We start from the raw sequence: 72089 nt of genomic DNA on the forward strand, positions 1-72089 counted from the left end.
GCAGGCTCAACAGTATTTTCTCTATGGGATAGTCCTACAAAATAATTGCAAGATATATTGGTCTTCTCAAAATAAAAAACATTATTAAACAATGTTTTCAAAGCATTTGAAGCATTTATCTAGGATTAATACTATTCACTTAATTTAAATACTTCTGGGCTTAACACTATATTTTAATCCGATTGTGAGAAAATAGATTGATATAACCTTATATAATACCACACTGCAAGAAAAAAAGAGGCTTTTCTTAATTTAAAATTTGTAATATCCAAAAAGTAATTAAGGAAACAAGAGCGTCTACTGCTTAAAACACAAGGTTGAGTGAAAACTTAACAGTACAACAGTAATAACGACAGCAACATCTTGCACGTCCTTTTCCGGACCTCGGTCTCACCCACCCTGCTCCCTCTGGCTGAGGCCACCTTCTCACCCCGCAGGCTCCTGGGCGCCACTGAGCTGCGGGGGCTTCTTCCAGAACACGCTGGGCGGCGCCACGCCCGTCCGACTGAGCTTCCGTCGTCCGGGAGGCGGGGGCGGGGACCGGGTGAAGGACACGTGGGACGTCGTCAAAGCCCCTCCGAGGCCCCGACCCCTGACGCGCACCTTCCGGGCAGCCCCGCCCCCACGTGCCTCCCTGCCGCGCAGCTGCAGTGGGCGCCTTCCTTCCTTCACGTTCGCACACTCCTTTCACCTGCCGAGGAAAGGAAAGAGCCCCACGACGTTTAGAGGTAAATTAACTAGTATAATGATAATAAGGATTTCAACATTTCTGGAGTTCGTCTACACCGAGATAAGGTTGTTGTTGGCTTTTTTTTTTGTTTTTTGTTTTGTATGCTCTACGTGTAAGTGAATCTGTGCCAAAATTGGGGAAGGTAGAAACTATCATTCTTTTTTGATCAATAAGGAAGGAGAAACTTAATCTGAACAACTTAACCACGGAAACTCAGCTAGTAGGTGGTTGAGATGAATTGTAAGCCATCCATTTGCCCGGAGCCTAGCTCCAAATCAGTTTGCTATACCAGATAGTAAGTGTATTATGTTATGTCCATTCATTAAGATGTTACAGCAGTACAGAATTCTTATAGAATATATTCTTGACTATACATATAATGCACAGTAAATACATTTGTATATAGTAATGCATTCATTATATTAGAGAAGTTCACTATATATGCATATATATAAATCTTTATACTTTTACTCATATTTGTATATCAGTCTTATTTTATAATTTCTTCATGAATTTGTAATATATTTATTAAACATATCGAAATTTCCAGCCACTCTCCTAATTCTTCTTCTCAAGACTCATAATGAGCAAAAGGATATTCTATAAACTCAGAAAAAACTTTTCATAACCTTGGCTTGATTAAACTTGTGAAACATTTTTTAGCAAATATACAGAAACATTATTAAACTACTTTTGGTTGTTGTTATAACTCAGTCTTAGCACATAAGTTTTAGGAGAAAAACATTCACCAAAGTTTTGCTATAGATTCTATCAAGCCATTTGTTTATTTTTTGCTACTTCTTGTTTGTTTTAATTTACAAGTAACCATCTAAGCAAACTAGAGCAGGCTTATAAGATATGCATTATAAATTAAAGTCATCTATTTGAATCTCCAAATATTTAGATCAAGGCAATATTCATTCTTGACATATGCAGAAAGAACAAAATTGACTTCCTGTTCTCATCATGAGCCCTGGTTTGCAAATGAGGAGTGTATGCTTTAAATTGCATACAATCTTGACCTCAGCATTACACGCTGTTAACTTCAGGAGCTATAGATACAACCCCTTTGTAATGCTCTTGAAAAACCTCTCTAAAGTACTCAGAATTTCTGGGAACCATCCAGGAAACCAAGTAAAAATGGGGTAGGGAAATATAGTGGGGCTGGAAAGCCTTTGCCATAAGGAAGGGAGGCATTAGCTACATCGAATAACCTTACATATCTTTACCACAATCAGCTCAGAAAGTCTTCCCTTAAATACATGATAAAAGAAATGTCCCATTTTCATTATAGTTCATTTGTATTGATTCATCACTGCATTCCCTTTAAGAGTTGTGATACACTATATTGAATTTATGGAATTATAGAAATCAGAGTTATAAAGGGCCGATCAACCCATCTTGCTCAATTCATCAGTTAAGGATTATTTGGTGTGACTTATTCTTTAGTGTTTAGTCAAATTGTAAATCAGTTAAGCAAAAGTGCTTTTGGGAAATGACCTCAGTGATAAGAAAACGTGGGGCATGCATTTTTCATCATTATCTCTAAAACATGAGTGCTTAACCATATTCTAGACATTGGGATTTCAAACATGTGAGTCAGTTTTTTCCCAGTATTTGAACTTTCCCATAAGGAATATGGCAGTGCTCTGGTATATTTAGTACTCAATACTTCAGACAGAGTAAGAAATATTACCCAAGTGCCCTCGGTGATACATTTTAAAATCATACTAATTTGCTACCAGGAAAAAGAAAATGGTTGGATTTTTTTAAATGTAGAATGTAATATCAAGAAACGACTCTGTGGGAACTTAAATTCTCTCATTCCTGTCATGACTTTTCACAAGTCTGCCTTACTGGAGAACTTTTCATGGCTGTTTTCTCTACCCTTAGTTAACTTCGAATCCCTACAACTGCATCATCTCCTTTATTCATTCTCACAATTCTTACTTTCTATCTTTGGAAATAAAAAAAAAAAAAATGGCCACAGAATCTTCAAAATATTTTAGAGCAATCACCATAGGTTAATTTTCTACAAATGACATATTCAAGAACATTTCCTTCAGTAAGATGAAAGTTGAATAAATCCCCTGATCCCTCATCAAACTCTGTAAGTCAGTCTATGTTGATGAATATTCTGTTACAAACTATTGTGTCTGTTTCCTAGATTTAGCATGGAGTCTGAAATGGGGAAAATGAGAATTGCTCTCGAATCCAGCTGCAATCAATCATCTTGGAAAATACTCTCGTCCCTGTGAGTGACACAACATAATAATTAAAGTCCTCTTCTGTCAGAAATTGAATAGATTCAGAAACATTTTTGATAGAAATAGACTTTTTAACTTTTAATTTTCAATTGTTCCTAATGAATTCCCATAAGCATACGTTAGCTCACTTAATTCTTTATTCTTTCTTGCAGAAACGAAACCCTTTAAGCAATGGGAAATTATTATTTTTTTCCATTTTTATTTCCCTCTGCTCACACATTTTACTATATTTATGTGGCACAGTAGAGGTTTTGACAGGATCATGTGTTTGAAAACCCTGCTCTCAATGTCTCTCTATTACTCAATGCATTTATCTATCAGATATAAAGTCATCTTGATGTAGTTTAAAAAGTAATTTGAATGCAGTTGTTTCAAAGTAAATTCATTTTTACAAAGATATTTTATCTAGCTCCATCATTTTCGGGGTCACTTCCTCTTAAAATTCAATATCGTCTCTGTTACTAATTTCTCTCTTATAGTCAGATACCTCATCCTGTTTTACCTCCTCTTTTCAGTGATTCTGTCTCAAAATCATCCAGTTCAGTAACATTTTTCCTTTGTAATTAATCTGATTTTTTCTTATAAAATATTTTTTTCCTTGAGAAATTCCCTACCTTGAAGGAACTGAGGAACCAAATTTCTTACTTTGGTTCAAAATAGGTTCCCATTCACATCCCAAATGCCCCAAAACCATTAAATAATTAAGTCAGCAGTAACGTCATCCTAGTATCTGATCGTTTACTCCCATCAAGTCTCCAAGATTAGCAATTTTGAGAAAATTGAGGTTTTGCTGAATTTTAGATGAAAATAGATGTTGGTAAAAGATAGAAACTCAGCGTAAGCAGAAGTGATGGAAGGTTTTAATGGAGAGTTCTGGACGCATTCTTTAATTCACGGAATGATCAAGAAGGCACTTAGGACGGTGAGGCAGGGGAGAATGTTTTCCATGAGAGAGTAACTGAAAAGCAGCTGCCAACCAAGAAAGATGTTTAATTTACATGTGTGCCTAAGGATGCTCATTACTACTGCTTAAATATTTCATTAATGTTGACTGGGCAGTTAGAGTCTGTGAGGGTCTGTGCTAGGTATTGATAGAAAACTATTTCCTTCTTTAATATTAAGTAAATGGAGTAGATAACATTTCTGCCGAGATATCCCATGGTTTTATGTAATGAATAGTTAGTTCAGATTGCTGACAATCTATTTAAAGACAGAAGCAATAACCACCAAGAACAAAATTATAATCCGACGCTTTACCGAGAAGATATCTCACAAAGTAGGTTGTGTTTAAGTCAGAAGTGATTTATATAGACACCATATACCATTGAATGGAAGAGAGAGCACTAGAATATCCATTTGCTGAATTTCATGCCCTTGAGTTTCTCATCTGTAAGGACCTCATAATACATGATATTGTGGTAGAGGATAAATGAGATTGTTATATACACTAAATGATATCTTGTATCATTAAAACTTGTGTATATAATAAAAAGTAGTTGTGAAATGTTCAGAGCTATACAAAGGTTTTTTTGTTGTTTGTTTTTTGTTTTTGTTTTTTTAATTTCAAAAGACTATTGTGATTTCAAACAGTGATTCCTACCAGGGACGATTTTATCCCCCAGAGAACATGTAGCGAAGTCTGGAAACAACGTTGGTCATTGTGAGGGGTGGAGGAGCTGCTGGTATTTAGTGAGTAGAGGCCAAGGATGATGTGAGACATCCTGCAATGCATAGAGCAACCCCTTGCCCCAACACAGAATTACCAGCCCCAAATGGCAGTTCTTCCAAGGTTAAGAAACCGTGTTGGAGAGCATTTAGGAAGTCACTTGGAAGTGAAACATGAAGTGCACTACGTCTTAAAGAATGCCCATGAATTGAAGAGAGCAGAATTCTCTTTTTCTTTAGTATAATTTATTGACAAATTGGCTAACATGCAGTGTGTACAGTGTGTTCTTGGTTTTTGGGGTAGATTCCCGCGGTTCACTGCTTACGTACAACGCCCAGTGCTCATCCCAACAAGTGCCCTCCTCAATGTCCATCACCCATTTTCCCCTCTCACACATCCCTCCATTGACCCTGAGTTTGTTCTCTGTATTTAACAGTCTTATGGTTTGGCTCCCTCCCTCTACAACTTTTGTTTTTTCCTTCCCCTCCCCTTCCCCTTCTGTTAAGTTTGTCAGGATCCACATAAGAGTGAAACCATATGGTATCTCTCTCTGTATGGCTTATTTCACTTAGCATCACACTCTCCAGTTCCATCCACGTTGCTACAAAGGGCCATATTTCATTCTTTCTCATTGCCATGTAGTACTCCATTGTGTATATAAACCACAATTTCTTTATCCATTCATCAGTTGATGGACATTTAGGCTCTTTCCATAATTTGGCTATTGTTGAGAGTGCTGCTATAAACATTGGGGTACAAGTGCCCCTCTGCATCAGCACTCCTGTATCCCTTGGGTAAATTCCTAGCAGTGCTATTGCTGGATCATAGGGTAGATCTATTTTTAATTTTTTGAGGAACCTCCACACTGTTTTCCAGAGTGGCTGCACCAGTTTGCATTCCCACCAACAGTGCGAGAGGGTTCCCATTTCTCCACATCCTCACCAGCATCTATAGTCTCCTGATTTGTTCATTTTGGCCACTCTGACTGGCATGAGGCGGTATATCAGTGTGGTTTTGACTTGTATTTCCATGATGAGGAGTGACGTTGCGCATCTTTTCATGTGTCTGTTGGCCGTCTTAGATGGGGAGAAGGAATGCGTGGTCGTATAATTTCTAACAGGAATCTTCGTGCTCATCTGTGGATTGTGAAGGTGACCATAGAGCAATGAAATGAAGCAGGTTTGTTGGTGCAAATACATGAGGCTGTACTCTAGATGGTGATTATGTAGTTGACATGGAGGAGTTTAAGACTAGTATAATATTGGAAAATGTATATGGTTAAGGGTGAGCGAGTGCTGAGGCAGGAGAAAAAAACAAGAAACAAGAAAAAAATTCCAAATATTTTATAATAGAACTTACTTGTGTTAATGAAGACCTGCCAATGAAAACTGAATGGAAAATGTAGTTGAAAATATGAGGAAATTCCGAAGGGCTGTGGGAAGGTAGACTGAGGGCCATAGAAAGAAAGTCATCACTGGTTTACCTCAGAAATGAATATTTGCTACTTTAGACAATATAGAAAACCTTAATCTGTATTGATTGTTTGACCAATTGCATATATTAGGATTATTTTACTGAGGAACTGAAATTCTACTTCTCAGAGCTTTACATTGTAATAAGGTAAACAATATATAATATGTATAATATAATATACAAGAAACCATGATGGGTGGCAGTGCCTGGGTGGCTGAGTTGGTTAAGCATCTGACTCTTGATTTCAGCTCAGGTCAGGATCTCAGGTTCACAAGTTTGAGCCCCGTGTCAGGCTGTTTTGACAGCCTGCTTTGGATTCTCTCTCTCCTCTCTCTGGCCCTCTCCAACTCTCTCTGTCTCTCTAAATAGATAAATGAATTGTAAAAGAAATAAATAAAGAACCAAAACCATGAGAGCTCAGAGGAGTTAGTACGCCCTACTCTAATTTATGATTAAGGAAATTTGCTTAAAGAAAATAAAATGAATACTGAATCTTTAATTAGGGAGAATTCATCACTTCTGAGATCTCCTTTAGTTAAACATCTTTAACTCCTTCAGCTAACTTCTGCTTCCCCAGGGTAAAGAAACGTTTTTTTTAATGTTTATTTATTTTTGAGAGAGAGCTCTCAAGAGAAGGAAGGAGAGGGAGAAGGAGGAGGAGGGCCAAAGAGACATGAGGATGGAGGGTCCAGAGTGGGCTCCCAGCTGACAGTGGAGAGCCCCACCTGGTGCTAGAACTCAGGAACCAACCTGTGGGATCATGACCCAAGCCAAAGTCAGATGCTTAACCTTAACCAACTGAGCCACCCAGGTGCCCCCACCTCCTCCCGGGTAAAGAAACTTTTGGGTGTTCTCTCACCGATTGGTAGGTGCCTTAATCACCTCTCTGTCCCCTGGCAGCTCGAACAGGTACACTATCCTTGCCTTACCTCCCAGGACCCCAACAAGAACTGGAGAGTGCATATTCTCGGCTGTCATAGTCTCACAATATTCCGAAAACAATATCCCTTCCCCCGCCATAAAAATTCTGCAGCCCTGCCCCACCCCACCATGCTGAACATCTTGCTTTCTCTCCAGACCCTTCTCTTCTCAATACACAACTTAAAGAATTTTATCTTGGCAGTGAAAACTATAATGTGGGAGGCAAGGAGAAAATAGTTCTGTCACATCCTGTGTACTTTCAAACCTTCCAGTCTTCCCCTCTTATAAGCATTTGAAATCAAAGCCTGAAATAAGAAGGAGCATCTCCCCTCGCTCTGCAGGTATCTCCTCACCTCCTGAGACAAAAGAGGACTATGGGAGAGGAGCTGGACGGAGGCACTTCAGGGACACTGCCTCTGGGTATATCACAAATCATCTCATCCAGACACCTGTATCACCAATTTGATGAGAACTGGCATTATTGACTCATTTTAGGCATCGTATCATACTGGCCAGGGGAAAAGACATTTAAACTTGTTTAATGCTTTGCTATTCCTTATTGGTTCTGTCAAAGAGAGTCATTTCTAAGAGTTCAAATAGTCTTTCTCAGTTTCTTTATATTACCATTTCTGCCAATCACCTTGTCATTCTTCCAATCAGCCAAGCTAGGAATGTATCAGTCTTGCACAATTTTGTTTTCTTACTCCATTTTGGAATTTTCATGTCCTTCTGGTACTTTCCTTACAATATATCTTTGGTTTGTTCTAATCCCTCCAGTTTCTTATATGTCTACTCAGGACAGCATTTTATACAGCTGAAAGAATAATGTATGTCCTAAATGCATTTTAATCTTTGGTCTCTCTGCCAGTATAACGTGCAAAATACTACCCAACCAACCAAAGGAATGTAACTTTAATGTTACTGTATCTAAAGGTCAAATTGAACTCAAACTCATTCTTTTTTATTTTATTACTATTATTATTTTTAATGTTTATTTCTTTTTGAAGGAAAGAGAGACAGAACATGAGCAGGGGAGGGGCAGAGAGAGAGAGGGAGACATAGAATCTGAAGCAGGCTCCAGGCTCTGAGCTGTCAGTGCAGAGCCCGACAGGGGGCTCGAACCCATGAACTGTGAGATCATGACCTGAGCTGAAGTTGGTCTCTTAACCAACTGAGCCACCCAGGCACCCAAAACTAGTTCTTTTTTAAAAAACTTTATTTATTTTGAAAGAAAGGGTGGGGGGAGAGGGAATGAGAATGAGCAGGGGAGGGGCAGAGAGTGAGGGAGAGAGAGAGAATCTCAAGAGAATCAGTGTGGGGCTCTGTCTCAAGAACCGTGAGATCATGAACTGAGCCAAAACCAAGAAGTTTGACGCTTAACTGGTTGAGCCACCTAGGGGCCCCATCATACTAATTCTTTATATTCAGTATTTACTTTGTAAGTTAAATGCAAAACTTCATAAGCTTATAAACATTTACTACATGATTTTTCATAGAAATAAATGTAATGCGAGTGTTTCCTTGTTTAAGCTTTCCCATTTTCCCATTCTTATTTTCCTTATTTCTTTTGGAATGATCCAAGAATCCTTAAAATATAAAATATCAGTGGGGCGCCTGGGTGGCTCAGTCGGTTAAGCGTCCGACTTCAGCTCAGGTCACGATCTCACGGTCCATGAGTTCGAGCTCCACGTCGGGCTCTGGGCTGATGGCTCAGAGCCTGGAGCCTGCTTCCCATTCTGTGTCCCCCTCTCTCTCTGCCCCTCCCCTGTTCATGCTCTGTCTCTCTCTGTCTCAAAAATAAATAAACGTTAAAAAAAATAAAAAAAAAAATATAAAATATCAGTAAACATCTAGGTTTCAAAGTCATCAATTTCTTTATTTTAAAAATAGGGTATTTATTACCATGAAGCTACATAAAACTTTTATTAAAGATTTATATAAAACAGAATTTTATATAAATGTAAAATGATAAACTTGCTAAAACCACTCAAATTGCAGGCATATCCTGAGCAACCTAAATTATTAATCATGTATTTCTGTGAGCAGCCACTAAGAAAGGTTTTCTTCTTGCACCCACTCACCACAAGGCCAGTGGGAAAAACCGCCTGGGCAAATGCTATCCCATTCTATCCCATTGGGTTAGTTCCCTAGTCCTGCCAAAACAAACATAAACTTGGTGACGTGAAACTACAGAACTTTATTCTGTCATAATTGTGGAGGCCAGAAGCTTGAAATCAACGTGTGGGCATAGTCGTACTCTCGCAGCTTCTAAGGAAGACGCTGGCTGTTCCTCCTTCTGGTAGCATGCCTCCAATCTGGGACTCCTTGTGCACAGGGCTTTCTTCCTTGTGCCTATCAAGTCTCCCTCTCCTTTCTTTTTTAAGGACAGGGGCCCTTGGATTTAAGACTCCCCCTATATGCAGGATGGTCTTATCACAAGACCCTTAACTTAGTGATACCTAGACAGAGTCTATTTCCAAATAAGTTTACATACACAAGTAGGGGGCTACAACTTGACATATATTTTTGAGGTACATATTTTAGTTCATTAGACCCCTGGAAGGTTAAATTTGAACTAATATGGTCACCTGGGTGGCTCAGTCTGTTAAGCTCCTCACTCTAGATTTCGGCTCAGGTCATGATATCCCAGTTCGTGGGATCGAACCCTGCATCCGGCTCTATGTTGACTGCTCGAAATTCTCTCCTTCTGTACCCCCCCACCACTTGTGCTCTCTCTCTCTCTCTCAAAATAATTTTTTTTTTTAAATTTGAACCAATAGCTTTCCTTTTTTTCCCACTGTAGAAAAAAAAAATGTCTCACACATTTAAAAAAATCTCAATGGTCCACTTAACTATGAATTCAATCTTCTCATTTGAAGAGTTGCACACTCTTAAAGTTTAAAGAGAAACTTTTAAAATGCCTTAGGTGTACATTGTAAAAACTCTTAAATGTACTGAGGGAATCTATTAAAAAACATATTCAGAAGGTTAAGGCATAAACTTGATGATTAATGGGTCTATTCTTCTGCCCCCAATGCCAGTGCTGCCTGACAATGCAGACCATCCTGCTCCACCCTCCAGCTAAAGAATCAAGTAAAATAGGTAAACACTAAATCTTGCACCAGTTGCTAAACGAAGCATTACAAATATTTAGGGTGGAAAAGTCATCTGTTAAGCTCTTACACAATTTCATTCCTTCCTTCTGGAGTAAAGAGGGAATCCAAGGATGGGCTGTCTCCCAACTCTAAATAAAAGGCACCCCTCCACCCCTCTTCCTGCGCAGCTCCTTCCCCCCTTCCTCCCTCATTCCTCCCTCCATTCCCCCTTCCTCCCTCCATTTCCCCTTCCTCTGTCCATCCCTCCTTCCTCCCTCCACCCATCCCTCCTCCATCCCTCCTTCCTCCCTCCACCCATCCCTCCTCCATCCCTCCTTCCTCCCTCCATCCATCCCTCCTTCCTCCCTCCCTCTGTCCCTCCTTCCTCCCTCCTTCCATCCCTCCTTCCTCCTTCCCTCCTTCCATCCTTCCTCCATCCATCCGTCCTTCCTCTATCCATCCATTCTCCCTCTATCCATTCTCCCTTCATCCATTCCTCCTTCCTCCCTCCCTCCCCTCCCTTCCTCCATCCCTCCTTCCTCCCTCCAGCCCTCTTTCCTCCCTTCATCCCTCCTTCCTCCTTCCATCCATCCCTCCTTCCTCCTTCAATCTCTCCTTCCTCCCTCCATCCCTCCTTCCTCCATCTGCCTATTCCTCCTTCCTCCCTCCCTCCCTCCTTCCTCCCTCCCTCCCTCCATCCTTCCTCCATCCATTCATTCTCCCTCCATCCATTCTACCCCCATCCATTCTCCCTCCATCCCTCCCTCCATCCCTCCTTCCTCCCTCCATCCCTTCTTTATCCTTCCATCCCTCCTTCCTCCCTCCCTCCATCCTTCCTCCCTTCTTCCATCCATCCATTCTCCCTCCATCCATTCTCCCTCCATCCACTCTCCCTCCATCCATTCTCCCTCCATCCATTCCCCCTTCTCGCTCTATCTATTCCCCCTTCCTCCCTCCTTCCATCCCTCCTTCCTCCCTCCATCCCTCCTTCTTCCCTCCCTCCATCCTTCCTCCATCCATTCATTCTCCCTCCATCCATTCTGCCCCATCCATTCTCCCTCCATCCCTCCCTCCATCCCTCCTTCCTCCCTCCACCCCTCTTTCCTCCCTTTATCCCTCCTTCCTCCCTTCATCCCTCCTTCCTCCCTCCATCCATCCCTCCTTCCTCCTTCAATCTCTCCTTCCTCCCTCCATCCCTCCTTCCTCCATCTGCCCATTCCTCCTTCCTCCCTCCCTCCCTCCCTCCTTCCTCCCTCCATCCATCCATTCATTCTCTCTCCATCCATTCTCCCCCCATCCATTCCCCCTTCCTCCCTCCATTCATTCCTCCTTCCTCCCTCTATCCCTCCTTCTTCCCTCCATCCCTTCTTTATCCTTCCATCCCTCCTTCCTCCCTCCCTCCATCCTCCCTCCCTTCCTCCATCCATCCATTCTCCCTCCATCCATCCTCCCTCCATGCATTCCCCCTTCCTCCCTCTATCTACTCCCCCTTCCTCCCTCCTTCTATCCCTCCTTCCTCCCTCCATCCCTCCTTCCTCCCTCCATGCCTCCTTCCTCCTTCCATCCATTCTTCCTCCCTCCATCCCTCCTTCCTCCCTCCATGCCTCCTTCCTCCTTCCATCCATTCTTCCTCCGTCCATCCCTCCTTCCTTCCTCCCTCCCTCCCTCCATCCATTCCCCCTTCCTCCCTCCATCCCTCCTTCCTTCCTCCATTCCTCTGTCTAGGAACACACAGAACTAACGGTTTCCATCCCAAACCTGCTGCACTGAGGCCCCCACGGGCCTTCCTTGTGCCTCGAAAACAAAGGGGACTCCTAGCCATTGTCCTCTGCAACGCCAAACATCACCAGCACTAGAACTAATAGCTTCCCTTTACCACTGTCACCCCCGTCACCCTAAAGTGAGATTATCCAAAGCAGTATCTTTTACCTCTTATTATCTATCTAACTATGTTATGGTTATTATATATCAATCATAGCTTAACTCTGAAAGCTTATTAGTTACTAGTATTATTAATATACACATTCTGATTTATGGTAGTTCCCCTGACCTATATCCTACATAGGAAATAAGGTGTGTAAGTGAATATAATTTGTGTGCAAATTAAACACTTTATTTTTGTAAGAGTAACTGCACTAAATGAGTAGAAAACGACTTCTTGATTAAAAACATATATTTAAATGAACGTTTATTCAAATAAATTTGATAGCTTATGTAGACACTTGTAATCTCTTTTGGTGACCTTCCACCCTAGAAAGTCCTCCTGCGTTTGGGAGAATTTCCCGTATCGTTAGTCTCTGCCACAGATGCCAGATACTCACTTTCCCTGTCTCTGTTGCTGGTAGGATACGGGCAAGTGACTTTAGTCTTCATGAATAAAATGTACGCAGCCCACTCTCTGGGTTGTACACCAGGCATGTGGACAGGCTGGCACCTAGCTAAGGGAGTGGGGACGTTTCGTTTTCAGAGGCGACAGTGGTAGCTGTCTCCGCGGCGGAGCCCTTGCCCAGACCAGCAGCAGTGCAGACGCAGACCGTGGTGAATTTGGTGAATTGTGCTGTGTGACAGTGATATGGGGCTTGGAGCTGTGTGGTGTCTTCTGGGGGTATGACTCCTGGTGGTACAGTCTTCAGGGCCTGCTGTGGGCCTTCCCAGAGGTTATGTGGCCTATCTGTAATTACTTCCGAGACTACTTTTCCGTGTTGCTGGCAACAAAGAACGATGGCAGATACATCCACCTGGCCCACTCCATTCACTGGCAGCAACCGATAATCCAATGTGTCAATATGAATTTAAAAATTGACTAGGAGGCATAGGGAATGGAGAAGGATCCGATTTTAATGGTTGCTTGCAACACAAAGAAATGAATAAGATCCCAGATTTCTTAATCAAATACTTTATTTGTGTAAAATATAATTTTTAATATGTAATCAGTTCTTCTTTTTCCTGACTTAAAACTTGTCCAGATAGAAGAAGAATGTCTTTACTTTTGTAGCATGTCAGTCTGCATGGGAAATTATAAACAAAATAATAACCAAGACAAAATGTATCTTGATGACTGATGTCATCACCATTGTTACTACTTTTATTTTTATTATAAACTGTAAGATTTCTTAGCATTCTCTCATATACCCCATAAATACACTGTTCTTTTCCCCCAGTAATGTACAACGCCAAGATAAGAAATTTTTACTTTTATTAAATTTCACTATATGTATTTATTTTGCTACCCGTATTGAAAAAAAAATAGCCATGTTAAGGGTCTAATTTCATGCAACTTAAATAAACTTTGTAGAAATTAACCAAAGGATCTAATTACGACTCTACACAACTTATTTTCATCAAATGAAAGAATACATTCTGAGTTCCAAACAACAAACTTGTATGTGTAGTTTTGTAACATCACTGCTTAAAAACAGAATTTACTAATTAAGCTTCTTCTATAAGTGAAATAATATGAAGTACAAGTGATTACACGATGTCATTGTTGAAGGTAAGAAATGTCTTTTGCATATTTGAAAGGGTGAATGTTTAAGAATAGACTTTTAGATTAGAAAAATAGTTTTAATTTTATTTCTTAAATTTTGAGAAACATCATGCAAATCACTTTCATAAGAGCCAGGGAAGTGAGATAGAAAAATAGGAATTGACAATTCTCACGATATTAAATGCCAGAAAATAAACTTTTGTTTAATTAAGAACTTAAAGAAAATCTTTTAAGTGATGAAATCAGCAGTGAAAAATAGTGCCTTTGAATTTTTCCTTAAACCTCCACTGTCTGAACATATAAACAAATCCACTCTGCAACAATCTCAATCAATGACTCATTAAGAACCTTTTAACAAAAAAAATCGATGTATTTTAAAGTCCCTCTACATAGAAAATACATAGGCTACTTTAGCAAGCACTTAGAATTGTTTCTCCCCCACAAACACTAATATTTACATATTTGCTGGACGCTCTGTCATTTGCTATTGCAGTGTTTTTCTCTCTGCCAATTCTTACTGTCTGATGAAGGGAAAGATTCCTCAGCTTCTATGTTTGAGTTTAGTTTTCTTACATTTTTATTTTCTCATTTTGTGAACATTGATGTTTGAGGAGGGTTAGACTTAAAAAAGAGTGATTTGTATTCACAGCTGAGGTCTAACTATGCCTTCCTGAACCAGACATTTTTAAACACAAATCTTATATTTTATAGATATAAAAAGAAGAAACATAATACAGCTATAATAGGCATAAATGAAGGTTTTTCAGTGAAAAAAAATCTCTGGAATTTAAAGTATAAGTTCTACATTAAAAGTTTATATACGTATATGTATATATGTGTGTGTATATATATATATATATATATATACACACACATATATATACTTTTCAGTAATTTCTGAAATAAATTATTTTTATAACTCTGCTTACAAAACTATTTATTGACTGGTTAATATATGAGAATATTCCGTGCACTACAAAATCACTGAAGACATAAAGCTCACTGAATGGTTTATGTGTCCTTAAATAGTTAAGGAAATGCAGACATGTAAAAACAAATTACAAATAATATGGGCAATTATATTAAAGAAATTTGTACATGGTTGAGTCATAGCTTAGAAGAAAATGATCAATAATAACCGTGTCCCAAATAACGTGGTTTTTGAAACTGAATCTTGAAAATTAATTGATAACTCAGTAATTAAACAAAATTTAAGGAAATAAATTATAAGAAGAAAGAGTAAAGTCTGTAAAGACACAGAAGCATGAAACAGTACGTTAACTACAGATCCTTTATGAGTTCTAATATCTGAGACAAATACACTATATTGTTTCTTTGTTTTTTTATTTATTGATATAAAATTCACATATAAAAATTCATTTTTTTAATTTTTACAAAGTTTTTTATTTGTTTTGACTTAGAGGGAAAGGCAGACAGAGATGGAAAGAGACAATCCCAAACTGATAGCATGGAGCCCAACGCAACACTCAGTCTCACAAACCATGAGATCATGACCTGAGCCCAAATCAAGAGTCGATTGCTTAACTGACTGAGCCACCTGGGTGCCCCCATAAAATTCATCTTAATCATTTTTGTGCATGATGCAGTGTTTTTTTTTAGTATATTCACATTATTTTGCAACCATCATGACTATCTAATTCTAGAACATTTAATCAACCCCTAATTTAATCAACCCCATAGTGTTTTAAATATCCATCCATGTTGTAGCATATATCAAAATCTCACTTTTTTTTTTTTTTTTTTTGGCTGAATAGTGTTCCATTGTATGAATATACCACTTTTGTTTATTTCTTCATCAAGTGATGAACATTTGGGTTATTTTCACTTTTTGGTTATTATGAATAATGCTGCTATATACATTTGTGCACAAGTTTGGTATGCATATTGTGTTTTCATTTCTTTGGGGTATATACATAGGAGTGCAATTATGGGGCCACATAAAACCTCTATGTTTACCATTTTGAAGAATAGCCAAATTGTTTTGCCCAGATTGTATTACTTTACATTTTCACCTGCAAAGTGTGAAGGTTCTTATTTTCCTACATCCTGCTGCATGTGTTATATATATACACACATATATGTATATATAGAAATGCAATTATTTTTAAGTCTTCTGCTGACCTGAGGAACAAAGGATAGGGATAAGGTAAATTAAGGCACCACAATTTTACTCTCACAGAGAGTCATTTGGGTTCATTTTCTGGGGGGTAGGTGGAGCTGTCCATATGTTTGTTTTTTAAGTGAATGTTTTACCAGATGGCTACAAGCTTTTGGTTGCATTCTAGGATTACAAAAAAAAAAAAAAAAAAAAAAAAGGTAGTTTTTTGCTACACTTGTCACTGTTTTTACAGAGCGCAAACTCTTAGTGTTTCTCACTCTGATGCTTTCTCTGACATCACTCTACTACTTTGTTCCTTAAACCTTAATTATTACTCCATGGAGTTGGTGGCAACCTGAGTTACCCTCTAGAACTACCACCAAACACATTTCCTCTTCTGTAGGAAGAATCTGGGTAGAGCAGCTAGTGAAGAGCAAGTTTTCTATCCCCCCCCACTCCACCCCCCTCCCCCAAACACTGGCTTCCTCTCTATAGCACAGGGTAATAGCCCAGGATCTTAAGACCATCTTCTCCTGTCAAGACAATTGACTATATGGGGTCAAACCAGTGATCAATATATGTACCAGAGACTTTTGAAACAATAGAGCAATTAATGGAGGCCAAGAGCTTGAACAGGGAATGTAATCTCTAAGGCACATTTAGATGGAACAATAATTAGTGAAAATCTTTCTAGTTCAGGGAGTTTAAACACAATCTCTGACCTATCAGTGGCTCACAACTAATTGACCTTTGTCCAGGAGTAGCTCCTAAGAAGTCAACTTCAAAGATAAATGAAGGAGAAAGTATTCGAGCAGGGCTATGAGAATCTGCACACTGGAGTGAATATTAAAGTATGCTTTTTGTAGATGTCATTTTTGTTCAAATGAAGGAGATTTATTTCTTACAGTGGTTGCCTGAATGAATGCTGAGTTATGTCAAATGATTTTTCTGCATTATTGACAAGATCATGTGTTACTCTTTTTCTTTCTTTCTTCCTTTCTTCCTTTCTTTCATCTGTTATTATGGTAAATTACATCCTTTGATATTCCATGTTGAACCAACCTTGCTTTCCTAGGAAAAGCCCATTAGATTGTGATGCATTACTCTTTGTATGTATTGCTAGATTCAATTTGCTAGCATTTTGCTGATGGATTTTTATCTACATTCATGAGGGATATTGGTCTACAATTTTAGTTTTTTGAATGTCTGGTTTGTTAATGTAGCGTTGGCCTCATAAACTGAGTTGGACGTGTTTTCTCCTCTTCTAGATACTAGAAAGTGTTTTGTAGAATTGATATTATTTCTTCTTAAATGCTTGGTAGAATTCACCAAGGAATACATCTAAAGTTTTCTTTTTTGGAAGGTATTTGAGTAAGAGTTCTATTTCTTCAGTAGATAAAGAACTTTTCACATAAATCTTTTTTCTTGTGTAAGTTTTGGTGGTTTGTGTCTTTCAACATATTGGTCCTTTTCAACTAAAATTGTGAATGTATGGACTTAAAATTGTAGATTTCTTTATTATTCAATTAGTATCTGCTGAATTTCTACTGTTGTCTTCTCTTTCATTCATGATGTTGTTAACTTGTTTTTTCAATCATTTTCCTTGGAACTCTGAGTAGAGGTTGATTAAACTTACTGATATTCTCAAAGAGTCAACATTAAGTTTCAACTTTTTTCTGTTGTTTCCTATTTTTCATTTCATTTCATTTCATTTCATTTCATTTCATTTCATTCATTGGTGTTTTTATTTTCTTTCTGTTTCCTTTGCTTTTAATTTGTTCTTTTTCTAGTTTCTTAAGGTGTAAACTTGGAGTATTAATTTAAAAAAGACTTTTTTTTTCATTTTTAAAATTTTAGCATTAGGCTAAAAACTTCTCTCCTGCACTGCTTTAACGTTATCTCACAAATTTGATATATTATGTTTTAAATTGAACTTAGTAAAAAACATTTTAATTTTCTTTTATTTTTAACACATGGGTTATTTAGAATGTTTTATTCATTCCAATTATTTTCAAGTTCCCAAATATCTTTCCACTATTGATTACTAATTTCCTTTATGATCCAATAACACAGTTATATATGTTATATATATATAGTATGTGTATATATTATATACATACTCCACAAGGTTTGTTTTATGGACTAGAATACAGTCACACTTGTTGGATGTTCCATGTGCTTGAAAAATATGCATATTCTACTCTTATTGACTGTTCTGTAAATATCAGTTAGGACAATTTGTTGACAGTGTTGTTCAGGTCTTCCAATATCCAGACAAATTTTCTGCCTACTCCTTCTATCAGTGATTGAGAGAGGAGTCTGAATTCTGTCATAATTATGGAGTTGTCTGTTTATCCTTTCAGTACTGTTAGTCTTTGTCTCATGTATTTTGAAACTTAGATGTCAGATGCATACAAATTTAGGATGTTAATGTTTTATTGGAGAATTGATCTGCTTCTCATTATGCAATGCCCTTCTTTATCAGTGATAATATCCCTTATTTTGAAATGTAGTTTATCTGATATTAAGTAACTAAAATTTCTTCAGGTTAGTGTTTGCCTCCTGTATGCTTTTCCACCTTTTCACTTTTAACTCATGTTTGGCTTCATATTTAAACAGAGTTTCTTATAAACAACATATACTTGGGTCTTGCTTTTTTATCCCATTGGACAGTTACAGGTTTGAATTTGCATTTACACCATTCACGTTTAATGTTATTATTGAAATGTTTGGATTGAAATCTTCAATCTTGTTAGCTATTTTCTAACCATTCCATCAGACTTATTGTTTTGCTTTATTTTATACCATTCTGTCTTCTCTTTCATGAATTCCTATAATGTGTAGATTAGATCATTTATTAGATTATTTGTCCCACGTACTTGGTTGCTCTGTTTTATTCATCTGTTTTACTTTTTTTTTCTTTTAGGTGTCAGAATAATTTCTACCAACCTGAGTTGGTAGAAATTCTCAAGTTCACTGATTCTTTCCTCCTTTATACGTGTCTCCCAAAGAGTCTGTCTTTATTTTTCTTTGAATTTTTTATCTCTGTCACTGTTATCAATTCTAGCATTCTATTTCATTCTTATAGTATGCATCTCTGTTGAAATTACTCAAATGATTTTGCATGATTTTTCCATTAGGGTCTTTGCATATTAACCAGAGGATTTTAAATTTCCTACCCTATAATGCCAACATATGTGTCATATCTCAGCTTGATTCTGTTGATTGTTTTCTCTTTTGGAGGTGTGTTGTATTTGATTGTCTTTTCTCATGCTTCGTAATGTTTTCTGAAAGCTTGTTCTGTACTGTAAGACAGTACAGACTAAAATACACAATTTTTATTCTTGGAAATTGGCATGCCTTTCTTTCTGCAAGGCGCGCAATATGGCAGTTTGTGTTAATGTAGTCAACAGCTGAGCTTGGCTCCAAATTTGTTGTCACTAGGATTACCCCCAGTGAACTACAGTCTTCAAATTACTTTAGTGATACCATATATTTAGTGTGAAGGTTGGTTTACTAGATGTTTTTCTCAGTATTTCCTGCGAACTCACATTTAGGTCTTCCTTTCGCACTGAACCTCAGTGAGAGACAGCCCCTTACAGATATCACAGTGGTATCCCACTGTGCCCTTTACTGAAAATCGATTAGCTTGGTAGTGAAGGTTTGGAAGGTGTAATCTATTCTTCTGATTAAGCCACTGGTTAAGCCTGTTTGAGTCAGGTTGCTTGGCCACGGGTCCTTAAGACACAGCTTTCTCAAGTGTTCCTGCCCTTCCTGCAGATGGTAGTTTTTTGGTCCCAGCAGGAACCTCTGCCCTACCACTAATGATGGACAGGTTTATTTTATTCACTTCTCTCAGCCACAATCAGTTTTCAAGGTGCCCTAAAAGTGACAGGGCTTCTTGTCCCTTCCCCCATCCATTGAGACTTGTTTCATAGGAGAGTGTTAGAGACTAAGTCGTGTCTTGTCTCTCCCCTTCTCCCTAGTTTGAAGCCCTAACCCCCAAAGTTACTATACTTGGAGTTAGGACCCTTAGAAATAGTTAAGTTTATAAGAGATTGTAAAGGTGGGGCCTTAATCCTACCAGGACTGGTGTCTTTATAAGAGGAAAAAATACCAGTGAGCTCTCTGTGCATGCTCAGAGGAGCGGTCATGTGGAGACACAGTGAGAAGTTAGCCATCTGCAAGTCGAGGAGGAAGGCTTCAGAATGAAACCTGCTGTATCCACACCATAGTCTTGGACTTCTAGCCTCAAGAGCTGTGAGAAAGTGAATTTATATTGTTTATGCCATCCAGTCTATGGTATTTTGTTGTTGCAGCATGAGTGAACTAATACATGAAGACAGAAGAGGTAGGTTGGATAGTTTTGTGATGCTCCCACAGTGACTGTTCCTATCTTGCCCAAGATGTGGGCTTCAAGCAAATCCTTGCAAGTACTCTTACCAGGCCTCTGTATGTGTGCAAGGTAGGATTTGTGAAGAACAACTCTTCAAATGGTTACAAACCACCCTCCTAGTATCTGTGGTCCTCAGAATCTTTCTGTTCTCTGCCTTTCTTCTCATGCACTCAGCCTCCAGCAATGGGCCACATATTCTAGCTTGGTTCTTCGGACTAGTACCTCACTGTGTCTGCTCAAGAAAACTCAAGTGCTTCTGTCCCATCTGTCCATAGCATACCTCTCTCTCCTTAGGCGAATGTGGTGATTTGGTTGTCTCATAATCTCAGTTCCCCATGGATTCATGACCGGTTATGAATTTGCAGGTTGTCTTTTATGGTTGGATGCATTTTCCCACTCTGTAAATATCTAAGCAGAAAAGCAAGTCTGACATATTTTCTATATAGTTGTCTATTTATTTGAGTAAATATCTTTAGGTGTATATTAAATATCACCGGTTTCTTTTTGGCTATTTCTACCCTACCATTTAAAAAAAAAGAATGGGATTTTAAAATTCAATTATTGTATTTTTATTTCTTTTGGAATAATTTTAATTGTAGAAATCTAATTCTGATTTTTTCACAAATATTCTTCCTTATGGTTTCTACTTGCCTTTGTATTTCTCAAACATTTTATGCATATTTAATTTATTATCTGAAATGATAATCTCAGTATCTAATACTCATGGATCTCATTTTCTTCTTGTTTCTCACTCAGGTTTGTAGGCTTGTATAAATTTCTATAATTATGGATTGAGTAGTGTTTTCTGTAAAACTAAACTACCGTTGAATGCTTAGAATAAAATATTTTTGATCATTTTAATACTTTCCCATTTGGTTTTCTCCATTTTCATTTGAAATTTCACTATTAAGACTGATAGGTAATACTAGTCTGGAGTAGTTTTATAACTATGATTTCCTTAGTTTTCACATCCATCTCATTTGGAACAGCCTCACTGTCGTAAGATTTATCTTTTTTATGAAAGGTGTTTTATGTAGGTAGATAAAAATCTCTGAGTTTGCTTTTAGGTATATATAGGTGTTTAATCACTCTTAGAATATATTTTCTAGTTATTGATCTATTCAATTTTTCTGTATATCTTTTAGTACCACTTGATAACATATTTCAAAGAAAATACTTTTAATCTAAAATTTAATATGTTGTTATATAATTGTATGTAATATATGATTACCTTTTTATTTTTTAATTAAACTTTATTTTTTATTTCTCTTAATGTTTACTTATTTTTGACAGAGAGAGAGGAAGAGAGAATGAGTAGGCGAGGGACAGAGAGACAGGGAGACAGAGCATCTGAAGCGGGCTCTGCATTGAGAGCAGAGAGCCTGATGGAGGCTCAAACTCATGAACTGTGATATCATGACCTGAGCCAAAATCAAAAATTTAACCAGTTGAGCCACCCAGGAGCTCAGGAATACTGCTTTTTAAAAATTGCATCTAGAATTGAAGTTCTTTCCTCTTTCATTATTCTGTTTGTGCTGTTTATTATTATTATTCTTTATATAAAATATTTTAAAAAGTTAAAGTTGGCTTAGTATTTTTTTAATCTGTACTTAAAAATAGCTCTTGTATTAATTTTCTAAATGTATCTTGTATCTGTTTTCTGTTTTGTTTTTTCTTTAATTTTAAAGGGGCTATCTTTACTAATTTATTTGGGGGGATTTATTTTGTTCTTATCTAAGCTAGTTCAATGAATGATGGTATTAGACGGTCATCATTCACTTACTGAAATACACTAATAAAATATTAGTGCTCATTTGACCTAAGATAATGAATGCCTGTGTATGACACATTTATTTAGAGAGAGGTGTTTTTCATCTAGCCGAAACCTTTGTTAAAGACATATATTATCCATAATAAAAATGGAAGTGTACCTCCTGCCTGTGTAAGTATGGTGTGACCTTGACCTCAGTCCCTTGTAATCCTAAAGGCATTTCAGCTGAGCCTGTGAAATCCATCCCACAGCAGCATTATGGTGTTTTTGAAAGGCTTCGTCTACAACTCAGGAGACCCTTTAGAAAAAATTTGATATGTAAACATAAGGTGGGAGGCAACAAGGTTCTTAATTTAGGTGAAGCAGGAAAGTACTGAGAGGGTGAGACAGGAGAGTCACTTTAAATGATAGTCCATATCATGTCCAGCTGGTTTCTTTTTCTAAGAAAAATGGTGTGGGTCACATTTAGTTGGACATTTCAAACTCAGTGACAGAGCTCATTATGAGCATTATTAAATAGAAACGCCCATCGCTTCCCAATTCATTACTGGATTTGAATTTCCCTCTTCACTAGAAATAAACTTTATGGGACATGTTAAGACCAGCTAAAGAATATGGAAACATTTAGGCAAAATGTGAACATGTCGAGTTCATGTGGAAAAATTAAAAACAAATTTTTCCAGAAAACGTATTACATACTTACACTACGATTGTTGTGTTTTTTTCCACTGGTTCACATGCTCTCACGGTGTGCTCTGAAAATTACACTGTAATAACGTTACGCAAAACTATTTACGGGAACTGTACAAAAATTCACAGAAAACTAATAAAATGGTAAAAAAATGTTACTTGGAAAGCCAAGGTATGTATCTTCCTTCAGGACTCAGTGTTCTATTCCTTTGAGAAGAAACATGTTTTCAAGCTTCCATTTTTGAGTTTTGATCTATAAAGAAATGTGTCTTCAGTGTCCTAGGAATAGAGCATAAACTTGAAATTGTCTATTCTTCAATTATACTTTACCATTAAAATAGTGGTTTACAGTTTATAAAATGGTTTCTCATATATTACTGCACTAAGATTTTGACAATTTCAGGAAGAAGGTAAATGAGGTGTTCCCACTGTTGTACATAGGAGGAAGTTGAGATTGAAAACAGATGGACACTGCTTTGATTTTGGTATTCTAACTCCATTCTACTGCCTGGGACATCCCTAAATGAGCAGAAGTCCTATGCTAACCAGAGATAGACATATAGATCTTTTTTTTTAAAAATGTTTTTATTTATTTTTGAAAGAGAGAGAGAGAGAGAGAGAGAGAGAGAGAAAGAGAGAAACCAGGGGAGGGGCAGAGAGAGAGAGAGAGGGAGACCCAGAATGTGAAGCAGGCTCCAAGCTCTGAGCTGTCAGCACAGGGCCCGACACGGGGCAAGAACTCTTAAACCATGACATCATAACCTGAGCCAAAAGTCCGATGCTTAGCTGACTGAGCCACCCAGGCGCCCTGACATCTAGATCTTGTATGGAGTCACTTATGACACTTCAATTTTGGAATTACTTATAACTGCAGCATAGTATAACGTATCTATACTGTTACTCCTATCACTTCTGCTTATATGGTAATTACTGTTGTTATAAATACGCACATGATAAGATGCCTGGTGTGGCGGTACAATAATTTGTTTGAGTCTCCTTTCAAAAACAGCAAAAATTGCTGACTTTCTGATATATAAAATTGTGAAAAACGGTAACCACCTAGAATATTTTTTACAGTACAACTACTAAGCTTCTTAAATAAAAATTCAGTTTTAATTATTCCATCATATTTGTCTAACACCCTTTAGCGGAGTGTTCTTTATTTAACAATCCAAATGTAATTCAACTGGTTTTGAGAGACTAAATGTACTGAATTATTGAACTTGATTTCTGGCTTCCTTGAGAGTGCCTTCCCCCCGCCCCCCAAAGGAGGGAGTTCTCTTACTTTCTTATGAGCTCAGAATTTCAGGAATTTGGATTTTTGTGGTACTAAATATTTTCAGATTTATAGTTTGCCATATTACTGGAATTGGAATTATGTTAATGGAAGCATATTAAGTGTTAAAGGATTATGTATATTTATATATCTATATCTATATATTATCTATCCAAATATTTTGTTTAGGAATCTGTGATTATATCATATGTCTATGAACCAATTAAAAACAAAATACAAAACCTCAAAATCACTAGGCTTCTTGTCTGTTTCCGTTCAGGTTGATGATTACAATCTATATGCTGTGCCCACTCTGTGATGGATGGTTCTGGAATAGACACCTTCCCTGACATCTGAGTTTTTCTATAGAAAAACTTGGTGTGGTTAGTGTTGTATAAAGCCAAGTTTAAAAAAGGTGGGAGCTGAGAGTCAAAGTTACAGACAGGTTACATAACATGACAAGTCAAATACGTTCTTGAGTCACAATTAAAAACTACTTTTTATGAGAACATCATGATTTTCTTTTTCTTTTTCTTTTCCTTTCTTTCTTTCTTTTTCTTTTTTCTTTTTCTTTTTTTTTTTTTTTTTTTGATGTTTATTTTTGAGAGACAGAGAGACAGAGAGACAAAGAGTGCAAGCAGGGGAGGGGCAGAGAGAGAGGGAGACACAGAATCTGAACCAGGCTCCAGGCTCTGAGCTATCAACACAGAGCTCGGCATGGGGCTTGAACCCACGAACTGTGAGATCATGACCTGGGCTGAAGTCACAAGCTTAACTGACTGAGCTACCCAGGTGCCCCTTCTTTTTTTTAAATGTTTATTTATTTATTTTTGAGAGAGAGAAAGAGAGAGAGAGCGTGAGGGAGGGAGGAGCACAGAGGAGGGGAGGAGCAGAGAGAGGGGGAGACAGAGATTCCCGATCAGGCTCCACACAGGCTCTCACCTCAGGACCTGAACTCAGGAACCTTGAGATCATGACCTGAGCGAAGTCGAGAGTTGGTTGCCCAACCCACTGAAGCACCCAGGCACCCCCATCACGATTTTCTTTTGAAGGAAAAAAAAGGAAAAGAAAGAATTTGAATGTCACCTTTATCTCTGCCACCCAGTTGAGCCCACGTAGGGTGGTTTTGGATTTCGTTTTCCATTTTTGATCTAGAATTGCCTCCCAGCCATCTCTGCCATCCAATGGGGCCAGGTCTCAGCAGGCTGTGGAATCAGTCTTGGTACTGCTAGGTCGTTCTGTTCTTTTTCTGGTCCATGGTGATTTAAAAAAAAAAAAAAAAAAACTTGAATGAGTTTTAAGTCTTTTTAAAAATCACTGAAGCTATCAGTGTAGTATTTGGGTTTTGGATGGGTAAATTAAGAAAAGCCTAACCTAAATGGAAATTTGTGTCTACTGCTTTGTTTCCTATGGCATAAACATAGTTTGTATATATAAATGCATCCATTTTACCCAAAGTAACGACTAGAACAGGAATCCGTCTTCTTACCACCAGTGGAAAAAGTTACCTACTAGGTTATCTCTATTCCTAGGCATTATCAAGCTTTAAAAATGTGGCCAGTCTTATTTAGTGAAAATGGCACGTGGTTTTGTTCTCTAGTGTTCTGATCGTGGTGAGATTAATCAACTTTCATGAGTTTATTAGCCATTTGTATTCCTACTTTGTTCCTACTTATATTTTATTTGGGGATGATGGCTTTTCTTTATCAGTGTATAGGAATTCATTTTAAATTATGGTTATAAATCCATATCCTGTTGTATAAGTTGTAGATGTATTTTGCCAATATGTAACCTAACCATTAATTCTGAATATGCTGCTCAACTGACGCAAGGTGTGTGTGTTCACATCTGTCTACTTTCTCTTTTCTAACCTCTGGGATTCCTCATTATGTAAAGCTTTTAAGCATAGTGCCTGAAACTACATAAGCAATGCAAAATCATTAGCAGTCATTATTCTTTTTGGCTTTTGATGAAATTATCCTGAATTAGAGTTGAGGGCTTCATTTTAGTAGCAAATCTTTCTAAAGGCAGGTTCTCAAAATTCAGGGAAGGAGAAACTCTTCTACACTCATGTACTATATAATTAATAACCTAAGGAGCAGTTAGGTTCCCACAATTATTTCTGCTCATTTTAGTCTGTGATGGCATGGGGAGTTTTTCTGTCTCTTGAGTGTGAAGAATGATGTCCAAAGGTGGCTCTAATTTTATAATGTTTGGTGATAGGTTCACCCTCTCTACTTTGTTTTTCAGTCAAATCTCAACTAAAATTTTCTATCATTTTCATTTCCATCAATGACATAATTTAGCATGCTCTGTCATCATTATGGATATATTAATTTTCTTATATTATTTTTTTATTAGTTTAACCTGGTGTTTCAGAGAATTTAGGGGGAAGTTTTGGTAACCATACTTCAATCTCCAGTCTTGACCTAGATATTTAATTTCTTACCTTGATAAGCAAAAATCTCACTTTAGTTTTTTTTTTTTTTTTTTTTTTAATTAGGAGATGAAAAAGGTACAACTATTTGTTGATGATAGGAAACAAATTTCAAAATATGTGACTCATAAGTTAAAGCAAAGGATATTTGAAGGACGCCAAGAAAATGCAGGTAAAAAGAAAGAAGGTTTGGCAACATATAAATAAGGAACACAGAAAGCCACAAAATGAGTTTCGTTCTTTATTGAAGATATGTAACATTCACCAAAATAAAATATACAGCACCAATTTTTTATGTATTGTATGATCATAGTGAACAAAAACCTCTAAGAAATAAAAGACAAATTTACAAAAAATATGAAAGTGAAACTTTATTACACAGTGCTAATATTTTCTTTAAATCAGTTATGAGGGGCGCCTGGGTGGCTCCGTCGGTTGAGCGGCCGACTTCGGCTCAGGTCACGATCTTGCTGTCCGTGAGTTCGAGCCCCACATCAGGCTCTGTGCTGACAGCTCAGAGCCTGGAGCCTGTTTCAGATTCTGTGTCTCCCTCTCTCTGACCCTCCCCCGTTCATGCTCTGTCTCTCTCTGTCTCAAAAATGAATAAACGTTAAAAAAAAAAAATTAAAATAAAAAAATAAATCAGTTATGAGTTAGGTAATTAAAGTACAATATGTAGGGGATCTAAATAACACTATAGCAGGGCGCCCGGGTGGCTCAGTCAGTTGGCCGTCCGACTTCGGCTCAGGTCATGATCTCACGTTCCGTGAACTCGAGCCCCGCGTCGGGCGCTGTGCTGACGGCTCAGAGCCTGGAGCCTGTTTCAGATTCTGTGTCTCCCTCTCTCTGTGCCCCTCCCCTGTTCATGCTCTGTCTCTCTCTGTCTCAAAAATAAATAAACGTTTAAAAAATTTTTTTTTAATAAATAACACTATAGCTAAAAATCATATTTCAATTCTGAGAATGCATATTCATTTTCAATCACTGGATGGAAAAATGAAATATCTTAGACTATGAATTATGCTTTCATATAATTTATTTAGGAAAAATCGTGTAGACTTGTTCACTGACCATGTGATATAAATAAAACAAAATTTATAAATTAATTTTAACAGAAAACAGGACTTCTATCACCACAATCAGCATTACCATGTATCAAAATTTAGAAATCAGAGGAAAAAGAATACTAACTTAAAATGTATGTAGTGTGAGCATAACCGTTAATAGAAATGCGTATGAGTCTTGAGTTATTAGATTATGAGGGAAAATGAATGGTCATAAAAGAAAAATCCAACTAAGACTTTTAAAACTGGAACAGCAAAACACCTAAAACAATGTTATAAAGTATTTAGTGAGAATTTTAGCTGAAATTAATACATTATTAAGAATAAACTTAGAAGCACTATATATTAATTACAAATCTGTTTCTAAAATGACTAAAAGTATACACTCAAATGTCAGAACAGTATAGAATGAAAAAATAAGAGAACAAAAACATTTGGGAACATAATGTTAGTATTATCATAGGTACAGAAGATATTCATCTTATTTTTAAAATGATGATACCAATACTTTGTTACCAATAATTAAAAATCTCTGGGGAGCCTGGGTGGCTCAGTCCGACTTCGGCTCAGGTCATGATCTCACGGTCTGTGAGTCTGAGCCCCACGTCGGGCTCTGTGCTGACAGCTCAGAGCCTGGAGCCTGCTTCAGATTCTGTGTCTCCCTCTCTCTCTGACCCTCCCCCATTCATGCTCTGTCTCTCTCTGTCTCAAAAATAAAAAAAAATTAAAAAAAAAAAAAACCTTAAAAAAAATCTTTATGTAAAATTCTGTGTTCGAGAAAAAATAATTACCTAATTAGAGCAAAGGAATGAGAAAAGCAGTTGCATAGAAATTTATTAAAAAGAAAAATAAATAATATCAGCAAGTTGGGGGAGTAGGAGATACCAGTTTTAGTCCTTCTAAAAAACAACCTTGTCCAGTTTTTTATGGAATTGTTTTTTATTCTTTTAAAGAGACAATGCATGAGCATGGGACAGGGGCAGAGAGAGAGAGAATCTTCAGCAGGCAACATGGGGCTCGATCCCAGGAACTTGGGATCATGACCTGAGCCGATATTAAGAGTCCAATTGTGAACCTACTGAGCCACCCAGGAGCCCCTGGGCAGTTATTTAAAAAGGTAAATAACCCTAGAAGGGCTCAAGTGTCCAATTAAAAAGAATAGTCACCCACTGCATTAAATAACAAAGAAAAATCACCTGAAAACAAAAATAAACAAAAACCTCGAAATTTGCATGAGATTTCAGTAGGATGTCCACAAACAAATTTAGTATATCTTTTTTCATTAATTGCCAGATAGAGTGTATTAATATTCACAAACATATCACAAATATAATTACATTGAGGTAAATTTGCAAGAAAACTGTTGAAGAAAGACATCATGACTATTAAACTTTTCTAAACTTTTGTATTAGAGACCAGATATATAAAGAGACCAGATTATATATTTGTCTATATGATTAAACAAATGATATTCATTGTATTAATTGTATTTCCAAAAAAAAAGCCATGTCTGTTTTGTGTCTGCCCTGTCAGATCCACCTTCCTCTTGGCTCTTTTTTAATTTTTTTTAATGTTTATTTATTTTTGAGAGAGAGAGAGAGAGAGAGAGAGAGAGAGAGAGAGAGGGAAACAGAGAATATGAATCAGGCTCCAGATTCTGAGCTGTCAGCACAGAGATGCGGGGCTCCAACTCATGAACTATGAGATCATGACCCGAGCCGAAGTCAGACACTTAACCGACTGAGCCACCCAGGCGTCCCCTTCCTTTTGCCTCTTGTCCATTATGAGGGTAACCAGTATATGGAATACATCCAGGGGGCTTTCTTGTCCAGTGATTTCTGGTTGGGTTTAGCCAGTGAAGAGAGCTGGCAGGAGACTGGCAGGGGAAGGAGAATCTTCGTGGTTATTGACTTGCCCGTTGTCAGCATACTCACCTTAAGCTGGCTGGAACCCTAACTGGATGCCGCTGTGTGTTAAGGTACCGCATCAACCTACCGGGCTCCCTTTTCGGAGATCTGCTCACGTCTCTTCTGTGGCCTGAGGGTGGAAAAGCCTTCCTACTACCATTTCCAAGCATGCGCCCTTCCGTATGTGATCCTTAATATGTAAAAGTTCTTCACAACATCCTGCTTTAAGTATTCCATCTTCTTCCTCTTATAACCCTGACAGATTCAAAGGCATTTCTCTGTAAATGAATTTATAACTTTATAAAAATTCTAATCTTTTAGAACTTGTTGAAATAAATCTCCAGGAGATAATGTGATTTTTTTTTTTTGAAAATGTGGTATTTAAAAAAATTAAAATTGTATCGGCTGACTTCACTATTAAATATTAAACATAAGAAACACAGCAATTGAAGCAATGAGGTAATAATTTAAAAATTACAAAGATAAATGTGCCAGGAAAAAAAAAAACAAAACCTAACTGTTTGTCTGTGGGAGAAGAGGAGAAACAGAAAGAGATCATAATATTGTAGCACAATTATTTATAGACTTTTCCTGTAATTGATATTTCAAGAAGAGCCCTTAATTTGAATCACTCCTGCTCAACCAGTCGTGAGGTAGAAATAAGAAAACAGAGAAGCAGTATAAAATATGACTATATTTGAAATCAGGAGAAATCCAAAGTCTGAGCCTTGGCTTTCACACCTTAAGAAGATGAGGAGGTGAAAAGTTACCTGCAAAGGAATCTGAGAAGGAAAGAAAATCGGGAGATTTTACCTCAGAAATGGTGTAAAGATGCAACAATGATAGTTATATAAATCATTCTTACTCTATTCAGTTGAGATTATTGTAAACAGCTGGCAAACATCAGGCTTAGGAAATAATGATAGGGAGAAATATTCTCAATATAATTTAAATAGGGGCACCCGGGTGGCTCAGTCAGTTGAGCGTCCGACTTCAGCTCAGGTCACGATCTCGCGGTCCGTGAGTTCACGCCCCGCGTCGGGCTCTGTGCTGACAGCTCAGAGCCTGGAGCCTGCTTCGGATTCCGTGTCTCCCTCTCTCTCTGACCCTCCCCCGTTCATGCTCTGTCTCTCAAAAATGAATAAACGTTAAAAAAAATTTAAATAAATAAAACAGGTGACATGATACCTTGAGTATACTTTCATTTTTATTACTCTCTTTATGTTTGCACATAATTGTATTTTTGTATTATATATAAATGTTAAATTGTGAGATAGATATAATAGATTAATATATGACGTTTATGTTTATGCCGTTCTTTATTTCCAGAATTGCCTGCAATAAATACCTACTATTAGTATAATGATATAATAAATGCAACAAGATACATGATTCCAAAATAAAATAAAACATGAAACGAATTGACTAAAAAGTCAGTGTTTGTTTACAAAAAGGTTTCTAGAATCATCTAGGCCAGAGAAAGCTATCAGAAGCCTAGAATAATGAACATTTTGATGGCCAACCTTTAGTTAACTAGATAAATGAAAATCATGGACATTGTGTTATTGATGTTTTACAGTGAAATTAAATTCAAACTTTCTTTATAATTAGATCATTCATCTGAAAGAGAGAAGATTTCTTTCTGAGGACCAAACTTACTATAAATGTGCTATGAGCAACTGATTCCTTAAGAAAATATACAACAGATTTTTGAAAAATTTTTATTAGAGTTAAACGATTTTTTAGGAAAACTATGGAGTTTGCACCTTGACTAATTTTCATGGTACAATCACAAATATGTAACCATAATCCAGTTTCAGAAGTAAAACTTTGCCACCACCACAGAGATCTCTTCTCATGCCTGTCTCAAAGCCAAATGCCCCCTTGGGGTGCCTGGGTGGCTCAGTTGGTTAAGCGGCTGACTTTGGCTCAGGTCATGATTTCACAGTTTGTGAGTTCGAGCCCTGCGTCGGGCTCTGTGCTGACAGCTCAGAGCCTGGAGCCTGTTTCAGATTCTGTGTCTCCCTCTCTCTGACCCTCCCCCGTTCATGCTCTGTCTCTCTCTGTCTCAAAAATAAATAAACTTTAAAAAAAAAGCCAAATGCCCCCAAAGTAACCACTGTGCTGACTTCTGTTATCATTGATTAGTTTTTCCCCTTCCTGTTTTGAACTTTATGTAACAAATCATAAAACATCTCCTTTCTTTGTGTCACGTTTCTTCCACTCAACATCTGTTTGGAAATTTTTGCAGTTTGTTCTGTTTGACAGTAGGTCGTTCATTCATTTGCATCGCTCTATAGTATTTCACTGGATGACTATAGCAACGTTTGTTTTTACATTCCTTTGTAGATGGCTATTTGAGTTGATCTTAGTGTATGTATAAATTGTGCTTCTGTGAACCTCCTTGTGTAGGCCTTCAGTAAACTTATGTACATACTGCTATTGAGTATATTCCCAAAGGGGAATTGTCGGGCTGTGAGAAATGTATTTTCCGCATTAGTACCTGCTGCCGAACAATTTTCTCAGATACTTCTATGAAATTGTGATCTTACCAGCAGTGTATGGGAGTGCTTTAGTTCTTTGTTTTTAGTACCATATGCTATCATCTCTTCATTCCAGTTCTTCTGTGGGGGGTATAGTGGTAGCACATTGTGTCAATTTGCATTTATCTGGTGATGAACGTGGTAAAGGAGATTATCCTGTTTACTTACACTTTGTATATCATCTTTCATGCAGTACCTGTTTAAGCCTGAGAAATTTATGTCTTGGATTTTCTCTTATTTACTTGTTGATTCAAACATGCCTTGTGGAGGATACAATTTTTGTCTCCAAAAGGTGGTTTGCTTACTTGCTCTCTTGAGGGTATCTTTGGAGGTACAAGGATTCTTCATTTTTATAAAGTACAATTTATCTTTTTGAAATAATAGTGCTTTTGGGTTCCCCTTAAGTATTCTTTCCCTACCTAACAATCATAGAAATATTCTTCTATATTTTCTTCTAGAGGTTTATTAACATTCACGTTTATAAATAATGTTTAGATAGATAATCTGTCTATATACCTTTGTTTATGTTACAAGATAGGGATCAAGATGCATTTTTTCCATATGGATATTCAGTATTTCAGTCATTTATTTTAAAATATTCATTTCATACATGTTTATAGATGTATATACACACAGATCTCAATCTATGAATCTATTTGTGTATGTATAGGCATGTATATGCATCTTTATATTTGTATATATGTGTAGACAAGTACCGGTCATACACATACACACGTATGCACATTAGTATGTATAAGCCATATATGAATATATACATACTCACTTATAGGTTGTTACTTATTGATTATAAATAAGGTTATTTTTCTTCTCATTGCTGTAAAATGCACATTTTTTTTTAATTTTAGAGAGAGAGCATGAGCAGGAAAGGGGCAGAGGGAGAGAGAGAGACAATTTCTAGCAGGTTCCAATTCCAGTGCACAGCTGGACACGAGACTGGATCCCACAATTTTGGGATCATGACCTGAGCTGAAACCGAGAGTCGGTCACTCAAGCAACTGAGCCACCAAAGTGCTCCTAAAATGCATTCTTGAGATGCAAAATACTTATTACTGGTGGGTGAATTTAGTTACTCAAAAGGCAGAATGAGCACAACTCTCTTACCTTTTATAGATTTTGAGTATTTAAGTATTATACTCTTTGCAACCACTGTGTACCATTGATGGGGTAGCTGTAATGAACATGCTGAGGAGACGACCTTTCCACATTAGAGGTCCTATGACATCTAAGACCATACAGGAGAAACACCAGGGTTTAATTTGTTCACCAGACCCTGATTCCACTGATTGCCATCTCACTGATTGTAAAATGAAATGCTAAATTACTAATCATAATAATAATGAGCAAACTTAGGAATTCAGTCAAGTTAGTACCGTGAAGTGAATACAAGCATACATAGTGCACTATAGTTTTCAGAGGTGTTAATGAGTGACAGACTATTGCTATCTTTATAGTGTTTGACTTTGAAGGATAGTAGACCCTGACAAGTCAAGGCAAGCATTAATTATTCTGGCAATAGAACCAAAGTTAATATTAGGATTTGGGTCTTAATTGTTGAATTTAACTAATCTCTAATGTCTTTTCAAGCTAAGAAAGTGTAAATAATGTTACACTAAAAAATATAAGCCTCAAAATTGGGGAATTAGGTAAGTTGTTGTAACATTATTGTAATATCACTATTACAGAGAAAATGAGGGGGTAAAGGAAAATAATCATCCTTGAAAAACATTTATTCAGGACTGTTAAATGAAAACATATAAACCTTAATGATAATTATTATTAGAAAAATAAGCCCTGAATTATCACTAGCCTTAGCAAATAATATCAGATACTATTCATAGTTTCTGTATTATTTTTACATTTCTCCGAAATTCATATTTGGGAATGCATTTATCCACCATGTAACAAGACAGTTGCTTAGATAGTCATTGCAATGTAGAAGGCATGTCAATATAAAAGGATTCTTGAAATTGTAATTATTTGAATTTTGGGTAACAATTTGATTCCCACAATTAGATGCAAATAATACTCTTGAAAATGATACAGATATAACAAAGTCAAGACATATTGACTTCAATATGTTTAAACATCCGCACTTAATTCCTTTTGATTGCAATTTAATCTTATTTCAGTCTTATTATTACACTTTGATTAGAATGCACATTTCACATCCATCTTGAATTATATCTTTGACTTAAACATCTGCATGAGTGTTTTTTCTTTTCTTTTCTTCCTATTTAAGAGGCTACATTTTAATTAAAGATGTCTATTGATGGGAACACACCTACTCATTTTGAAAGGTAACTTTCTTGACAATATCAGAAAATGAAAGAGTATCATACATGAATTTCAGACCTTATTTAATCATCTTTCTCAATACTCTTCGCAATATCTTACTCGATATGAGCTTACTCACCCTGACAATGCCTCCATTTTTTTGTAAAATGGAAAGAATAAAAATGATATATTTGAATGCAATAAAGTAATCCATAGATTGAAGAGAGCTATAAATCTTCTGTGTAAAATTAGTTCAGGAAAACATACAATAAACTAACACCGTGAATAATTCACTACCTATTCCAAAAAAAAATGTTCCATGTAGACTTTGCTAGTGAGTTCCCTTAATCTGTATCAATGTTATTCTTCATTCTCTTCATTCTATTCCTTATTCTTCATTTTATTAACAAGTATATTTCAGTCTTATGCATGTTATTGCCAGAACAGATGTTGTTGAAAAATATTTTATTGAGGTATAATTGACATACAGCACTGTGTAAGTTTAAGGTGTATAGCATAATTCAATTTACATATATTATGAACTGATTACCACAATAAGTTTAGTTAACATTCATCATCTCATATAGATTAAAAAAAAGAGAGAGAAAGACTTTTATTTTTCCCTTGTGATGAGAACTATGAGGATTTACTCTCTTGCATGCAGTTGTGAGAACTGTGGTCACCGTGTTGTATGTTACAGTCCAGTACTTTATCTTAGAAATGAAAGTTGGTGCCGTTGACACCCTTCATCCAGTTTCCTTTCCCCACCTCACTCCACTCTCACCACTTACAACCATGAATTTGATCCCTTTGAGTTTTTGTTTTTGTTTTTTTTCAGGCTCACACATAAGTGAGGTCATACAATATTTGTCTTTCTCTGCCCGACTTATTTCACTCAGCAAGTTTGGTGTGTTAAGAAAAGAAGGGACCAAGTAGGACTGGATCCTACTGAACGAGAAGGAGAGAGATGGAAATAAAGTTGGGGAGCTGGCAAGAAACAATGGCAAGAGGCTTTGAATGAAATAAAGCCATCTCAAAATTTAATTTTTTAAAAAGGCACTCTGAAAAGGAATGAGCTGAAAATCTTAGAATGAAAAATACCTTTATTACATTTTAAAAGAAAAAGTTAGGAGTAAGAATATATAATGTAACTATTAGGCTACTTGGTGTATACTGGAACCCCATGGATTAGAATTAATGTGCTAAAATATTGAACCAGAAAAAAAAATCCTTGAATGTAAGTTGATAAGCAAAAAGAAGGAAAATCTGAGAGTGATGTGGAACATAGACTGATAACTTGAAACACTAGTCATACCATAACTCAAGAAGGAAGAATATATAGAGATCATTTGAGAGTGTTAAGGTATATAGTTGATCCCTCAAAAAAAAATGAGGGATTCATAAGATCCTTATAAAACGCATGTGACTATTTGTAGACTGTTCTTATAAATAAAAGGTAAAAAAATATACATACACCTTATTGTCACTTAAGAGGACTTCCTTAAACGTAATGGAGAATTCTGCTAACAGTCCATTTGGCTAGACTATACAGAATTTAATTTAAAAATTACACATTTATTCTCCTTGCCAAAAGCTACTTGCATAAATTTCTGACCCTAGAAATCACGTGCTACCCGCGGGCTTTTCTGTAGGAGCCAGTGTCACGTAACAAAACCTGCATTCAACTACATAAACTTGTACTTCATGAACTCTCACTTGAGAGATTTGTTGTTTGCCCCTCCTGCTTATACTACCACTGCATACACACTAATTCCGGGGTGTTCACAACACCCAGTTCACAACAATTAATGGTGCTGTGAATCAGAACCATCTAATGCAATTGCTGGGTATCCCTCCCTCAGATCTACATAATACTGACCATAAAAAAGAGAACCTTTAAATCATTATCTGTATTCTTTGTGACTCTTCCAGCTGATAATTCATCTGGCAAATAGCTTTGCAAATTTTGGCATGACAGCCCCTTTTCTGCCTTACGTTTAACTGGTTAGTCGAGCTGTCCACGGAGTCTCCCAATGGCAAAGCTCATTTCCTAAATGAGGTTGAACAATCACAGATTTGTTTCTAATTCAGGTAAGAGGAAACTAGCTGGAGTCAGGGTGTTACGAAGATGTGAAGGCAAATAAACAATGACAGCATTAACAAATCTCCAGGGCCTTTAATTTCTTCCATATGGTATATTATGTTTGCTCCTGATTGGCTGAAATATTTAACCTAGAAAGAAATCTAAAAATAAAATATTTTTAAAGAAAGTGACTTTATAGTCTTTCTGCTTTTAATCCAGGAAGTTCATAATTACTGTATTTCTGTTAATACATTGTACTTAATCATAGTTAACATGAGGAAGACCGCATTTCTCTTTTGATTTGTCTGCTGTTTTGTTATAAGTCTGATGAACAAAAGGCCTTTCATGTTAGTTCTGCATTAGATACAATTTCATGCCAGACAAATGTAACTGTTTTTAACACCCTCTGTTTATTTTTTTAAAGTTTATTTATTTATAAAAAAATAATAAAGTTTATTTATTTATTTTGAGAGAGACAGAGATAGTACAAGCAGGGGGTGGGGTGGGGTGGGAGCAGAGAGAGAGGGAGAGAGAGAGAGGATCCCAAGCAGGCTCCACAGTGTCAGCACAGAGCCCTATTTGGGGCTTGAACTCACGAACCTTGAGATCATGACCTGAGCCAAAACTAAGAGTCGGACGTTTAACCAACTAGGCCACCCAGGCACCCGACAACCTCTCCTTTATTACATGGATCGGTAAACATTTATAATTCTTCCTAGTCATCATAGGAAATCAAAAGATGATTTAGTTGCAGAAGATGGCAAAACAGTTGATTCTTCCGAATCCGGAGTCCGAATTTAGGAAAGGCAAATGAGTTTTTAAAGGAGACAAGATATATACTTAAGTCATAAATATGTAAAAGAAATAAATTTAGTATTTTCATAATGCACAGTGATAAGAAACAATTATTTGTAAACTTTGCCTTTAAAAATAGGGATTCAAGAACATGCCAGAAGTATAGAAAGTTAGCAATATTTGGATAATAAAAAGTAAACTCTGCTGTGTAGCCACAAAGTGGCTAGTTATTTTTGAAAAAAGGAACTAAATTCTCATTCTTTTTTTTTTTGGCTATTATTTAAGTAACAATTTGCAGAAAAGGATTTATTAGCCACCTTTTCTAATATTAATCACATAGACCTATAAATTTACATGTATACACATATGTAGATATGTAAAATTTATAAATCTATAAATAGATCAATTTAAAGCCTTTAACATTTTAAATAACTAACAACTATCTATCAACATATGTAACAACTGTAAAATAAGGCAATACTATTTAATAATGCATTTACTGTTTTAATAAATTATGACTATTACCTCAATAAGGGGATAATTTGCCTGTCTACACATTTATAACTTTCTGTAACATATATATCCTGTGGTTTTAACACTTGCTTAGTTTCAAGTATTCCCATTAATTAAAATCTTTAACCCAAAGCAATTCACTCTGTTTTCTCCAAACACAAGAGAAAACTAGACAAAAGAAAACATGAACAATTTTTTTCATGAGCAAAAATTTCATGTCACTTAAATTTCAAGGTGACAAAAATGAGAATAATTATAATAATATTCAAAGGCATTTGTATAAAGTTTTACAGCTTTACTACTAAATAAGAATAAATTATAACTAGGTTCAGTGATCACTGATTTGTTTCTTATTCTTATTTAGAAATTGGAAAGCTATCCTAAGATTATATTTTAATTAACTCAATTTAACATTTTCTAAGTTTTTATAGTCAACAGGAAGGCCTGTATACACAATTTCACTAACACTTTTTAAATTGTTTGTATTATTATGACATTTCACAAGCTTAAACGCTTTCAAAATACCCTTTATTATAATTCCATATAGCTAACCACAAACTATTATCTTTTTTAAAACCTTAGACATAAGAAAACAATTATAGCATATTTGACTCATAAAATTGATATAATTTAGAAGGTGTTTGTATGTAGTTTAACCCTATTCTTGTTGTAGTACAATATTTTCATTACATTATTTTTATATATCAAAACCAGGGAAGAAAAATGGAATTGTCTTTGAATCAACATTGTTAACTTACTGTAATTTTCTAAGTTTAATTCTAGTATTTCAAATATTCCATGAAATATTAATAATTTATAAACTTCTAAATTAATGACCACATTTCAAGGACTCAATCAGGCCAAAATCTGCATGCCCTTGTTTTCTTATTTTGAAACCTAGTAACCATGGCCATAATTTAAAAAAAAAAATCATGATTAAATTATTTTTCTTCTTTCAGTTCAAGCTTTTAGAAGGAAGAAATTTAAAGAGGAGTAAATGTACATAAAGTATTATACATTTAACATTTTCTCTTCACTTTTAGCAAGAATGGAACTACTACATTTTCACTAATCCTTTTATTTACATTAATGACAACTACCCATGTCAGAAAGATGGTTTGGTTTGTTTGTTTGTTTGTTTGTTTGTTTGTTTTTTGCTTGTTTCCCCTTAAAGTTTCATTAACTTCTAAATCATTTTCATGGCCTTGCCAACTAGCTATTTTCAGCAAAATTTTCATATCTGCTACCTCTACCAAAAGAATGGACAGATTGATAGGCAAGAGAGAAATGAAATGATAAGAAGAAATGAAGTAGCAAGGATAAATCTGAAACTATCAATATCAACTTTTCTCTTGTTGTCCTAGGATTTGTGAAATTTTTAACAATGGCACACAGATTCAAATGTGACCCAGATTTTAGGTCCATTTTTAGTCAATATTTCCTTTAAATACAGATTGCGTTCTTAAGGAATATTGATTTTATATTTTGCTAGGACAAAGGAAGACTAATTCTGATAGTCTCAATGTAAACATCAGAACCCAGGCATATTCCCTTGTAGGTTTGAGAGAGATGGCCTTCCCTTTGAACTAGTAGAGATGCAGAGGGTCTCTACGGAAACAAGAGATCTGGTTCATAACAGCAAGGGTTTCAGACAAATCCTAGTGGAAACTCTAGTTTTGCTGAAGTCCATTAGTCAAAGAACACCGAGAAAACACTTGTCATCACGTGACTTTATTAACTTGCCATAGAAAACAAGAATTTACCAAAGAAATGGAGTGTCCCAGTCAGAGGGAATTATAAGGTGATTACTATATAATTATGACTCATCATAACTCTTAGTAGAATTCAAAGAAAAGGAAGTCATTGCTGAAATGGGATCTGCTGGGAATTGCAGCATTTAGGAGATTAGATATATTAGTAATCCTTATCAAGAGGAAGCAGTAACATTGCAAGGCTGGGGTTGTCAGAAATGAGAGTAGTCAGACATGTTACCTGAGAGATGAGTATGTTTATTTAAATAATGTCAGTGTCCTTGGTTGTGTGTCCAGACAAGATTTAAAGAGTCATCTTGTTTTTTCTTGTTCTACCATAGTCAAAATGTGTCTGGTTATTGCTGATATTTTTTGGAAATGACTTATGATCAAGAAGAAACATCATAGCCTAGAGACTGGTTACCACTGGCCAAGTGGCCAACTGTTGGCTGGCAGGGTTGTTGTTGTTGTCACTGTTCTTTCTTTGTTTGCTTTTTCTTCTTAGTATTATGTTGTCAGACTGTGGAAATTATTTGTGAGATAATAGAAATGATTAATATGTTGGTTGAAATGATAACTAGATTTCTTGGAGAAAAAAAAGATATAAGATGGATACAATTTCAATTAACAGTATCAACAAAAATCCCCAATGTATTTTAATTTTTTTTTTAAGTATGTACTTTATAGTTCTACCTGCTGAATAGGAATAGATACAAAGGTCAAGTCAGCATTCGTAAATTCATTTAGTGATCAGATTGTGGCCTCTATGTACCAGTTTCCAATTAAAGAAACCAAAAGTCTTATGAGAAACAACTAACTCTAGGGGCACCTGGGTGGCTCAGTCGGTTAAGCATCCGACTTCGGCTCAGGTCATGATCTCGCAGTCCGTGAGTTCGAGCCCCACGTCGGGCTCTGTGCTGACAGCTCAGAGCCTGGAGACTGTTTCAGATTCTGTGTCTTCCTCTCTCTCTGCCCCTCCCCTATTCATGCTCTGTCTCTCTCTGTCTCAAAAATAAATAAACGTTAAAAAAAAATTTAGAAACAACTAACTCTAGACCTGGATCTGAAAAGTAAATAAAGTAAACACTGAATTTCTAGTCATATCACATAGTAAATAAGTTATCGATTACAATTAAAGGTTTGTCAAGAAGAAACATCAATTTCTATCTTGACTTCTGACCAAAGAAAGACCATGTTAAGCATCAGATTTTAGGTCCTTGAAATATTTAACTTTTCCCAGAAGTTAAATCAGCTCAGTTGGCTATATTATCTCCAACTTGCATTTAGAAAAAGAAAACATACTTAATATTCAACCAGATAGTCAACATGTTCTAATATCCTATGGTCTTGATTTGCTTATTCTAAGAATGGATTGAGGAGTTTTACTACTGGAAAGATACCTTTCGCTGGGGCAGTTATTGAAGACCTTTTTAAAGCCTTGCCTTTTAACCCAAAAAATTCATTTTTCATAGTCTTCAGGAACAATACAAGAAAAGAATAGATTTAAAACTAAAATTTGGCAAAGTTCGCGGGGGCTCTGGAACTCCTGTGGCCTAAACCTGTTGCCATAACCTCTTCCCTTGTGAGTTAGTAACAGGCTGCATCATGAATTTGAGAATTTTTCTACTGATCTTAGACTGCCCTAATGCAAAATAGTATGGCCAACTACTGCAAAAAACTCATATGGTGCATACAGTTTTATGATCACTGTATAGAAGAGCATTTTCAAGACACTGCAAATGTTTACCTAGCAGCCCTTACCTGGCCTGAAATTGGAAGACTGTCTTGTGATAGAAACATCCTAGAGTGTATTTGTGTCTCAGTGGAAAAGACCTTGACACGAACTGTTAACTATGGCAATGATACAGCCATAGGATGCTAATCCTTGGATTCTTGCTTCCTAGATCAAAAGGTATTTGCTCTCTTTTATAGATCATTGGCCTTTCATTTGTTCATGAAAAGCTGAGATGAGGGATTCTTAGGAGTCCTCCAGAACGTTATGAACATTGGGAGAAAGAAACCTAACCCTGAATGCTTTTATCAAGCAGCTGTTGACATGATATACATACATCTTACCCAAGTTGATGGAACTAGATTGTGTTTCTGGTAGATTCGCTCCTTTTTTCCCCTTCTTTGGTTTACTACTAATCTTACTTAGTATTAATTAAGTGGTGGCACTTCTCAGCAGTCTCTTAAATGTTGTTTGGGTTTTTTTTTTAATTTTTCTTTGTTGTTTGTCTTAATACTTGTACCTATTTTTACTCTTTACTTTGAATCCCTTAAGGGTTTCTTCAACCATCTTAGGAAAGGCAAGACTCATGTGCATTTTTCTATAACCACAGATACTACACTGAATTTGAGCAATTACTGAATTTGTCATCCCCATTTGATGATCTCCGACAAAATTTTAATTCTGATGAAATCTTTTTAGAAGATAGATTTTCTCCCCTAGGCTCCCTATAAAATTTGTGTTTCCCTCACATTATTAATCTAACCCTTCACTACTGTATACATTTTGATTACAAGTCAAATAAAATATTTCTGCTAAAGTCATTACAGCAGAACCAGACTTACTTAAGGTGGGGACCCAAACTGTGTAGTCTGTTCTGTCATTCCACTGTGTTCACTCCAGGATTTTTAGTCAAAACCTATCTAAGTCCTCTCAGAAAACCTACATGGCTTAAGTAAACAATATTTAACTCACTCTTGTTATGGTAAATGATATGTGCATGGCCAATACTGTCTGTGACCACTAACCCACTAATGTACTTCTCCTTAGGTAGACAATATTTCTTTATCAAGTAATTAAAATTCATTTGCCTACGTGTTTTTGTAAATATTTTAGAAAATCGGATAGATACATAGGTAGGAAGGTTAGTAGGTAGAAAGATAGATAGATAGATAGATAGATAGATAGATAGATAGATAGATGATAAACTTATCATCTGTAAATCAAATGAAAGATCCATGACCACATGGAAAGAAAAGTCTTGTCTCTAAAACCAACCCAGAAGAACTGTCAGATGTGTGTTCATTTTGACTTGGGTTTCAGGCCCTTGGTTTACAGACTATCATGAATATTAATAATAATTTGGTTGAGGTAATTACATGTAATGGTTTATACATTTTTAAATTTTTTTATGTTTTTTTTGAGTGGGAGAGAGACAGAGTGAGAGAGGCACAGAGAGAGAGGGAGACACAGAATCTGAAGCAGGCTCCAGGTTCTGAGCTGTCAACACAGAGCCTGACGCGGGGCTCGAACTCTTGAACCATGGGATCATGACCTGAGCCAAAGTTGGACGCTTAACCGACTGATCCACCCATGCACCCCTATCCCTTTTTTATTAAAGCCTTAAATATTACTTGACAAGAGCTGTGAAGAATCTAAGATTTTACCCTACCTGTAAGCTAACCAGAGTTGTTTGCCATTTTTTGTGGATGCTGGCAGAAGACATGAGACTCTCAATCAGAGATGAGGACTTTATTATTCAGGGCATAGCCCATGACAAAAATTCCACATTCACGTCATTCCCTTTGCACCCAAGTTACAGAGGTTGGCCCGCATGAATGATACACATACCATTGGTTTGCATCCAAGCTGAAAATCTTTTTGTTGAGATACCACCAAATGGTCTTTTAAGCGACTGCACGTAGTCTTCACAACTCTGCTCCATAGGTAAACAGTATCTTTATTAGAGTGGATAGCACTTTGCTATGTGAGTAGACACCATCTCTATCTTTCAAGGCATTTTGCTATAAAGATATTCTTTGTTCACTTATTTATAAATATTTTCAATAAAAATTTTATGTATTTAAGGTATACAACGTGATGACTGATGTTCATATACATAGTGAAATGATGACTACAGTTCAGCTAATTAACGTGTCATCTCCTCACATAGTTACTGGTTGTTGTGTGTGATGAGTGCACCTGCAATCACCTCTCTTAGCATATTTCTAGTGTTCAATATAGTATTAAGTATAGTCATCATGCTTGTACATTAGACCTCTAGATTTATTCATCCTCCATAACTGCCTTAGACCACCATCTCCCAATTTCCCTGACACCCTCAGCCCCTAATAATTACTATTCTACTCTCTGCTTTTATGAGTTTGACTTTATATTTAGGTTTCCACATATAAGTGAGGTGATTACAGTACCTGTCTTTCTCTATATGGCTTATTTCACTTAGCATAATATCCTCAATGCCCTCCCATGTTGTCACAAAAGGCAGGATTTCCTTTTTTTTTTTTTTTTTTTTTTTAAATTTTTTTTTTCAACGTTTTTTATTTATTTTTGGGACAGAGAGAGACAGAGCATGAACAGGGGAGGGGCAGAGAGAGAGGGAGACACAGAATCGGAAACAGGCTCCAGGCTCCGAGCCATCAGCCCAGAGCCTGACGCGGGGCTCGAACTCACGGACCGCGAGATCGTGACCTGGCTGAAGTCGGACGCTTAACCGACTGCGCCACCCAGGCGCCCCAGGATTTCCTTTTTATTTATGGCTGAACAATATTCCAGTGTATATATCACAGCTTCTTTATTGATTTGTCCGTTGACATACACTTAGACTGTTTCCATATTTGGCTGTTATGAATAATGCTACAATGAACATGGGAATACAGGTAATTTTTTGATATCCTGATTTCATTTCCTTTGTTTATATACCCAGAAGTAGGATTGCTGGATCATATGGTACTTCTCTTGTCAGGTTTTTGAGGAACCTCCATACTGTTTTCCATGGTGGCTGCACCAACTTACCTTTCCACAAAGAGTGCACAGGGTTCCTTTTTCTCCACATCCTGACCACTTGTTATCTCTTGCCTTTTAGATAATAACACTCTTAAGAAGTGAGAGGTGATATCTCTCTGGGTTTGATTTGTATTTTCCTGATGATCAGTGCTGTTGAGAAATTCTCTGTGTGCTGTTGGCCAGTTTTATACCCTCTTTGGAAAAATGTCTATTGATATACTTTTCCCACTTTTTAACCAGGTCATTTAGTTTCTTAACATTGATTTGTTTCAGTTCTTTATATGTTTTGGATATTAACCTCTTATCAGACATATGGTTCACAAATGCTGTTACTTCCCATAGGTTGTCTCTTTATACAAATATTCTTAAAAATTAAGTACAAAAATACAAAAACTATCCATGCCTCTTCTAATAAGTGCAGAAATAAAAGGCAAATGAAAAATTGTCTCTAGCACTCTAGAGCTGACATTACATCAGACTCTTCAATAGATAGTCATGCAACAAAAGAAACAAAAATGTGTAAGTCTAGTCCAACAGCAGACAATGTTCCCTTACAGTCCCCAGACCACAAAATATGAGGAACATCGTAGGTCTGAACCCTACAGGTTAAACTCCTCTGCCCTTTTGCTTCATTTGTCCTTGGTTAAAGTAGGAAGATTGAGAGGGGGAGATTTTGTCTGGGAGCCAACAGAGGGCAGCTAGGCCATGATCTTTCATCCTGAAGAGGAATAATTTCCGGGGAGCATTAACAATAATCAGACAAGATTCCCTACTTGATCATGCGAGAACATGGAAACAAGATCTCTCAGTAATTACCTCTAAACAGAGGTGCCTGTGGGGCTCAGCCAGCGTGACATCCAACTGTTGATTTTGGCTCAGGTCATGATCTCACAGATTTGTGATTTCGAGCCCCGCATCAGTCTCTGTGCTGACAGCATGAAGCCTGCTTGAGATTCTCCCTCTCTTTCTGCCCCTCCCCTGCCCGCATTCTCTCTGTCTCTCTCAAATTAAATTAAAAAAAAAAAAAAGAAAATTATAAAAAATATATAGTAATCACATCTAAACAAGGTCAATATACAATCACATTAATAACCTAGTATTTCTTTCCTCCAGCTCATATAAGTTACTGCTGGCTTATTGACAATGATAACCCTAGCCAGGTGATATTCCTCCAGTCTTTTAATAAAATGTTTTAAGACAACCAATCACTGAGTTGTCCTAGTCAGTCAAGAGCTAATTGTTTTCCCAGACTTCCTCCAAAAACTTTAACATATTATATAACAATAAATCACATAGCAAACATCTCCCAACTCTCTCTTGCTCCAATATTCCATGGTTCCTCCAGTGTGTACTTTCCTTGCCAGCAATTCACTAAACGTAACTTTGTTTGTATTTGGGTGTTTTCTTGGTAAACATTGACTAGTGGTCTTCCAAATGCCAGCACTATCACCAAAGTTATAAGAACTAAACGGTATTAAATTTTGGATTTTAAAACTTTTCATTTTTAACATTTTTCCTCTCAGTGTCTATCTTCTTATGTATATCAAGTTATTTTACTGGGTTATTTAAGTCATCTGAAATTGTTCCTTTCTGTATGATTAAGTCATGAATTTACTATATAGTTGGATTCTTTAGTTTTCCTTTGCTTTTAATTTGTAGGCATTGCTTTTGTTTAAAAAAAGTCATTAATGTTGTGTTTAATTTTTTTTTTTTTAATTTTTTTTTTCAACGTTTTTTATTTATTTTTGGGACAGAGAAAGACAGAGCATGAACAGGGGAGGGGCAGAGAGAGAGGGAGACACAAAATCGGAAACAGGCTCCAGGCTCCGAGCCATCAGCCCAGAGCCTGAGGCGGGGCTCGAACTCACGGACCGCGAGATCGTGACCTGGCTGAAGTCGGACGCTTAACCGACTGCGCCACCCAGGCGCCCCTGTTGTGTTTAATTTTTTAATAAATTATTATAGTTCCCCAAACAAGTATAAGATAAATATATTCAGAAATATCTATCTTATAATTTTGTGCCCTCCATCCTTTACCCATATATAAGAATTGGAGCATACTTAATGCACTTTTTTTTTTAATTTTTTTTAACGTTTATTTATTTTTGAGACAGAGAGAGAGACAGAGCATGAATGGGGGAGGGGCAGAGAGAGAGGGAGACACAGAATCGGAAGCAGGCTCAGGCTCTGAGCCATCAGCCCAGAGCCCGACGCGGGGCTCGAACTCATGGACCGCGAGATCGTGACCTGAGCTGAAGTCAGACGCTTAACCGACTGAGCCACCCAGGCGCCCCTTAATGCACTTTTAAAACTCCATTTTGCATTTTTTCCTAACCCTCTGGTACTTTCCTTCTGATACCATTAAGAGGTATTTTGTATTACTGTTTAGAACTTCATAGTACTCTACCTTCCTTACTATAGTGTATCATAGTTTATTTAACTAGTCCCCTAATTATGAGCAAAGATTTTTTCCCCTATGTGGGGCTATTACAGTTAGTGCTGTAACAGAAGGAATGCATATCTCTTTATGTTGTTGCAGGTTAACCTTCAGAATCAAATAATAGAAGTGGTATTAGTGAGCCAAAAACGAAATGCATATGATGTTTCGCTATTTCTAAATTTTCTTCCATAGAAGTTATGCTCTTTTAATAGGAATTTTACCATTTTATGCAGGAATTATACCACTGTGCCCAGTAATACTGCAGAAGAATACCTCCCTTCTCATGCCCTCACCAGCAAAGTTCTACATCAGGCTTTTGGACTGTTGACAATACGACAGGTAAGAATTGATACTTCGTGGAGCTTTAATTTGACTTTTTCTTATTTTGCATGTGGTTGACATTTTTATAGGTAAAAGTTAAATTTTCATTCATTTATCTCTAATGGATCTGTCTATATATCTTCTTTATTTTCTGTTAGGTTTTATCCTTTTCCTCTGTATTTGAGACTATCTTTATATTCAGGACATTAACCTTTTTTTTTCTGTTCTATAAGTGACTTGTATTAATAGTAGTTTGGTATCACACATCTTTTATAAAATTGTATTTTACTATAACATATCTTTAGGCTTGAAGTATTTTATGGATTACCCTATTTTGCTTCTCCACAACAAAATGCATGCATAAATTCTTATATATTTTTATGAGTAATTAGAAAATACTAAAACATGGTGTTTGGAAATGCAACTCATAGTGAGATGGTTGAGGGACTGTAACTCACTGTGCCTGAACCAAAAAACAAAAAAAAAAAAAAAAGAAAGAAAGAAAGAAAAAAAAAAAGACTTCAGTGACCCTACTAGTTCTATCACTTTATTTCACATTTACATCTCTAGGAAAGTTATCATAATGAGATTCAAGATGTGTTTATATTCTAAACAATGGGTATAGGATAAATGTGAACTGAGAATGAAAAGGAGAACCCTCTAATACCTTGCTCGTATGTATGTTCTTAAGCAAAGGAACTTCAGAAAAACTACACATGGAAGTTGAGAATCTGACAGATAATTTCTCCAGAACTACTTGTGTCCACACCCCTTTTGGAATATGTCCATGAATTGCCAGATTATACACACTTCCCTCTGCAAATTGCTAACCTGGTTTTTCGGCTGATAAGGGATGTGTTTTTTAGAAGAACCTGAGAAGTTCAATGTCCCAGGGTATGAATAGTAAATGGAAGGATGCTTGAAAAAGGTGGATGATAAAAATGAGCTAGTTTGACATATAAGTAACTTGAATTTAAAATAAGATATGAGAAGGAATAGATCCAGGAATGCCATTTAATCAAGTTAATACTAAAAAAGAATGAGAGAAAGAGGAAGAAATTACTCACCTAGGCAAAGCATGGTGGAAATGTTGTAAACCAAAGAGGAAGAGAAAGACTTAAAAACAGAGGTGTAAGGAGGTTGCTTACAAAGGAACTTCAATTAACCTAAGAACTGAATTTTCAAGGGCAGGAAGGGAAGTAAAGGAAATTGTTGTATCTTTAATGTGCTGAAAGAAAACACATTTCAGTGTTGTAAGCAGTGAAATTATCTTTCAAGAGCAAGAACAGAACAAGGACAGAAAAAACACAGAACAAAAACATTATCTGCAACCAAAAACAGATTTTTCCCAATTCAAATAGCCAACAAGAATTAACAAGGGGTAATTACTTACAAAATACGGTTGAGAATGGATTAAGAAACAATAATGAGCCTCAACGTTAGACAATCTATAAAAGAAGAAAAAACAGCACAAACAAGACAAGTCAAAATGCTGCATTCAAGAGACATGCCTGAGACACAACATCAAAAATCTTAAATAAATTCTAAATAACGTTACACTAGATATGTATTAATTAAATTAATACTGATACATAATTATTTACAACAAACAAAATAGAAATGAAAGCAAAAGTATTAGCATTGTGTGGACCACTACCATAAAATACAAAAATTCAAACAATCCCGGAAGATATATGAATGTAATATATCAGTATGATAAAGAAAATGATCCTATCACAAACACATACCTAAAGAGATCACATTCATTTGAAATGTAAAACACTCTTCTAGTTCATAGATCACAAGAAAATTATAATTCCAAATGAAATGAGTTAGAATTTAACAGTAAGGAGGGGAGCCTGGGTGGCTCAGTCAATTTAAATGTCCAACTTCGGCTTAGGTCATGATCTTGTGGTTCATGAGTTCAAGCTCTGCGTCGGGCTCTGTAAGGACAGCTCAGAGCCTGGAGCCTACTTCAGATTCTGTGTCTCCCTCTCTCTCTGCCCATCCCTGACTCATGCTCTGTCTCTCTCAGTCTCTCAAAAATAAAGAATATTAAAAAAAAAAAAAGAAAGAAAAAGAATTTAACAGTAAGGAATGTGCTACCAATTAAAGCTTGTAGAAATCTTTATCAGAATGTCATATTGGGTTTTTTTGAAGTTTTTATTCAAATTCCAGTTAGTTAACATACAGCGTAAGATTAGTTTCAGGTGTACAATATAGTGATTCAACACTTCCATATATCACCCTGTGTTTGTAAGTGCCTTCCTGAGTCACCATGACCTATTTTCCCCGTCCCTATAGCCATCTTCCCTCTGATAACTGTCAGTTTGTTCTCTATAGTTAAGAGTCTGTTTTGGGGCACCTAGGTGGCTCAGTTGGTTAAGTGTCCGACTTTGACTCCAGTCATGATCTCGCGATTCATGAGTTTGAGCCCCACCTTGGGCTCTGTGCTGACAGCTCAGAGCCAGAAGCCTGCTTTGGATTCTGTGTCTCCCTCTCTCTCTGCCTCTCCCCCACTCACACTCTGTCTCTCTGTCTCAAAAATAAATAAACAAAATTTTTTTAAAAAAAAGAGTCCGTGTTTTGATTTGATTTTCTGTCTCTTCTGCCCCCTCTGCTTGTTTGTTTTGTTGCTTAAATTTCATATATGCGTGAAATCATAGGGTATTTGTGTTTCTCTGACAGACTTATTTCACTCAGCATACTACTTTCCACGTCCAATCATGTCATTGCACATGACAAGATTTCATTCTTTTTTAAAGGAAAATACCTAGCAATGGTTAGGGTCTAGAACAACTTAACAAAATATTTAGTGAAACAAGCCAGACACAAGAACACATATTCAATTCCTTGGATTATGAAGTTCCAAAATAAATGATGGCTCCTTTAGGCGCTGTGGACTGGATATGAGAGGGCCAAAGGACACCTGCTGGGATATTGGGGGTATGTTCCATGATGGCATACGTTTCTAAAATATTCAGCAAGTGGGGCACCTGGGTGGCTCAGTCGGTTAAGCATCTGACTTCCGCTCAGGTCATGATCTCGCAGTTCGTGGTTTTGAGCCTGAGTCGGGCTCTGTGCTGACAGCTCAGAGCCTGGAGCCTGCTTCAGATTCTGTGTCTCCCTCTCTCTCTGCTCCTCCCCCACTCAGGTTCTGTTTCTCTGTCTCTCAAAACTAAATAAACATTAAAAAAATTTTAAAAAAAATAATAAAATATTCAGCAAGCTGTGCACCTTAACATTGTGTGCTTTGCTTATGACATTATGCCTCAATAAAAATAAGTAGGTAAATAAATATAAATGGCTGGTGCTCAGTGGGCCTTACCAAAACTTGTGAAAAAATTTAAAGCTACATAGAGGAAAACTCAAGAAAAGAAGAAGAAATTCATAATAAACTATCTCCTTTTCACAAAAAGATAGAAAACAGAATAGGAAAAACTGAAGCAATGAAAAGAAAGAATAATGGTGAATAAAGCTGAGTGAAAACAAATGGAGGTCTTAAGATAGTAGAGTAGTGTGAGGACTGATGCTTATTTCATCCCTCAAACACAGCTAGACAAATACCAAATCATTCTGAACACCTAGGAAATAAATCTGAGCACCGAGAGAACAGACTGCATAACTAGAGGGAGAGAAGAGGCCACATCCTGGAAGGTAAGAGGTGCAGAGACATGATTTGGTGGAGAGAAGAATCATAGGCGCTGTGGAGTGGAGGGACCCCTAACCAGGGAGAGAGGAGAGAAGGAGATAGAGAGAGCAGCGTGCGGTGTGTTGCACAAGCAAAAGACTTCCCTAGAACTATTGAGGAAAACAAGAGGGGTTGATCATCATAAGTTTTACAAGGAACACGGCTCAAAGTCTGAAGTTTTAGAAGTCCATGCCATTGCCAGAGTCAAGCCTGGCGGGCTTAGTGGCTCCTATGGAGAAGGAGGGGAGAGGCCAGGGAGCAGACAGCATGGTTTGAGGATCCCCTGAATCCCACGGGGAGAGACAGTTCCCCTTCTTGGAGTGCATTTGGGAGAGGTGGCAGGGCCTGTCTGGGGACAAAAAAGCTGGTGGACACCCCTGAGCCGCCCTGTTCATTAGCACAGAAGCAGAGGCAGTGCAGAGTGCAGCCAACCTGAAAGTGGGCTTTTTGCTACACTTTACCCAAAACTCCAAGACCCTGTACATTCATGCAGCTGCCCTTCTGGGACAAACCAGCACCAGCCACAGTGTGGGAAGACACTCCCCCAGAGGATCAGTGTGGTTCCATGCTGCACCGGGTCCCTAAAATTTGGAGTTTTGAAACCCAGCAATGTGCCTGAGATAAAACACAAGAACAGTGCACCACCCAGTGAGAGACGTCTCGGCCACAAACACAGAGAAGGCAGAGCTCTGAGGGAAGCCTGAGACACATGGACGAGGATTGTTTGTTTTTCTTGTTTGTCCACTCTCACCATGGTTATTTAACATAGAAATTAGAAGTCCTAGCCTCAGCAATCAGACAACAAAAAGAAAAGAAAAGGCATCCAAATCTTCAAGGAAGAAGTCAACTCTCATGATCCCCAAAGAACATAATATTCTATGTAGAAAATCCAAATCACTCCAGCAAAAAATTGCTAGAACTGATACACAAATTCAGCAAAGTTGCAGGACACAAAATCAGTGTACAGAAATCTGTTGCAGTTTTGTACACCAACAATGAAGTAGCAGAAAGAGAAATCAAGGAATCAGTCCCATTTACAGTAGCATCAAAAACCATAAGATACCTAGGAGTAAAGTTAACCAAAGAGGTAAAAGATCTGTACTCTACAAACTATAGAATATTTATGAAAGGAATTGAAGATGACACCAAAAAGTGGAAAAAACATTCCATGCTCATGGATTGGAAGAAAAAGTATTGCTTAAATGTCTATACTACCCAAAGCAATCTACACATTTAATGCAGCCCTCTCAAAATACCACCAGCATTTTTTTCCCCCAGAGCTAGAACAAACAATCTTAAAATTTGTATGGAACCAGAAAAGACCTTGAATAGCCAAAGCAATCCTCAAAAAGAAAAGCAAAGTTGGAGGCATCATGATTCTGGACTCCAAGCTATATTAAAAATCTGTAGTCATGGGGCGCCTGGGTGGTTCAGTCGGTTAAGCGGCCGACTTCGGCTCAGGTCATGATCTCGCGGTCCGTGAGTTCGAGCCCCGCGTCGGGCTCTGTGCTGACAGCTCAGAGCCTGGAGCCCACTTCGGATTCTGTGTCTCCCTTCCTCTGACCCTCCCCTGTTCATGCTGTGTCTCTCCCTGTCTCAAAAATAAATAAACGTTAAAAAATTTTTAAAAATCTGCAGTCATGAAGACTGTATGGTAGTGGCACAAAAACAGATACATAGATCAATGGAATAGAATAGAAAATCAAGAAATGGACTCAAAACTATATGGTCAACGAATCTTCAACAAAGCAGAAAAGAATATGCAGTGGAAAAAAAGACAGTCTCTTCAAGAAATGGTGTAGGGAGAACTGGACAGCAAGATGCAAAAGAATGAAACTAGACACTTTCTTACACCATACACAAAAATAAATTCAAAATGGATGAAAGACCTAAATATGAGACAGGAAACCATCAAAATCCTAGAAGAGAACACAGGCAGCAACCTTTTTGACTGTGGCTGTAGCAAGTTCTTACTAGATATATCTCTGGAGGCAAGGGAATCAAAAGCAAAAATGAACTATTGGGACTTCATCAAGATAAGAAGCTTCTGCACAGGAAGGAAACAATCAACAACATTAGAAGGTGACCTATGAAATGGGAAAAGATTTGCAAATGCCACATCAGATAAAAGGTTAGTATCCAAAATCTATAAAGGAGTTACCAACAAGACACCTGGGTGGCTCAGTCGTTTGAGCATCAGACTCTTGATTTCAGCTCTGGTCTTGATCCCAGGGTCGTGAAATTGAGCCCTGCATCAGGCTCCATGTTCAGCTTTGAGCCTGCATAAGATTCTCTCCCTCTTCTCTCTCTCTCTCCCTCTCTCTCTCCCTCCGCCTCTGCCCCTCTCCCCTGGTAGCATGCTCTCTCTCTCTCTCTAAAATAAACATTTTTTAAAGCTTTAAAATTTTTAAAAATGAACTTGATACCCAAAAAACAAATAATTCAGTTAAGAAATGGCAGAAGTCATAAATAGACATTTTTCCAAAGATGACACACAGACGACCATCTGACACATGAAAATATGCTGAACGTCACTCATCAGGGAAATACAAATCACATCTACAAAAATATATCACCTCATACCTTTCAGAATGGCTAAAATTAACAACACAGGGAACAATAGATGTTGGCGAGAATGTCAGGAAAGGGGAACCCTCTTGCACTGTTGGTGGGAATGCAAGCTGGCACAGCCACTCTGGAAAACAGTATAGAGATTCCTCAAAAACTTAAAAATAAAACTACCTACTACCCATCAACACTACTACTAGGTATTTACCAAAGGATACAAAAATACTGATTCGAAGGGATACGTGCACCCTGATGTTTATAGCAACATTATGAACAATAGCCAAATTATGTAAAGATCCCAAATGCCCATTGACTGATGAATGGATAAAGAAAATGTGGTATAGAGAAGCCTGGATGGCTCAATTCATTGAGCATCTCACTCTTGATTTTTATCTCAGGCCATGATCCCAGGGTAATGGGAACCAGCTTTGTGTCATGCTCTGTGCTGAAAAGGGAGCCTCCTTAAGATTCTATCCCTCTCCCTCTGCCTCTCTTGCATGCTCACACTCTCTCTCTCTTTCCAATAAAAAATGTATATATATAGAGGTATATATGTATATATGTATATATGCCTGTATATATATATACATATATACATGTATATTATGCTAAGCTAAACAGACTTGTCAGAGAAAGACAAATACCATATGATTTCACTTATATGTGGAATTTAAGAAACAAAACAGATAAACATAGAGGAAGGGGAACAAAAAAAAGAGAGGGAGGCAAACCAAAAGTGATTCTTTTTTTTTTTTTTTTTTTTTTTTCAACGTTTTTTTATTTATTTTTGGGACAGAGAGAGACAGAGCATGAACGGGGGAGGGGCAGAGAGAGAAGGAGACACAGAATCGGAAAGAGGCTCCAGGTTCCGAGCTGTCAGTCCAGAGCCTGACGCGGGGCTCGAACTCACTGACCGCGAGATCGTGACCTGGCTGAAGTCGGACGCTTAACCGACTGCGCCACCCAGGCGCCCCAAACCAAAAGTGATTCTTAACTATAGACAACTAACTGGAGGGGAAGTGGTCGGGGGATGGGCCAGATGGGTAATGTGTATTAAGGAGAACACTTGTTGGAATGAGCACTGGGTGTTATATGTAAGTGATGAATCACTAAATTCTACTCCTGAAACCATTACAGTATATGTGAAATAACTAGAATTTAAATAAAAACTTAAAACAAATGAACAACAACAAAAAACCCAAAGAAAACAAATGGAGAATAAAAATAAAGACTTCTTTTCATAAAGACTAAGAAAATACTAAAAAATCCTCCCAATATTAATAAAGGAAAAGTAGATAAGCTAGAAGATATATATTTTAAACAAGAAGCCTCATTGTAGATTTATAATTATTCAAATCTTAAAAGGAATATGTGATAAAAAAGGAAATTAAAAACTAATATTGGAAAATATTTAACTTACTCAGACTGACTCAGATGAAGTAGAAAAGCAGAATAATTTTATAATCACTGAGGAAATTTAACTTCTCAAAATCTTTTCACAAAAAAAGTTAACAGGCCAAACAATTTTCAGGACAAGTGTTGCCAGTAGCAGATAATTCAGATTGTATATAATCTATTCTGATGAAAGAAGGAATCTGTTTCATCCAATGCTGTCAGATTAGTACAGTTTTGATATTCAAACTAGAAAAGCACTTTAAAATGCATAAAAATGATAGGCCTATCTCATTTGTGAATTTAGAAGTGAAAATACTAAGGTAACTATTAGCAAATGAGCACAACATCAGGTAAAGCAGATATTATTTCATGATTTATTTAGAGTCATGCAAAGAATGCAAGTTTGGTTTAACATTTCAAAATAAAATGATGTAAGCAGGTATATTTAAAAATTAATAAGAAAAATATAATTATCATAATAGGTACTGAAAAAAGGGTAATGAAATCCAATATCCAATCTGGGTAAAGTCTGTCAGCAAGCAAGGAATAAAAGTTACTTATATACCAAGTAAAGGCTGTATCACAAAATTTACTACAATTAGTATACTTACTAGTTAGATTTTACTCCATTTTCTGAAGACTAGGGTTGAGATATAGATGCGAACCATTTACACTTTTGTTCATCTTTTTTCAGGAAATCCTAGGCAGTTTACTATAAAAAAATATTTAAATGGGGGATACAAAATTATAATTACTTGCAAATGAAATTCTTGTGTATTTAGCACATGAAAGGAATTTGAAGATTATTTGGCTTAATTACAGAGTATAACATGGTTGATTAACAAAAAATCAATACATGTCAACAATTATTTCTTTATTTTCTAACACTTCCCAAGTATGCTTCCGTACTTGTCAACATCAATATTTTTTACAACAGAAATAAAAAATATGAAGTATCTAGGAGTAAATCTAGCAAATGATGTGAGAGGCCTTTAGGAACAAAATTATAAAACTTTATTGAACAATATGAAGGAGAGATACCATTAACTATCATAAAGATAACAATTTTCCCAATTGAATCAAAAGATAAAGGGAATAACTCTAACGTAGTGTATTTAAACAACAGGATAGCATATGGCAATAAAATTAAAAGAACTATAGATGCCTGCGTGTCAAATAGCAAAATATAACTTTGAATAATAAAAGCAAGCTTCAGAATGATACATGTTACAAGTATTTTTGTAAAGTAAGAAAACAAGCAAAATTCAAATAAATAAACATACTGCTTATGACTATAAACCTATATTAGTGAGCTTACTTTTAGCTGCCCTCAATACCCAACTGAAAATTTCAGAATTCATTTCTTTCTCACACTAACAGTCTGGAGAGTGTGTTCCTCTTAGATGGATAGTTTTGCTTTGCTTTCCTTTTATTTTGTGACTTCATAGTCCTCTACCGTCACATATTTGTTTTTACCCATTTGGTTGTTGGGGAAAGGGAACATGGAAATACATACGCATTTCTTAAATAGTTCAGAAATGACCCACATCACATCCAACCATATTCCTTTTAAGCAGGGACTTGTCATATTGCCCCATCTACATACAGGGGAGCTGGGAGATACAGTCCTTGAACTGTATCACTTCTTAGAGATAGCTTTACACCAAGCAAAGAAACATACATTTCTTGTGTAAGTGAAACTACTTTGTTATAAAATGCAAGTGAAAAACTACAAAGAAAAACATAGGGATGAATAATAGAAATGTAAACCTTGTGGTTATTTTGAGACAAGTTTGGAAAAGAGATCATAGTGGGTATAGTGGGTTTTTCAAAGATAGAGATAATATACATTGCATGTTTGGGGTAAGTACATAAATGTCCATTTATTATTATTATTGAAAATGCACATACTTTCTATGAATACTGTATGTTGTTTAAATATAGATTTGTATGTATACATACCTATATATGTGAACAATAAAAGATGAAAGATAGGATAGAAGCAAATACAATGGTAATTATAATAATAAATAGCATTTATTAAGTACTACGGACTGGGAGTTGTTTGAAAGCAGTTTAAATGTTAGCTTTATTGATCATCATAACAAATCTAGCACTGTAATTCCCTCCATATTAAAGATAAAGTGATTCAGAAGAATTACTTGCCAAAGTCATGCAGCTTGAGTGAGCCAAAAATTGAAAAGCTAGTAAGTGGCAAAAGAGATATGCCATTATCTATCAGAAATATGACAACTTTTCTAAAAGCACATTAAAGAGCAGACAGCCCTTATCAGACTAAAGACCCTCTCCCTTATTCTTTAAATCTGTCCTTGTTTTCTGTGTAGTCGTCACTTCTCTGAGGACTTGCCTCATACGCTGTCCTATTCATGATGTATGAAGTCCTGTGTGTCACCTCCCTAGATCACACAGAATCTCTTACCTTGAACCAACCCAAATTCTTTACTTTGAACCCCTTTCTATAGTGCTCTGCAAAATAGTAATAATCCTCATTTAGAAGTAAGGAATAGACACAGAATAGTTAATTGCCATTCAAAAGATAACAAAATTATTACATTTTTTAGCCTGGACAGAAATACAGGTCAGATTTCTAGGGGTTCGGTAGCTATATCCAAATAGTGTGGGTCAATCAAAGCATATAAATATGAGACATTTGCTTAGGCTCAAATATGACCTGCAGTAGTACATTTTACAGGTTGAGGAAACTCGTCTGTGTCTTTGTCTTTTTTCCCTCTATTTAGCCCTTAGGGACTTCAGTGAGTGCCCCCCAAAAAGGAGCTATAATCTGACAAACTCAAGTCTGATTATATCGTCACTGGTTGCAGAATTAAGATAATTTTACTTAACTCTTGAAAAGCCAGCATTATTTGCAGTGGTTTTGTCTTCTTAGCCAACAAACTGAAATTTGTCAAGTTGTTTGATCAAGGATAAACCTGGGTACCTTCTCCAGTGCCATTGGAACAATGGAAATTTAATCACTTTTGCTGATGGTCATTTTTGGTGGTCTCATTTGTTTTTGTTTTTGTTCCAGCCACAGTATTAAAACACAATGTCAACTACTCTTAACTATAATTTCGTAAGATCTTCCAAACAATTTTCTGTTTAATTAGAATAACCTCACTGAATACAAAGCGGTCCATTAAAGCAAATTAGCCTTCAGAAGACATCAACAAAATATTAAATTTATTTCTTAGTGTGCTAATACTATTTTAAACATTAAAATATATGTACTCAATGTTCTTAACCTTCTCTTTCTTATTTGAAATTTTTTCTTCCAAAACTATTGTCATGATTATGGATTGAGGCAGAGGGAAATCATGAACCGAGATTGAATAGTTTCATTGCTGAAAAGCCTTCATGATTAAAGCAGTCTGGCATCACTAAGCTTATGTTATCAACACAAAAAGCTAATTTTCAAATATAGAAGATATCACTTCAAATATTTCCAGTCATCCATGAATGTCACTCTGATTACTTAACAAAAGAAAGTTAGAGTTTAGAATTTTTACTAATGAATAATGTGTAAAAGATATTTCACTATTGATAACAGCTATTAACATTTCCATAATGAGAGGCAGCTCTGTGTATGTGACTTATAGGGGGGAAGCTTTTAGGAAAAATACTTACATATATTGCTGAAGTGAGGAGTATTTCTATAAAACTTTTTTTAAAAGCTCTTTATCTTTTACTTATTTTTTTTTAATGTTTTTTTTTTTTTTTTTTTTTTGAGAGAGAGGGAGAGACAGAGCATAAGCAGAGGAAGGACAGAGAAAGAGAGAGAGGGAGACATAGAATTTGAAGCAGGCTCCAGGCTCTGAACTGCCAGCACAGAGCCCAGGTGGGGGCTCGAACTCAGACTGCGAAATCATGACCTGAGCTGAAGTTGGATGCTTAACCGACTGAGCCACCCAGGTGTCCCTCTAAAAGGCTCTTTTGAAGCTCTAAAACATTAACCAAAACTGAAGATCATCTCAAGAAGTAGAAACATTGTAAAATAACATTTTAGCCTGTTAAAAATTTTTACATTTTTCCTATGATCATAATTGTCCTTTATTAAGATTTTCTCATCTATTTGAAATGCATCCACATTTCACAAGACAACATTGATAAATTCTTCCTCTCGTTTATTAAAATGTTTTTATAAGTCAATTGTAAATAATTTAGCATAAGTATAACATGGGCAAAATCTATGAAAACACATTTATCACTTAATCTTTTAAATATTTACTTATTTTTAATATCCCCATTGTATATTTCATAAACCCAAACTTTAAGGTCAATGAATGTTTTTGATGAATTTGAGAAATTTAAAATAAGAGGGCCTAAGTTATATGAATACATTTCAAAAAGAGCTGGTAGGAACATTTGTCGGGAAAAAAATCTACTTTCTTTATATGAAATAGCATATTTATTATATTTAAGAGAATATTTTATAACTATTTAAGAAAATATTTTATAAATATTGAGGATAAGTAGTTTTCCAGTATAACTGAATGTCCAAAAACATAGAGAAAAGGAAGTTAAGACCAGGTGATGAATTGTATTAAGCTTACACATATTAAAAAGCCCAATTTCTCATTGCATTCATAAGAGTATAAATTACATTCAACCAATAAAATACTTCCTTAATGAGTTAATAATATAAATTTCATTTAGGTACCATGATATTCCTTAAATATTATTTCTTCTGTATTTACATTCAAATGGTAAGATAAGCCAATATTTCATACTTTCTCTCCTTTCATGATGACATATTTAAAGAAAAAAAAGCAAGTATGAAAATAACGTCTTTCACTCCATACCCCATCAACAAGTTATACTGAATCTGATCATATTCAATATTTCCTTAAGATTTTTTTGAAAGAAAACAATGCAGATAAAATCCCTTCTCCCCGTGTACTCTGCAATCCCACCGTATCCATTTCCAAAGGAAATCACCATTTTGTGTTATTGGTATATAGTCTTTAATACCCATATGTGTACATATTCATAACCACTGTTTATATTAGTTTGAATTTTATATAAATAACATTGTACTGAACTTAAATATTTTTATTGTTTAAGTTTTTATATAAATTCTAGTTGGTTAGCATATTAGTTTCCAGTGTGCAATACAGTGATGCAACACTTCCATAAAACACCTGGTGCTCATCACAAGTCCACAACGAGTTCACCTTTCCTCCTACCACCTCCCCTCTGGTAACCACTAGTTTGTTCTCTAGAGTTAAAAGTCTCTTGGTTTGCCTCCCTCTACTTTTATCCCCCTTTGCTTGTTTGTTTGGTTTCTTAATTTCCACATATGTGTGAAATGATACGGTATTTCTTTTTTCCTGACTGAATTATTTCTTTTAGCATTGTACTATCTAGTTCCATCCTTGTCATTGCAAATGGCAAGTCTTCATTCTTTTTTATGGCTGAGTAATATTCCGTTGTGTATATCCATTCATCAGTTGATGAATATTTGGGCTGTTCCATAGCTTGGCTGTTGTAGATAATGCTGCTATAAACATCAGGGTGCATGTGTCCCTTCGAATTAGTATTTTTATATTATTTGGGTAAATACCTGGTAGGGCAATTGCTGGATTATAGTATAGGGTAGTTCTATTTTGAACTTTTTGAGGAACCTCCATTCTGTCTGTTTCCAGAGTGACTACACCAGTTTGAATTCCCACCAACTGTGTAAGAGAGTTCCTTTTTCACCACATCCTCAACACTTGTTTCTTGCATTTTTTTTTTATTTCAGCTATTCTAAGAGGTGTGAGGTGATATCTCATTGTAGTTTTGATTTGTTTTCCCTGATAATCAGTAATGTTGAGCATCTTTTCATGTGTCTGGTGGCGATCTGGATATCTTCTTTGGAAAAGTGACTGTTCATGACTTCTGCAGTTTTTAACTGGATTATTTTTTTTTGTGTGTGTTGAGATTTATTAGTTCTTTATATATTTTGGATACTAATCCTTTATCAGATATGTCAATTTCAAATATCCCCTCCCATTCCGTAGGTTGCTTTTTAATTTTGTTGATTGTTTCCTTCTATGTGCAGAAGATTTTAGTTTTAATGTAGTCCCAATAGTTTGTTTTTGCTTTTGTTTCCCTTGCCTCAGGAGACACACCTAGAAAGAAGTAGCTATAGTCAATGTCAAAGAGGTTGCTGTCTGTGTTCTCTATTATTTTTATGGTTTTAGATCTTACATTTAGTTCTTTCATCCATTTTGAATTTATTTTTGTGTATGGTGTGAGAAAATGGTCCAATTTCATTCTTTTACATGTTGCTGTCCAGTTTTCCCAGTACCATTTGTTGAAGAGACTTTTCCTCATTGAATAGTCTTTCCTGCTTGGTCAGAGATTAATTGGCCATATAGTTGTGGCTTCAATTCTGGGTTTTATATTCTGTTCCATTAATTTATGTACCTATTTTTGTGCCAGTGTCGTACTGCCTTGATGACTACAGACTTTATAATATAACTTGAAATCTGAAATTGTGATGCTTCCAGCTTTGCTTTCCTTTTTCCAGATTGCTTTGGCTATTCAGGGTCTTTTGTGGTTCCACACAAAATTTAGGATTGTTTGTTATAGCTCTGTGAAAAATGCTGTTGGTATTTTGAATTGTATTTGTACCTATATTTTTTTGCATCTTGCTATTTTTTGAGAGTTACTTGTGTTGGTATTTATAGTTTTAGTTCAACCAGAATGGTTTACTTCATCCTAGTTTTCCCATGGTGTAACAATACCTCAGTGTATTTAATTATTCCTTTATTGATAGGTATTATGGTTTCTACCACTTTGGGTTTTTTTTTAGGTTTATTTATTTGAGAGAGACAGAGACAGCATGAACAGGGAAGGGGCAGAGAGAGGAGAATCCCAAGTGGGCGCCACACCTTCAGTGCAGAGCCCAGTCAGTGATCTCACGAAACTGTGAGATCATAACCTGAGCCGAAACTAAAAGTTGGATGCTTAACTAACAGAGCCACCCATAGTCCCCTGATTTCTACCGCATTGTAACTAATATTACAGTGAGTATTATCATTGTACATGCCTTCTCAAGTACAGGTCTGAGTGTTTATCCAGAATTGGAATTTCTGGTTTAAGCCTATGCATATCTTCAGCTTCCCTGAATATTGCCAGTTGCTTTTGCAAAGTGATTTGGACTAACTCATATTCTAACCAGTGTGAGAACTCTTGTGTGTCCAAGTATTGGAATGGATCACATTTAAAAAAAAAATATTTCATACAAGAGGGGTTTGATCTTCTTAAATATACATTTTTCTGATCAGTGATGGGGTTAAGCTTCATTTATATACTGTGTCTGTTCAGGTTTATTACTTTAAGGGACTTATTCATATTATCTGTCCTTATTTTATGGCTATATTTGCTTTTCTCATTACATTTTTGTAATTCTTATGTTCTGCTCTCTGTTATTCTTTAATCAGTTACATGTGGTATAAACACATTCTTTCAAATTATGCTTGTTTTTCACCTTTTTATGGTGGTTCTGAATTTTTTAATATATCTCTTCTACCTTTCCTTCTAAATTTCCTTCTGAATACACTTGTTTATAATTCTGAAAGTATTTTTTTTAAATTTACCTCAAAATTAGCATATAGAGCAACAGTGATTTCAGGAGTAGATACCTTAATGCCCCTTACACTTTTAGCCCATCCCCCCTCCCACAACCCCTCCAGTAACCCTCTGTTTGTTCTCCATATTTAAGAGTCTCTTATGTTTTGTCCCCCTCCCTGTTTTTATATTATTTTTGTTTCCCTTTCCTTGTGTTCATCTGTTCTGTGTTCAAGTCCTCATATGAGTGAAGTCATATGATATTTTTCTTTCTCTAACTGACTAACTTCGCTTAGCATAATACCCTCTAGTTCCATCCACATAGTTGCAAATGACAAGATTTCATTCTTTTTGATTGCTGAGTAATACTTCATTGTATATGTATACCACACCTTCTTTATCCATTCATCCGTTGATGGACATTTGGGCTCCTGAAACTATTTTTTATTTGAATAATTGGCAAAAGCAATAATTGCAAACATTCCATAATGTAAATTTCAAGCATTATAGTCTGACCATGACCTTCCCTCTAATTTCAACCTTAAATTCAAGGATTCACTATCCCCAGTGAGATCCCTCCACCTCTCTTCCTTTATGTACTATCTTTTCTTTTTCACATTCTTTAATTCCCAAGACTCATGTTTGTAATTAGTCTACCCTCACTAATTTTGTTTGTCTCTCTCTCTCTAGCTCTATTTGGCTGGAGAAAAATTAAAAAAAACATGCTTAAGATCCTCTCTTTAAATTAATGGCAAAGAACTTCAAGCTGTCTTTCACTCAACCTCCAGTTGGAGTATCCAATTAGTTGCTGATATTGTAGATATCTTCTTGTTATTGATTTATAATTTAACTCAACTGTAGCTAGGTAACCTACTTTGTAAGAATTATATCCTTTTAAAAATATTGATTTTATGGCTCAAAATAGAATCTATCTTGACAAGTGTTTTGAATGCACTTGAGAAGAAGGTGTATCCTGTGATTGTTAAATGGATCATTCTATAAAGTGTCAATTAGGAAGTTTTGGTTGATAATATTTGTCACATATTTTATATCCTTACTGATTTTCTATGTGTTCTATCAATTATTTTGAGAGTAGTGTTGTGGATTATTTTTCCTTTCAGCTTTGTCAGTGTTGTTTCATATATTTTAAATTTCTATTACTTGCTAAATGAATGATTAGGATTGTTTTGTTCTCCTGATGAATTGACCATAATTTTATCCTTCTCTTGATCTCTATTATCATTGTTTGTTCTGAAATCTACTTTGTTATTAATAGAGCCAAACTAAATTTTATTTTCATTGGTGTTAGCATTGCAAATCTATTTATACTTTCATATACTTTGACCAATTTTGTGTTTTATAGTAAGTAGATTTCTTGGAGGCAGCATGTATTTGGTGCTTATTTTTAATTTCAATATGATAATCTTTGTATTTTAATTTAATTGGTGCACGATTTACATGCAATGTGATTTTTTATATGTTTGTGTTTAAAACTACTATATTCTCATTCATTATCTCTTTGTCCTATCTATTCTTTGTTTCATTTTCTCTTTATCCTGCTTTCTTTTGAAATAATAATTTTTATGATTCTTTTTTTGTTTTCTTTGTTGATTGATTGCCTATAGCTCTCTTTTGGGGTGTTATTTTAGTAGTTGCTATAATATTTATGGTATACATTTTAACCCCTCACAGTTTACTTTCAAAAGATAGTATGCTGCTTAACATAAAACACAAAATCATTATAAGAATGTACTTCTTTTTATCCCTTCCCAACCTTTACATTATTGTTGCCATACATTTTACTTAAACGATGTTGTAAACCCTACAGTACATTGGAGTGTGTGTGTGTGTGTGTGTGTGTGTGTGTGTGTGTGTGTGTGAACAGTGAATTTAACTTTAATTATTTAAATAATAATCTTTGTATTTACTCATGGATTTTCTGGGGTGTTTATTTATTTTCAGAGAAAAAGAGAGGGAGAGAGATAGAGAGAGAGAGAGGATAAGTGTGGGAGGGGCCGAGAGACAGAGGGACAGAGGATCCAAAGTGGGCTCTGTACCGACAACAGAGAGCCCAACGTGGGGCTCCAACTCACAAACCATGGGATCAGACCTGAGCTGAAGTCAGACACTTAACCGGCTGAGCCACTCAGGTGCCCCTGGTTTTTCTATTTTTGATAATCTTTGTTTCTTTGTATAGATCCTGGTTTTCTTGTGGTATTTTCCTTCTTTTTGAAGGACTTCCTTTAATATTTCTTTCAAAGACAGTTAGCTTGTGATGAATTCTTTTAGCTTCTGTACGTCAGAACAAAGTCCTTATTTCACCTTTGTTTTCTAAAAGATATTTTTTCTTAGTAAAAGATTATAAGGTGACTTTTACACTTTTTCCTAGCACTTTAAAGATGTTGTACTACTGTCTTCTCCCTTGCACTAGAAAAATTTGGCCATTATATCTTTAATATTTATTGATACCCTCCTCTACCCCCAACAGACACACCTACTCTAGAGAATTCCAGTTACCCACAGACTTGGCTGCTTGAAATCATTCCACACTTCACTGATGCTTTGTTCATTATTCACCCATTCGATCTTTTTTCCCCCCTCTGGTTCACTTTTACTTAGATTTCTTTGCTATACCTTCAAGTTTACTGATCATTGCTTCTGAAGTATCTCATCTAGCATTTATCACCTTAGTGTATTTTTATCTCTGACATTGTATTTTTTCATGATTCAAAATTCAATTTGGGTCCTTTGTTATTTCTTTCATATTTTTGTGTAACATGTTCAATCTTTGCTATAGCTTCTTGATGGAATATGCAATAGAGTAATAATTTTATTTTTAAAGTCCTTCTCTATTCTATTTGTGCCATTTCTAAATCAATCTTGATTGGTTTTTCTCTCCACCTTAGGTTATAATTTTCTATTTCTTTGCCCGATTTGTATTTTTTAATTGGGTGCCACATGCTGTTAATTTTAGGTCATGTGTCCTGGATATTTCTGTATTCTTATAAAGATTCTTGAGCTTTGTTTGCTAATTGACTTAGAAACAATTTCTTTCTTTTGGGGCTTGCTGGTGAACATTCTCAGGTCAGATCAAAGCACTTTTAGTGTAGGGTGTTTTCCCCTGCTACTGATACAAAATCTTCCATGTACTCTCTTCAGTGTCCCATTAATTTGGGCATTTTGAAGTCCAGTGGGAGGGAACAGGCACCAGTCCAAGCCTTGTTTGAATGTCAGACACTGTTCCCCCTACTCCCTTTAGGTGGTTCACTGACCAACCTCTCTTAGTTTCCTCACACACTTGTGCTGATCAGTATACGGATGTACACCTGAAGGGGATCCTTTGTAGATTTCTGGAGTTCTTTCTCTGTGTCCTTTTCCTTCTCAGATACTTGGACCTGCACACTGAAGACACTTGAGTTGCCTACATACTCAGTTCAGTGTCACGGACGTCAAGGTCTATATCATGACTTCAGATATCTCTAGGCAGTAAACTAAAGCAGTTAGATGACTCACTCCATTTGTTTATTCCCTATCTCTGAAGGATCTCTATATTTCATTGCCTGAATTCTAATTTCTTGAGAGCCACAATTCTGTTAAATAACAAAAATTGAACTGAGTAAAGCTGTGAGATCCAATTGGTTTAATTAATGACTCATAAATCAGGCAGCATACCATCCAAAAACAGAAAGAACTCCAAAAGGCTACAAAAAGGAAAAACGTTCTAAAGGCAGGGTAAGGAATTCATAAACAAAAGAATGATTGTGTCTGGTGAGGTATCTTCCTTTGGGGGACAAAAGGATCTATCAGGGAGATTACCTCCTCTTCTTTTGGGGAAAGAAAGGGCCTAAGTGGCAGGTTTTCTCATTGGTGCTGATGAGAAAACTCCAGACTTACTGGTTATGCTTTACATTCCTGGGAAAGATTGAAACAGCAATTAGGTTACGTATAAAACCTTGGTTTGGTGTCCTGGGCTTAACAGAAAGACTCCATTTGGGGACTATTTTTTTTTAAATACAAATAATAAAATCTGGATTTTTAATTGATAAAATAGGGGTGGAAGATGTAAATCTGATCCTAGTGACTGTGTTGTTGAAAGGTGGAAGCTGGGTGTATGTCCTGAGTGACTGTTTAGCAAGGTAATTACTTCTGTGTAGATACCCATTTTTGTCATTGCTTTCATATACAACTCCATTTACTTCCAGCATGAATTGCTGCTGTAAAACATTGTTGTAAACCTAATTATCATTATGCTAGTTAATATATTTATTTTTTCTAGTATTTATTTAAAAATACTTCTTTATTCCATTTTTGAAAAGTATTTATTTATCTTAGGAGAGCAAGAGAGAGGGAGAGAGGGAATCCCAAGCAGGGGCTTGATCTCAAGAACCTTGAGATCATGACCCAGCTGAAATCAAGATTCAGTTGTTCAACCTACTGAGCCACCCAGGCACCTCTAAAAATATTTCTTTATTCCTTTTGCACATGACAGCCTCTGTGTAATTTTTTCACTTCTAATATACCAAGTGCTATATCTACATCAAGCTTTTCTGAGAAAAATACTCAATAGCAATTGAATTATTGAAATAATGGAATTTTAACTCTGAATATCACTTCTTTGCTGTTCCCTTGATTCTCTGTCCTCCCTTCAGCTTCTCAGAAAAATATTAGCTTCTGAATTTATCTGTCTTCCTCTTTCCTGTTTTTTACATTTTTAATCCTTTTCATCTTTGATGCTTAATTCTGTGTGATTTTTCTCAATTTTATATTCCGATTTACTATTTTTTATACTGCCTAGAGTCTGTGCATTTTTAAATTTTAAAGGCTGCATTTTTCATGTGGAAAAAATTTAATTTGTTCACTTTCATATTTCAGTTAGCCTGCTTCATTTGATTGTGTTTTTGTTTCATCATTTCTTATTTTTTATGGTTGTGATTTCTTCATTTATTCCTTTCACAATAAATTTAAAATACTAGAATTGTCTTTGCAATTCATGGGAAAAAACATGTTAGTTCTCTGTTATAATTGCTTATCTTTCATACAATTGGATTTTTTTTCTACTTGCTTTTGCATGTTCATTTTAAGCAGGGCGTATTTACTCTTTCGGTTCACTTTTATGTGATTTTACTCTCTCTGTTCTTCTGTTCTCACCCCTTCTTAGATAAGGATTATGGAGTTGTCATGTTCAAGGACAACTACCTGCCTGGCACATTACACCTTTCTAGCCTCATGTCTTTATAGGCAGAATCTCTTGACAGTTGGTAATTACTGCTTTTGTGTGTATTATCTTTCCTCCCTAGGCTCAGAGTCTGTAGCCACAGGCGACCTACTGAGAAGTGATGCAAGCACTACCCAGCCTCATACCTTGAGACAAATCTTACATGGACTCCTTCTAGTGCTCTTTAACCTACAATTTTCAAACCAGCACTAGTCTTTCTTGCTTTATGGCACAGTAAACTTAATACTCAGTCTCAAGCACCACGTTATTCATTTCCTTTTTTTTTAATAATCAATGGTAACATTTCTGAATTTGGATACATATATATATATGTGTGTATATATATATATATAATTAACTAAAATTGATGTATTTGAAGTAGGAGCTATAATCAAAACATACATTTATTATGCAATTATTCTATAAAATCTTTAACTAGATTATTTATTATAAGCAGCCCAAATCCATACCAATTAGTAATTGCATTTACCACACTTTTATTCATTCTAACAGTTTTCTAAAAGCAGAAGAAAATAAAAACCCTGAAAGAAATCAACAACAGAGATGATTTTCTAGCCTCTCCTACCTTCTTAATTTTGTAAACTGGAGGCAAACATTAATAATTTTCTTTCATTGAAATGACATGATTCTTCGAAATCGTTTTTTTCAAAGAGAAAACCATAAAGAAGGTCAACTATTTATAATGTGAAACGTAGGAATTAGACTAAAATACCTTAGTATTCATACCCTAGTACGAATTACTTATGAAAGTACTTCTTCAAACTTTTAGCTTAGAAAGTGTGCGTCCAATTAGCCATGACCTTATAGGCTTTTCTACCTGCACCTCTTGAGGTAAGGGTCAAACAGAAGAGTTAATTGGAAATTTCAAAGTGGAATTTTAGGACAAATGAAAATACTGCTCTCAGAAATCTGATTCGTTAGAGATACTTTGTAATTTGCCTGAAACTGTAGTCCACCAATAACTTCATGTAAAGTAGCTTTATATTGACTAACAACACAGAGTGCTAAAAGATATATTAGTTTAATTCCTTCATTGAATGTATGGCCTCAATTTTGGTTGGCCTGTTTAATGATGAATTAATAGTAGAAAAATATACGGTGTTAAGAAAGATGGCATAATTGTTATTTAACCTTACCTACATGACAATCTCAACCCCGAGCACAAAGTTAACTATATTCTGACATAGAACTCAGCTATAGGCTACTATTTAAAAAGATAACTTATGGATGCCTTAAGACTATTGTTATCTTGAATAATTTATTACCCCTGACTTCCTCTATCCCATCAAATTTCACTATAAAAATTGTTCTTTTCGAAGAAGGCAGTGACATTAGCTTGCTTCCTACCATTTAGTCACTTCTGTAGTCTCTCCGGAATAATCACACAACCAAATAAAAAACAAAAATTGTATTAGCTTGTTTAGTATGTGCTTAGGTTAAATTGGAATAGGACCAAAAAAAGATCCTGACTCCATTTAACAATTTCTTTGTTCTTTGGCATACATTCTTATTTTTATTGGAGAGGATACAAAAAAAAAATCCCTGGGAAAATGTTGCCCAGATGTATGGGGAGTTATGCTCAGGCAGTGCTGCCTAAGAAAGAAAACCCCCACATATCAAACTATTAAACACGCACACGCTCACACACACACACACACATGCACATGCATACATACAAATTTATTTTTAAATTCACACGGATATTTCTGTCACTGTGGATTCAATGATGGTTCAGTGCAACTTGTAGATCTTCAGGGCCATGAAAATGTCCCTCAAATATTTTTCCCTTCCTCCTCAAAACAAAAACTTACTATGTCCAAATGCCATGATCTTTTTTGGCTTATGGTTCTACCTTTGTTGAATAGAGACTGATTTGGTGCAGAGAGGGATTGAACCGCTAAAGAGCTTGGGAAGATCATCTTTTTCTCTGAATTAATGAAATATATCCTCCTTAACAAAGTATTTTTTCTTGGGATTATCAGAAGTCCTTTTGTTAACCCTGTTTGTTCCAGTGTGTGACCCTGAGGGTATTCAGTAATTATTACTTATTCAGTAATAAGTAATTCAGTAAAAAAAGTATTCTACTCAATTATGGTTGGCATTTGAGGAAATTTTGTAAATTAAACAAACATTTTTTTTCCCCCTTAGATGTTATATTACTGAGAGCTATCCCTATTTTTGTGTGCCGTGTTAGTCCATTCACTTTGCCATATTGTCTTGCATTATGTCACAGTTCATTCCTGTGCTCACTTGTTTTAGGTTCTTTTGTGTTTTGTCTTGTGACGAAGACTACTGTAATCTTTCTTGTACATGTCTTCTCTTTATATGCGCAGGATCTCTTCTGGGTTATCTACCTGTGGTTGGGATTGCTGCAGTAACATGTGTGAAATGTGATACCAGTTCATCTCAGCAACCAGCTCAACAGTGAATGCTAGAATTGTGAGTAGCTTTACTTTGATTTAAAACCTTAGTGAATTGAATTAAATTTCGAATTATTTAATTAACTTTTGCTAAATTTTAGAGTATGTTAAAACATGATAAATGTCCATGGACGGTAATAGAGCAGAGAAACGAAACTATGATGTTCTGGGGAATGGAGCTGATTGTTCTTACAAAGAGATGATCAGGGTAGGACCTAGATAAGATCAAACTTGATCCTGTACTTGAAGAAGGTGAGACAGTGACCATGAGGAATAAGTGATGAAGAATATGGAGGAAGAGGGAATAAGACCCTAAGGTAATGTTATGCCTGGATGTTTGGAGAAGAACAGAGAAGTTCATATGGCTATCGTAACATGAATGAGGGGAAAATAATAGAGATGAAATCTTGGAGTAACAAGAGAGGGATGTGGGCATCTCATGTAGAGGCCATTGTGAGGTCTTTGGCTTTTACTCTATGTGAAAGGAGGGGCTGTCAGATGATGTTAATTGCTCAGAGGAATACTATGATGACATATTTTAAAAGACCACTCTGGCATCATACTTGCAGAGGGAGTGTAGCACAGAGAATGATGCATGTGAATCCAAAGGCAAAAAATGAGTTTCAGAATACGTCTTTATATTTGTTGCGGTGCATACTTAGGAGAAGAGGTGTGTTTGTATATTGCTAGTCTGCCCGTGGAAGAGAGATGGTCAACTTTCCCTCCACTTCCTTAGAGGGGACAATATAGAGAAACATATATTTGTGAAATAAATGAAGACTCTCACTTCGTCAGCCTTAAAACAGTATTCCAGGCATGAAATGATTTCCCTAAAAGTCTAGCCCAGTCATCAAATTATTTTTTATATCTAAAAGATGACTGATGGATATTACGAGTTAAAACAGTACGGCTATCAGACAGTTGACTAAAGATGTCATTGGTCATGCGAAAGTGAACATTATACTGGGGAAGAATTTGGTCTAATCTTCAAGGCATCTGAATTTATCATTGTAGTGTAAAAGAATCTCTCTTCTGCTTTCAAATCTAGATGAGGTATTTCTTCAAGGTCTGAGGAGAAGTTTCTTCTAGACTCTTAAACTTTCCCTAAAGATTTTTTTTTTTGCAGAGGTCATTGAGAAAAGTTTTGTCCTTGAAAGGTTAGCCAAGTCAGTAGATTTTTATTTGAAGTTGGAAACACTCTCTAGCATTTCAGCTGGAGGTGCTTATTTCTGCAGTGATATGAGACATTGTTCTTGTAAAAATTTTAATCTATATGGTAGAAAATCAAAAGCAAGTATTGTAGAGTGTATTATTTTCTGTCAAAGGTTATTCGGAGACTGTTGAAGGATGAGGTTAGTGCTTTGAACAGCTAATGCCATTCTCAAGAATCTATTTGATACAAGTAACAATTACAATAGATAAACTTTAAAAAGCAGTTTAAGAAGTTAAAAAGTGACTCTGTTATTTTATGATTTCATGGAAAGTGAAAAACATGCAAACATTTTCAAGCAGTTTCATGAAGTCTCAGAAAATAGGAGATGATATTTTTATTTATAAAGAATTTATGAAGATAAGTTTCTTTAGCATATGTTAGAAAAGGCTGGAAAATTAGTATCATTTCAATAAATATTAAATTGTTTTGAGACATAAAATTTAAGATATAGGTTTTGAGTCTCCTGTCTGTCTATCTATCCATCCATTTGTCTTCTTTACATATAGAATATAAAGCCTAGGAAAAAAGTGGAGAGTTAAGTAAGGAACTTCAGAATTAAAACATATAGAAGTGATAAAGACTTTGAAACTCCAAACAGGGGCAATAGATGATTAGAAGATGTGCTGACATAAGAAAAACATAAAATCATGGATTCTGGTTGGCTCAGTCTGTTAAGCGACTGACTTTGGCTCAGGTCACTATCTCACGTTCATGAGTTCAAGCCCCACATTGGGCTCTGTGCTGACAGGTGTCAGTGCAGAACCCAGTTCAGATGCTGTTTCCCTTTCTCTGTCCTCCCTGGCTCACGTTCTCTGTCTCTGTCTCTGTCTCTCTCTCTCTCTCTCTCTTTCTCTCTCTCTCTCTCTCTCTCTCTCTCTCTCTCTCTCTCTCTCTCTCTCTCTCTCTCTCTCTCTCTCTCTCTCTCTCTCTCCCTCTCTCTGTCTCTCTCTCAATAATAAATAAACATTAAAAAAGGGGAAAAGCAGACAAGGTAGGTACAACCTGGCACCCCTTCCATTTTCCTCACATGCAGTCACAGAAGTGCTTAAGCACTGAACACAGTCCAGAAGTTCTGTCCAAGAACTACACTCCCTCTGCAAGTAAGATTATGCAGGCAACTGCTGTGACTAACCAATAACAAGGGATTTGAATGTCAAACCACTCTCTCCCTGCCCCCCTTTTTTTTCTTCTTTTCTTC

At 36.2% G+C, this 72089-nt stretch overlaps 1 long non-coding RNA gene across 1 annotated transcript; it reads left to right on the forward strand.

The window, feature by feature from the left end:
* Window positions 1–614: 614 nt before the first annotated feature.
* On the forward strand, window positions 615–46812 carry LOC128776418 (uncharacterized). The gene is made up of 3 exons (XR_008421465.1): window positions 615–728; window positions 2898–2984; window positions 46706–46812. It is a non-coding gene; the product is annotated as an uncharacterized LOC128776418 (long non-coding RNA).
* Window positions 46813–72089: the final 25277 nt, after the last annotated feature.

The sequence above is a fragment of the Panthera pardus genome, unplaced genomic scaffold (genome assembly GCF_024362965.1).
Source record: "Panthera pardus isolate Hobbes unplaced genomic scaffold, ASM2436296v1 HiC_scaffold_13, whole genome shotgun sequence".
NCBI lineage: Eukaryota > Metazoa > Chordata > Mammalia > Carnivora > Felidae > Panthera > Panthera pardus.